General features: G+C 42.1%; 2 protein-coding genes across 2 annotated transcripts; one reads left to right on the top strand and one right to left on the bottom strand.

Moving 5' to 3' along the window:
- The first annotated feature begins 8424 nt into the window (after window positions 1–8424).
- STMP1 (short transmembrane mitochondrial protein 1) lies at window positions 8425–21098 on the top strand. Its single transcript, XM_065417582.1, has 3 exons — window positions 8425–8534; window positions 16721–16774; window positions 20639–21098. The coding sequence occupies exons 1-3, from the start codon at window positions 8520–8522 to the stop codon at window positions 20717–20719; spliced, it is 150 nt and encodes a 49-aa protein (XP_065273654.1). The 5' UTR covers window positions 8425–8519; the 3' UTR covers window positions 20720–21098.
- A 10082-nt stretch (window positions 21099–31180) lies between these two features.
- On the bottom strand, window positions 31181–67463 carry SLC13A4 (solute carrier family 13 member 4). The gene is made up of 16 exons (XM_065406880.1): window positions 67365–67463; window positions 59852–59980; window positions 51818–51954; window positions 51052–51233; window positions 48736–48790; window positions 47847–47886; window positions 47067–47144; window positions 45223–45413; window positions 43750–43869; window positions 39306–39407; window positions 38146–38247; window positions 36552–36659; window positions 35295–35418; window positions 33813–33974; window positions 32367–32504; window positions 31181–31318 (listed from the first exon to the last, which is right to left on the bottom strand). Exons 1-16 carry the CDS (start codon window positions 67461–67463, stop codon window positions 31181–31183), a joined length of 1905 nt encoding a protein of 634 aa, XP_065262952.1.
- Window positions 67464–72089: the final 4626 nt, after the last annotated feature.

Raw genomic sequence — 72089 nt, 5'->3', positions numbered from 1 at the left:
GGAGGAGCTGTGAGACCACAAATCATGGAGAATCTAGAAATACAAGTTCATACTGGGTCCAAACTTTCCGGGGAACATAGCAGCAGAACTTAGGGGCAAAAGCCACCTTGTGTGTAAATTGTTTATTGTTAGTCTACCTGGGACAACATATAACAGACCAAAATACCTGGCATGGTTCATTTTATATTGCCACGCTAATTAAAACAAAACCCAAATGAATTATTGCTTTTGTTTAATAAGCAGAGGTTCACAAACTTGTTCCATAGTGTAGACTACATCTTCATAGATTTTTTTTTTTAAGGCCAGAAGGGACCTCCAGTGTAACACAGGTCATAGAATTTCACCTAGCAGTGTGACAGATTTCTGTTACCAATCTATCCCTCCTGTCAGGTGATCAGGCTGACACCGCAGGATCGTTGGGGGAAGATGACTAAACACACCAAGTGTCTAAATTTTAAAGCTTTATTGATAAAATAATAAAATATAGCAGAGAGTGTTGGGACCGTTCCCACATCGCTCAGGGGAAGAAAGAAAGCATTAGAGCCCTAGCCCACTTTCATACTCACACCACGCAAGACCCAGAATAGCCAAGTCTATGTGTAACATCAGAAGAAGGGGGGGGAGGGGATGGGGAGTGCTGTCCTGGGCCCAGGTCGTCCAAGAATCCGCTGTGTTCTCCGAATTGCTCCAGCTCTCAGGAGGGTTTTAAGTCCGGGGCTCCTTTGGGGGTGTTCCATTCCGTGACCTCTGTTCCTCTTTGTGCCAGTCCAAACCGGCTTTCGGTGGTCTCTTCAACTTTCCCAAAACACCCCGGCTCCAGGAACGCCCGGCTCAGCACTCCTCTCTTGTCGTCTCGTCTGTGTTTTCATACTTTGCTGGTTATCTTCTTTAGTTGGCCTTGCCGATTTGCAGGTCTGGGCAGTAGGATTCTTCTTTCTCTCAGCTGCTCGGAAAGTGTTCAAGCCCCCGTCTTTCTTGGCTCGCAGCCAAGCCTTCGCTGTTAACTGTGTCCTTGGGCTGGCTGGGGCCAGTTCTTATCTTCGGATTCAGCTAGCTGGAGTGTTGAATTGATTCGTTCTCTGCTCTCTTCTTTCTCCCTCCCCTCTCGGCCTCTCGTACCTGCTAAGAAAACTTCCACTCCCCACTCACACACCTCCCCAAAATGCTTTGCGATGCTTGCAACAGTGTTAGCCACATACAATGCTGATCTACCTTCCCTGGGGACTCCCTGAGGGAGGGGGCCCTTGGGGTGTGACAGCAGTTCCTGCATTAAGCCCAATCATGTGGTTGAACTGGAGCATACCTTTGAGGGGGAAAAATAATGCAATAATGATTTAAAAACTTAGTGATGGAGACTCTTAATAGAAAGATTCTCAGACCATCTTCTCTCTCTTTGTGGTCACATAATATCTCGGTGGCAACTGCAGCAATTGCTTACATGTACAAGTAATATTAGGCAAGTATTGAATTTTTGGCTTCCTCTAATGTGATTTAACAGCTGGAGGCAAGGAGAAGTCAGCATTATGTGAACCAACAAGCTTCCTGCAAACCCCCCCCTCCCCCCTTCATTCACTACATTTCGAAAACTGGGTAAAGTAGCTAGAGCTCGGTAAATATTTTGCAGTTAAAGTATTTAAAAAATAATCAACCACTTCTTCTCGTCACAATTTATCCACAAGTAATTTAGAGCCAGCTTTTGCCAACCCTACTTACACTAGGTAGTTCTTTACTTCTCAGGTATTCCTAAAATCAACGGTACTATTCACACAGTAAAGTACTACTCACGGTGAGCAAGAGCATCAGAATCTGACCGCTGTGATTTGCGTCCATATTTGTTATTCAAAATTAGTCAGTTTCTGCAGCCATTTATTGGTTTGTAGATTAGAGTAATTTAGTGTATTTGATATTCAATATTTAATTTAGATGGAGTTTTGACTGAATACATATAGTAGGTTACATATTTGTTTGTTCCCTAACTCTTAGAATGGAGGTTTACGTTGCAGGTATTCACCTTTATGGACTCAGAATTCACTTTCAACAAATGTTGCTGTTTCAGTGAACATTCCTGACAATAAACTTGTTCACTGGAATACTGTGTAAGGGGAAAGACAAAAGGAGAGTGAGCAAAGGTAATGCAAACTCAGTTTTTAATTTAAGAGCCCCCACCTTTCCCTAGTGTGGTCAGCTGAAAGCAGGGACTCTTACACATTTTAAGGAGTGGTCACTCCTGTACAAAGCTCATTGAACTTCTTCTCAGATAGCTGCTACTCAACCCTAGCACTGCACCCAGTCTCTGTGGTAACAGCTGGCAGCTGCAATAAGGGAACCAGCTGCCTTACAGGAAGATAGAGAAAGTAGTATGTCTGGCAGTGAGAGGAATTACTACTTATGTCACACCCCTCCCACATAACCAGAGAAGGGAAACTGGGCAGTAGGTGTAAATCAGGCCATGTAGCCTACCCAGCTTAAGGGGGGGCCTGAGCTGTTGCCACCTGGCATAATGGTCTCCTTCCTCCCCTGAATGTGGCCTAGAATAGCAGTTGTTGAGTTGGAGGTGAGGTTGAAGCTTCACCTTCTGATTCCTAGGCAGTTGTAGTGTTAGAATAAGTGAGCAGAGACTACTTTACAGCCAATGCCCCATGCAGCCTCCATGTAACCTGCCCTGTGGAATTCTCCAGCTTTAAGCAGTCATGTTGTGGGAAGGTCTTAAAGAGCCTGGATCGCTGCAATTTTGCACTGAACATAAAGCTTTGTGGCAGGATGTATAGCTGCCAAAGAGAGCGCACACTCAGGGCTGATGCTTCCACTAGGTGACCCTAGGTGGTCGCCTACGGCGGCAGGATGTGGGGGGCGGCATATCTCCGCCCTCTGCGGAATTTCAGCGGCGAAGGGCTTCTTCCGCTCCGGGTCGTCGGCAGAAATTCGGCGGCGGGTCCTTCACTCGCTCTGGGACCCGCCACCGAAGTGCCCCGAAGACCTGGAGTGGAAGAACCCTCGCTGCCGAGAAAGCAGCTTCAGAGGAGAGCTGTCGCCGATTACTGTGGAGGAGCGCTGCCGCCTAGGGCGGCAAAAACCCTGGCGCCGCTCCTGCACACACTGTGGCCTCCAATAATATATTGCCACCCATTATGCCCACTCAAGTGTTCCCTCTAATTTTTCCCACACATGTGCAGAATGAATTTTGTTATGTGTGATACATCACCTCCATATTGGTGCACATAACAAAATTCATGTGGCGGGGATGAGGCAGAGGGGTTTGATGTGTGGGAGGGGGCTCAGGGCTGGGGAAGTGGGTTGGGGTGCAGGGGGTGAGGACTCCGGCTGGGGGTACGGGCTCTGGGGTGGAGCCAGGGATGAGGGGTTTGGGGTGCAGGCTGCCCCGGGGCTATGGCAGGGAGAGAGGACTCCCCACAGTAGCACCTGGGCTGGGGGGGAGAGGCGCCTCTCTCCCCCAGCTGCAGCAGGTATGGGGTTGGGCTGGAGCCAGCAGGGAGAGGCACCTCTCCCTGGCGGAGCTAGGGGAGAGGCATCTTTCCCCGCTGCAGCCCCGAGGGCCTGCGCGGTGCTTAATAGGCTGCCGCGTGGCTGCACAGCTTAAAGGAAACTGAGCAATAGCTAAAAGGATTCAGTGTTGGTAAATGGAGTGAATGTATATAAGGGGGAAAAGTGATTTTTGGTTTACCATTAAATGTCACAACAACTTGAGGAAATGCAGTGCATGTCGGAAAACAGTGCGCAGCATTGGAGAGCAAAGAATTTCTGACGTTACATTCATCATCCTATCCTAAGCTTTAGAACAAGGATTTGAATGGACAGGAAACACATGGAAATCCCATCACCCAGTGGTAATAATGTAGTGGCATTTTTGTTTAATGAAAGTTCCCCAGGGATTTCCATTGTTTTTTCAAGCTGGAATTTATTTCTATGCTATATAGGTTCTTATACCAAAGTATCTGAGCACCTAATCTATGTCCTTAAAACTGAGTTTCTTCCCTCAGTGCCCTGATTCCATATCTAAAAGGATTGACCATTGAGAATATCTGTCTATTTCCAGGTAGCTGTCCCTGAGACCCGTGGCTTTTCCAGGATTTTTGACAACCCCTGGGAATGCTGTGCCAGAAAGTAGGCAGAACGTGTTTGTTATTGAGAAGTGGGAAGAGTGAGGGATGACACTCTCCTGCACTCCTAACAGGACCGACTGCTTGCCAGTTCCTGATCCCAACCACAGAGAGAGGATGGGCCAGTGATCAGAGTGCTAGCATGGGACTTAGGAAAGCCCGGTTTAGTTCCCTGCTCTGCCACACACTGAAAAATGGGGATAATGATTCCTTATCTCACAGGATAGATGTTGGTAGAGGGAGGCAGAGGTCAATGACACCATGCAGTGTACGGAGGCAGTGGTCTCTGGAAATTGGAGCTATGAAGTTGGAATAGATTGTCTTATGGAAGTGCGCCAGCAGCTCTATAACAAGGTTGCATTTAGTTTTCCACTTAAAGTAGGGTGTAAATGGGAGGTTTTCTGAGGCATGGCAGTTAGGCGCCTAACTCCCATGGACTTTTAATGGCAGCTTTGCATCTAGTTACCAGTTGTGCCTTTGAAAATGTCCCCCTAAATCCCTTAACTAAGCATGATCATTCACAGAAATTAATCTTAAATACGGACTACTGCAAAGAGGACAACCTTTAATTTCCTAGTAAAGGTAGTAAAAAAAAAAACACCTAAAGTTTCTTTGAAGATTTTCCTATTTGGGGTCAAAATACACAATTTTGATGACAGTTTACACTGAAATTAAAAACTTAAACTTCACCCAGCTCTCTTTTCTAGCTAGTTTTCACACTTTTCTGAGCCTTCTTTTCTGAATTCTGTAAAATTTAAGGCTGGACTTTTTAAAGCAGAGTAAGGTGGCCAAGTCCCACTGAACATCAGTGATATTTGGGTGCATAACTTTCAGATTCTTGAAAACTCCAACCTGAAGTTTTTCCTTTTTTGAAATTTTCATAAAAGTTCTCAGTTTTATGGGTCCTTATGGCAAAAATCCCCAAAGCCACACATTTAAACTTCACACAGGTCTTTATTTTACACTAATGCCCCCCTTTGTTTTTAAATAAAAAGAATTAACTAGCTTCCTTGCCATTTTGTAACTGTTTTATTTTTCATGGTGGGAATCTACAGATGGAGCAGGCTGGGGAAGTAATCCTTCCTGACCCTTGTGATGCCAAATCATAAGATTTTATTGTTTCTGCCATAGAGTATAATTACACAAGTTATTCACCCCTTTTAAAAATCCACCTAGAGTACTTGACATTAGACTTCCTGTGAATGCCACAGACTAACATGCTGCGTGAAATAACATTTCTTTTTTGTTTTAAAGTGTCTGCCACTGAATTTCATCAAATGACCCCACCTTGTGTGACCATGAGACGGAGGCCAAAACTGGAAGAGTATATGCAGGAGAGACCGGTGTGGAGTAGATTGCAGGAACTTTGGGAGGGCTGGGAAGTGGAATAGTATAGAGTGCTGTGGAGCTAGAATAAGAGACATATGACCAGGTTTTCCCCTTCACAGCTTACTGTGTGCAACTCACCGATTCACATGGTCTCCAGTGGATAGCTGCTATTTTTCACAGAGTCTAACACAGAAGTGCTTTAGTCCTCCATCCAAGACACAGGTCTGCCCCATTTCTTCCAGGGTGGTAGAGTCTCAAAAATCAGGAAAAACCAGCTAGCAAGCTGCCACGCTCACTCAGCTATAACCAGGCTTCTCTAGCATCAGGAAAAGCAGAGCTCTAATCATCTCTAAACTAAGCTAGGTCTCCTCCTTTTAACTACTTCCACACCTGACATCTGGGGCCAATTGGATCCACAGGCTCTCATTAACCTTCTCCACGGTCCATTATTAGCAGAGCTGTGTGGAGCAAGCTTATGCAATATTTGCCACATTATGGGTGGCGTTAGCCAGAGCTAGTAATCTCTTATGTTACTGCTAAGTTCCTCCACCAAAGAAAATACAGTAACAACATTTAATGGAACTGTGACACCATCAGACAAAAGCCAGGAAATTCAATGCTGAAGGTGGCAGCACTGTTGGCTTATGTCTCTGTCGCAAACAATCACATCACAGAAAAATATGTTTATTTGCACTTAATTCATTTGACAGATGTCACAACTTCACAGATGTGCCATTAGGTATCCGAGAGTGCTTTCCAGCTGCCTGATTTTTACTCCTGGGGGAATTCTGCACCAATGTGCACGTGCAGAATTCATGTCCCCTGCAGATTTTTTTTTTCTCCACAGAAAATACATTCTGTTGGAGAGGTGCTGCAGTTACACCTTTTTCCCACCAGGGGCTACTGTGGCACCAGAACAGAGAGTAGCCAGCTCACTGGCAGAAGCAGCCAGCAGCGTTCCACAGAGAGGCATGCCTGCAGGGCCAGGTCAGGAGGCACGGGATATGGGTGGGAGGGAACAGACGGAGCAGGGCACATAGCGCTGCTGGGGGGTCACATAGACTGGGGTTCAGAAGGGCTAGTGGGGGGGACAGACTTGGGCAGGGGCTGAATGGGAATGGGGGTGCAGGGCCACATGGGGCTGGGGGAAGATGTGCCTGACTGAATGGGAAAGGCTAGGGGTCAGCCAGGGTCTGCATGGGGGAGGCTCCCCAACTCCCTAACAATCCCCTGCCCCCCAAAATCTCTGTTCCATACTTCTCCAACCCACACCCAACAAGCCTCCAGGATCACTCCCAGGCTGCTTCCAGCAATTACTTCCCTCTCCTGCCGCTCCTCTGTTACCCCTGATTCCCCCAAGCCTTTGCACTGCTTCTGAGGGGTGCGGGAAATACGCTTCTGTATTATAGTTTAAATTAATTATTACTCAAAGTTCTGTAATATGCCTAGTAAAAAATGTTTGTCAAAACAACATTTCCTGAATCTTTTTTGTCTGTATTGTTATAGGCATACTTGATGACAGGCATTTTTAAATAAATTACCAAAATAATTGAAACTGGCATGATTTTCTTGTCCTTTGGCACCTTTAAGATTAACAGATGTATTGGAGCATAAGCTTTCGTGGTGAATACCCACTTCGTCAGACGCATGTAATGGAAATTTCCAGAGGCAGGTATAAATATGCAGGCAAGAATCAGTCTGGAACTAACATGGCTACCCCTCTGATACATGATTTTCTTGGGTTATTTTGACAAATAAAATATGCAGAATTTTGCAAAATTTTAAAATATTGTGCGCAGAATTCCCCCAGGAATAGATTTTGCATTCAGACTCCTACTTTTTGATAGTTTGCTTCTGCTCTGTTTTTTTATTTATTTAATTAATTCTCTTTTTCCATATGACTTCTTCCCCTTCATCTCAGCTAGTAAGCTTGTCTCCCTTTGGGTCTGTGCAAAGTTAAGGGAACCAACAACAAAAGGACTGCTAGGAAGAGGAAACAGCCAGAATGGTAAAACATCTGGAATTACTTCATTCCATTAGTTCATTCACCCTCCCTACCAGAGGGCTTCGAATATTAATAATACTTAGCATTTATATTGCACATTACATAGTCATAGCACTGACAGTAGAACCTCAACCACACAGCTGATTTGGAACCAGAACCTATGCAATCAGGCAGCAGCAGAGACAAAAAAAAAAAAAAAAAAAAAAAAACCCTACACCAAATACAGTACAGTACTACGTTAAACATAAATTACTAAAAAAAAAAAAAATGGAAAGTTTAAAAAATTGACAAGGTAAGGAAACTACTTCTGTGCTTGTTTCATTTAAATTAAGATAGTTAAAAGCAGCATTTTTCTTCTGTATAATAAAGTTTCAAAGCCGTTTTAAGTCAAAGTTCAGTTGTAAACTTTTTAAAGAGCAACCATAACATTGCATTAGGAACATTTCAGAGTTACAAACAACCTCCATTCTCAAGGTACAGACATTACCTACAAGTCTTTGACTGTAATTTACCTTGCCCTAGCATAGAGACATGCATTCCTCACATCCATAACCTTCAGTTATAAATTGATTGGTGTGTGGTGCTATGTTTTATATATATATATACACACACACACACCGCTTCAAAGCATAATCTCTGTTTTAGATTTTGCAGAACTCCGAAGTTTCAGCCTTATTCAGTGCAGGGTTGGGGATGTTTATGACACTATGGGTCTCGTCAGTAGGGATATCAGACTGTGTGCTTGGGAGGGGGAAGTGTTTGCTCGGTGGAGAAACACCAGATCTTCCACAAGGGCCTTCTGCACTGTGTATTTTCGGAAAGCAATCCTCACTACATAGGGCAGTCCCACTCTGAGCCCAGGGTCACCTCGCCAGAGGCGGGGCTACAGGGAGGAGAAAGAGGGCCGGGCGTGCAAGACCAGAAAGGATAGGATTGCTCAGGCATCCATCAAATCCCTAAACTAGTGAGACAGCAGCAGGGAGGATGGGACCCGGAAGAGAAGTTGCCGCTGGGGTGAGTTACTTCCCCGCCCGCCCCTCGGAGGAGAGAGGCAGCCCGGTTACACCATGTTTCAGTTTCTGGTAAGTGTCTGCAAAGCCCCTCCACGTGGAGCCTGTCCCGGCTCTGTGTTGGGAGGGAGGAGGGGATTGCTGCTGGGGGACCCGCTCCCCTTCTCTCCCCCCTCCGCCCCCACGCAGGAGAAAGGCGTCTCTGACCCTGGAGAGAGAAGCAGCCGCTACGTCCCCCCATCCCCCTTCCCAGCTCTGTTCATCCAGCGATGGATACATTGGGCCCTGGAGCTAGTTACATGCTTTCAGCACCTTTGCGTGTGAGAGAGAGAGAGACTGGAAAGCCCCCTCCCGACTTGATACTGTGGTTTTCTGAAGGGATCCCAGATTTGGGGCACTGATGAACCTGGGACCTTGTTTTGCAACGGCTGCCCATTTAAGGGTTCGTCTGGACGAGGATAAAAGGCGCTTAAGGGTGAACTAACACGTTTTAAACAACTTGAGTGCCGGTTGTATTTTGTTAACGGGCTAGCTGGGCGAGATGAAGCCTAGGCTACACCAGGGCCTGCTAACGTGGTAAAATACAACTAGCCCTGACATGCTCTAGGGTGGTGGTTGTATTTTCTAAAGTTGTTCATTAAAACGTTAACTGAAGTGTGGGTTGGTTTGTTTTTTTAAACACCTTTACTGTAGTCTAGATATGCCCTTCATGATGCACCAGCTTCCAAGCCATGGAGATTGAATGGTTCAAGAACTTGAGCCTTATGGTTCTGATTTTGGATATGCCCTCACTGGATAGTTAATTCAAGTTATCTGCACTCAAGTTATGCCTCCTGAGCGAGAGTAGCCAAATGGCAGTATAACCCTTAAGTTGCTGTGTCCACACCAGTGCTGCACGCATTTGTCTGTGGTGCTAAGCTGTCTGATTGCACATCCCAGCGTACTTAACTCTGCATTAAGCTGAGCTGAGCCTGTCTAGTTTCCTGCCACTTCATCCATCTGACTCTCAGCAGCTTGTCAGGTGGACTGCCTTAGAGCTGGATACGCCAGTACTTCCAGGGACCCTAGCTCCATTCCTTGACATCCGTTAAATATTATTCACTGTACCAAGAGGGGGTTTTCTCATTAAAAGTTATGCACACATGCAAAAAGAAGAATTATTTTAGGGCCAGATTGTGATGCCCTTTCACCCCAAGTAGTTCCTTTGAAATCAGTAGATCTAAGACCTTTATTCACACTGAATAGTATATCACAATCTAGCAGTTAATTATATGGCTAACACTTTATAACACACACAAGTGACTTAGCCTGAAAGTCCCATTTGCAAAAGTGACTTGCTGCATGTCTAACTGCAGTACAGAGGCACAGCTACAGTGCTGTAGTGCCATAATGTGGATGCTTTGTATTTTTCCATTGATGTATTGTTAATCCACCTCTCCCAGAGGCTGTAGCTAGGTCTATGGAAGAATTTTTCTATCGACATATCTGCGTATACAGTGGGGGGTTAGGTCAATCTACCTACATTACACAGGGTGTGGAATTTTTCACAGCCCTGCAACTACGTCAGTGACTCTCAAACTTTTGTACTGGTGACCCCTTTCACATAGCAAGCCCCTGCGTGCGACCCCCCCCCCTTATAAATTAAAAACACTTTTTATATATTTAACACCATTATAAATGCTGGAGGCAAAGCGGGGTTTGCGGTGGAGGTTGACAGCTTGCGACCCCCCCCCCCCCATGTAATAACCTCGTGGCTCCCTGAGGGGTCCCGACCCCCAGTTTGAGAACCCCTTAACTAGGTCAGTCTACTTTGTTTCTACACTGAAAAGTTACATTGGCATAACTACATTTCTCAAAGGTGTGAAAAATCCACACCCCTGAGATATGTAGGTAAGCCGACTTAACCTGGTGTAGACAGCACTAGGGCTACAAAAGAATTCTTCCGTTGACCTAGCTACCACCTCTCGGGGAGGTGGATTACCTACAGCCATGGAAGAACCCCTCCAATTGCTGGAGTAAGTGTCCACACTGAAGTGCTACATCAACACTGCTGCAGGAGTGCAACTGCCCTGCTATAGCATTTTAAGTGTAGACATAGCCTAAGTCTCATTGAAAATCTATCAAACTAAGGCCTGGTCTACACTAGGAAATTAGGTTGGTATAACTGTCACTTGGGTATGAATCAATGGCGCCTTCCCTTATGGGTGGGAGGCCTATAGCAATGGGTGGGCCCATCCCTGCCCATCCCCAGTGCCTCAGCCATCCCCAGTGTCTCAGTAGGCCAGGGGTATGAAAAATTCATACCCCTGACCAGTTAAACTGATGTAATCTCCGGTATAGACAGCACTAGGTGGATGGGAGAATTTTCCCATCCACCATCTACCTCTTGGGGAGGTGGGGAACCTGCACCAACAGGAGAACCCCTCCCATTAGCATAGAGGCTTGTGTGTAGACATACCCTTTGGCACTTTTTAAAAAAATTTACTCTTGTCTAGTTTTCCCTCTTGCAAAATCAGGCTGTGTTCGTTGTGTATCACAAAGTAATGAGGGACTTTAAGTTCACACACTAGACAGAATATAAAAACTTTTCCAGCACATCCATTTATTAGTGGAATAACATAAATGCTATCATGAATGAAATGAACCAGCTAAGTGAGTTTTAAACAAACCCCTGGATTTCCCCCTGCTCCCTCCAGTATTGCATTCATATAGTAAAACATAAAAACAAAAAGGGCCCTACGGTTTAATAGTGACTCACTGTGACCTTGGACAAGTTACATCTTCTGTGTAACACAACTGTGGACTTTGCAGTCGAGGGATGTGATTAGACAAAGCAGAAGCTGCATTTGAGCCTTTTGTGAAAGAGTAAACTCAATTAAAGTAATGGAAAAAGGTTTCAATTCTTCTCCTACAGTTGTAGCTATAATATGACAGTGATGGTTTATCAGTTGATGTCCCATCTAAAATATTTGCATTCCAAAGAAATATATAAATTTTTAGGCCATGCCTGTTAAGACCCTGCAAATGTACTCTGAATATGTAGCATACCATGTGTGTAAATAACTGGGGGGATTAGCCACCCCCATGTTTCTTCCCCCAAAAAAGCAGGAAAGAATGAGTTTGGAACAGAAGCTCATTTATCTCACTTTATTAAAAGTGGACAAATTTAGACAAGGTACAAAACGACTCAAAGTGATATTCAACAGCTATTATTTAACTCTAGCCCCCTCAAATAAAAAAAAGTTGTCTACACCCCCATCATACATTGAATATACTGTGGCCTTACTAATTTTGGTTACATTCTCTTTTGGTTCACCATCTATATAGCTACAATATACAGCTTCCTTTATTCTTAGCCACTTTTTTCTTCAAATCACTCCAGATGTATTCTGTTGGATGCCAATCAGGTGACTGTACAGGTGAAAGCGCCCAGTGCTTTAACGCTTTCTCTAAGACAGTGTTTCCCAAACTTGGGACGCCGCTTGTGCAGGGAAAGCCTCTGGCGAGCTTGGCCAGTTTGTGTACCTGTCGTGTCTGCAGGCCCGGCCGATCGTGACTCCCACTGTCCGCGGTTCGCTGCTCCAGGCCAATGGGACCTGCGGGAAGTGGCGGCCAGTGCCACTTCCCGCAGCTCCCATTGGCCTGGAGCAGCGAACCGCGGCCAGTGGGAGCCGCGATCGGCCGGACCTGCGGATATGGCAGGTAAACAAACTGGCCCGGCCCGCCAGGAGCTTTCCCTACACAAGTGGCATCCCAAGTCTGGGAAACACTGCTCTAAGAAAATGCATGCATGGTTGATGTGTACTTTAATTCAGCGGGTTTCAACCTTTTTTTCATTGTGGACTCTTAAAAATGTTCGAATGGAGGTGCAGACCTTTGGAAATCTTAAACATACTCTGTGGTCTCCCATTGAAAACCACTGCTTTAATTCATTGTCCTTTTTGAAAAACAGGTACTTTTGCTCCCTATAAGAAGACTCAGTTCTAATATCTTTTCATATATTGCACTTGCTTTTATGCTAATAACGAAACACAGGTTACCAATACTTTTATAAGACACAGCCCATGCAAGTGAAATAATGTTCTTTTTGGACTGCTGCTGCTTTTGTATAGTGCCAATGCATCTTAAAAAGAGTTGCACATGGGGCTGACACCTCCAGTGCATTCATTGGCTCACCGCTACAGTAAAACAAATCCAACCTTTGTATCAGAGTGATATATGTTTAATTGTGTGATAAAATACAAATTTTGTTCCAAAAAAATTCAGCTGTCTCAAAGCTGTTTTAAGCATATTTTAATCATATTGCCCCTCCGGTCTGGTATGGGTATTGTTGTTTTTGTTGTTGTTGTTCTGTCTTTTGTTCCCCCCCCCCCCACACACACACACACTCTCCATTCAAATTTTCACCTTGGTAAGTCTCCCACTTTGATTTGACAATGCACTGCCTGTTCTGTTGCATTGGCTGCAGTTCATTTAGTTCATTTAAAGCTTCTGGCTTATTTTTCCCTGAGCCCAGCCCTGCTCTGACCTTCTGCAAATATGATAAGCTGTTTCTGAGGTCAGAGTTAAACTCTTTGCCCACAGTCAAATGATACTTTTTCCCCCTCATTCCCAGTCCTAAGGTATTTGTTAATTAATGCAGCTGTTTGCCTCATTGACTAGCTGAACATTCTTTAAACTTTTAGTCTTTTTCTTTTTCTACATGTGTGTGAAAACTCTGGCAGATGCTAAAGCCAGATGCCCAACTATATGATTTATTTACAATTCTAATTAAATCCTTAATTGATGCTAATGCCTTTAATACCTGGCACTTATTAAAAGTAAATAACACGGAGAAAACAACAGGGTGCATGCCAGTAACAAAGCACAGCAGCATTTCTCATTTCTCATTATAGGTGCTGCTGACCTAATTTGGAGATATTGTGGATTTTTAGCTACCGGTATGTTCAGACTTGGTGCCAATAAGTCCCAATAATACATTGCATATTTATTAGAAAATCAGGACTTCGGGCTCTCTTTAATATATATATATATTTTTTTTAAGTTAGCTGGCTATTTCAAATTCCGGTCTCTGTTGATAATGCCAGCAGAGAGCCTCTTCTAAATCACTTTAGCTCTTGGGTGTTTATTAAAAAATAAGCCTCCATATCCTACCCCTAGTCCAACACAAGATTTATAAAAAATTGTAAATGCATATGCATTTCTTCAGAATGGACTCATTTGTATCTCTGTTCCAGTGAAAACAGTGGGTAATAGGACTAATACGCTCAGCAGATTTTGGAGTAATAATGTTTCTGAACTCAACTGCTACTTGAAGTCCTTGTGTTGCAAATGTCTGATAAAAATCAGTTTTAATTAAGACTTTCTGATTAGTGCCTGAAAGCTAGTGAAGGGAAAAGAGGAAGGGCATATTAATTCTGGGTTCCCTCCTCTCCTTTCCTGTGCATGGAAAGGGTGTCTGTCTCTCCTTCACCCTAGCTGGAGCTGCAGCAGGGAGATAAAGGGATAATCTTACAAACTTTATATCTTTTGCCTTTCAGAGTTAAGTAATTGCTTGTTTTACATTTAACGCGTATCTTAGTGTGTTGGGTGGCTGTTGGAAGCCCCTCATTAGTCCTTACTGTCCTTAATTGGCATGTACCCTTTAATTGGCAGCATTTTTAGTTGTCAAAAGTGATGAAGATTAAACAGTGAGACTCCCCCTCTTCATGAAGTGGCATCTCTTAAACCCTGTATAACTGATGAAATAGCACATCAAAGTCTCGACTGGTCTTGCATGGAGTGTGTGGAGCTCTGACTTCAACTAATGGGATACAAGTTGTTTATGTTCTTGGGTTTGACATAGGTGTTAAGATATTTGCAATACAAAATAAGACATTGCATGGTATAGTATTGGTCCCAGCTTTGGACGTATTTTAGGCTAAGAGCAGGAGAATGAAGGTGGTTTTTGTTCTTTCTAGGAGAAAAAAATCAAGAGAACTTTCTTAGTAAAACTATTTTATAAGGGATAGACTGAAAGGTTCGCCCCAGTGACTAGTAATATACGCCAATCTTTGCAAAGAGTCTTGAAATTCTCAGCTGAGAGTCTGCTTGCCTTTTGGGTGAATTCATGGACACTGCCAAGATATAGGAAAGGCCCTTCTGCTGGATTGACTTTCAGCATTAAAAGGAATCTTAAATCCTGCTTATCTCAGTGCAGCATGCATTAATAATATCCATGCAAAAAACTTCATTAATTTACAGTTAAGTTTGCGATGATAATATACAGCTTTTATACCAAACACAGAAAAAGAACACTACATTTTTATAAAAAAGCCAAGAAGCCCTAAGCTCTAAAAATGGAGTAAACAAATAATTTAAATAAATGTCCCGTTTCTCTTACAGTTCAGACATTTAGTTAATGATGGCATCAGCATGTGAAAATGTGCAACCAGTTCTATTAATGGCCATAGCTTTCTGACAAGAACATGTTTTGGGTTTTTTTTTTTTTTTACCAGTGACTGGAGCTGTGTTTATGCTATTGGGAGAGTGAGTTATATTCTGTTCTTCTTTGTGCAGTGAATAGAATTTCTAGCTAGGTTTTGATTTCAAAATCATTACTGTTGATGATGATTAAAAAAAAAAAAAAAAAAAGCAGCACACAGATTTTCAGAGATGAGGCCAAATTTGCAGTATTGATAGTCAGAAAAATCTTATTAGCATTTGTACATCAAGCAAGCTTAATCTGAAATTTAATGATAAGGGCCAGAGTTTTACTTGGAGTTGCTGGATGCTAAGCACTTTGGAAAATCTGGATGTATATTTCTGAGGAAACAAAGGGTATTTTTTTTTTTCCTCTCCGGTGTGATTGAGACCCGAGTTTCTCCTCAGCCTGCAAGTGAAAGGAGCTATGCACTCCATTTCCCTCTTACTCTTCCTTTAAAACTCATGGACTGAAGTGACCATTTCTTTAGCACCCAGCAACTCTCATCCCAAGCCTGGGACCTAAATTTACATTCTGTACAAAGTAGCATAACTAGGCCAGCCCAGAAATCTCCTGATGCACTGTTTCCTTACAATCTCCTTAGCCCATATGTTTTATAGCCCACTTCATTTGCCTGTGTCCTGTGATTTCCCCCACCCCCCCATTTCCCTCCCCCCGCACCTATTAGTCTTAGTATTTGTATAGTGGTAGCTCCTGTGAGCCTCAGGCCTGGTCTACACTACGACTTTAATTCGGATTTAGCTGCTTTAATTCGAATTAACGCTTGACCCGTCCACACAACGAAGCCATTTAATTCGAATTTCTGTACTCCTCCTCGACGAGAGGAGTAGCGTCAAAATCGGTATTGTTAATCCGAATTAAGGTTAGTGTGGCCGCAATTCGATGTTATTGGCAATTAGATGTTATTGGCTACCCACAATGCAACGCTCTGGAAATCGATGCTACTACGGTAGCTTGGACGCACACCACCGAATTAATGGTGCCTAGTGTGGCCGAATACATTCGAATTTATAAAATCGGTTTCCTAAATTCGAATTATATAAATTCGGATTAATCCTGTAGTGTAGACATACCCTCAGTCATAGAGCAGGACCGTCCTTGTGCTAAGAGATGTACACGTATTGAACAAAAAGACTTTTCCTGTGCCATTATATTTAATGGACTTACTATGATTTATATGGTAATGGGTGTGCAAGGAACTTTACAGAACAAAAGACCAATCTCTGCACCAAAGATTTCTTGGAATTGTAAGAGAACAGTGATAAAGAGAAGTCTCATTCTGGTGGTGGTGGTGTTTTTATGGGAGTCGGGGTATAAATAGGTACATTGTTGAAGGAAGAGAAAGCTTCGGGGAGAGTAGTAAAAAACAACTTCTGAGTAGAGCTGGTTGAAATTTTTTGCATGAAAATTTTTTTATTGAAATATTATTTTAAATTTTCTGCGGGGGGGGGGAGGGGGTTTGCAATTTTTTCTGGGTTTTTAACCAATGTTTTTACCAAAATCTCTTTTTGAAATAATTAGAATTTTTTTCCCCACCCAAACCACCTGCATTCTCTTAATGAAAACAAGATTTCAGAAAATGATTTGGGAAAAAATCTCCATTTTGAAGCCTGTGAAATGGAAACCATTTAAAAAATGTTCATGATTTCTCCGCCACCACTATTTTTTCAACCTCCTCTACTGCCAAGTGTTCATACATTCTGTGCAAGTGAGGGGGAAATGTTAAACTCCTTTTCATTTATTTTCTGTCTTTTTTCTTTCTTTTCCTCTTAAGCTTGGTTTTGCTCTCGGCAATGTGGTTGGGATGTATCTGGCTCAGAATTATGATGTAAGTATTATTATTTATTAAAGTAGTAGTAGTATTTTGCAGGAGTGGCCCTACCTGTTTTACTGGCCAGGATGGAAAATACTTTGACTGCCCCTTCCCCAAGCAGCTGAGCTCAAACAAATAAACAAACAAAAAAAGCTGGCCAATCAGAGGAGAGGGGGGAAAAAAAAGCTGGCCAATAAGCAGAGCAAAAATGACCAGCCAATCAGAATAAAGCAAAAAACAAAAACACATCCACATGGCACAATGGTATGTTACCCCATGGAAGTGGGCAACCAGCTTGCCCACACCTAGACCTGGCCCTAATTTATTTGTATTACAGTAATGCTTGGAGGTCCCAGCTGAGATCAGGGCCCCATTATGCAAGTGTTGCACAAACACATATTAAGATACAGTCTCTGTCCTGAAGAGGAGCTTATAGTCTAAACAGACAAAGCAGGGGAAAACGGGGGCCCAGAAAAGTGAAAAGACCTGCCCAAGATCACACAGCTGGTCAGTGGTAGAGCAAGGATTAGAACCAGCTCTCCTAACTCCTAGTTTAGTGCCCTGTCCCGTAGGATACACTAGCTGCCACCCAGTTCTATTTGTTTACGTATGAAAGTTTTATAGCGACTTGTATTTCTCTCTCCTATGGATGATGAAAGTGGAATTGTCAGGAGTGTTTGGGAGGGCTCAACCTAGTGAGTTCTGCTTGGAATTTTATGTAGACCTGAACTCTTCCTTATCTCCTTGGATTGAGGTTTTCTGAATATGAATGAAGGGGAGATTTTGTCTTCCAAGAATTTGAAGCAGAAGCCTTGGGGCTGAGCCTCCAAACTTCGGTAGTATCAATGCAGGTTTGAGGATTTAGTAGATTTAAAATTAAAAACCTACTATCCAATTAGAAATCATATATTTAAAACATTCCTTACCTGTGCTACTAATGCTACCTCAAAATTAAAAGAATCGAAGGGTGAGATCCACAAAGGTATTTAGGTTCCTAATCCCCAGACTTAGGCACCTAAGTCCCAGTATTGGCTCCATTACGATGCACAAAACTCCCTCTGAACTCTGTAGACACCTAAACTCTCATTGTGCCTAAGGAATGTTTTACTGCAAAATCTTAGGAGCTTACATTTCTGCCTCTGAATATGTTCGCTGGCGAGTCCTAGGCGTACAGGCACCTATCTCTTGCCTAAGCCCCAGAGTGATTCACAAATCAGAGGACATCTAACTCGCCTGAGGGGCCAGATCTGGTAGCAGTGCTCAGAGGCTGCCTACCAGATTGGGTCCCATTCAAAATCCAGTTGAAGGAGGAGTGATTAGAGCTCTCAGTTGGGATGTGGGAGACCCAGGTTTGTTTCCCCCCTCTGCCAAAGGGGGGAAAGGATTTTAACAGAGGTCTCTCACCTCTCAGGAGAGTGCCCTAATCACTGGTTTATGGTATCTTCTGATGTGGGGATACCTCCATCTCTCCTGTTCCACTCTGGCTAATTACATAAGCAGTCATTTTTTATTATTATTTATCCAACACAACCACTTCCTCTGGCCATTTTAGGTGCCTGCCTTACTCCACACAACTCATTCCCTCAAGAAACAGGTTAGGCATCTAAGCCAACTGACTTCAGGCAGTGAGTTTCCATTCCTGGATCGCTAAGTAGAAATTGCCTCCCTGCAGCCTGGTCTTAGGTGCTTATCTCTGAGAAGGGTCGGGATTAGCACACGCCCCCACTCCTTGTGAGCATCTCCCATTGGCTGGCTTAGGTGGCTCCTTACCTAGTGTGCTGTTTCTATTGTTTGTTTTTAAATCAGGGAAATTTAACATATGTAGATATACCTATCTCATAGAGCTGGAAGGGACCCCAAAAGGTCATTGAGTCCAGCCCCCTCCTTCACTAGCAGGACCAAGTACTGATTTTTGCCCCAGATCCCTAAATGGCCCCCTCAAGGATTGAGCTCACAACCCTGGGTTTAGCAGGCCAATGCTTGAACCACTGAGCTCTCTCTCCCCCCGTTAATTTCCTTAAGCTACGTTTTGTTAAAGCTTGTTTTTACAAAACCTATACTATAGTTTAGACCTAAATTCACCTGAGTGTATGTTGCATATGTAATTAATGAAAGCATGAAGTATAATCATTTTTGTACAGTACAACTGAAGTGTCACCACAAGAGGGCTACTTCTGCTTTTAATTCAGAGGAAGTTCTCCCCTGGTGATGTAAAACTAATTTGGCATGAACCAAGTATTTGATTGTTACAGTATCTAAGATGATTTTCCACGTGGTTAATCATAAAAGCCCCAATTATACAAACAGAGTGATTAAATTTAAAGTTAGTGTTTTTTCTCTGCAAGAGTGTGTTTGGCATGTGTATAAAATTTCTTTAGACAGGGAGCTCTTTTAGGACTAGGCCCAAGAGTAAATTAAACAAGGATTTTTTTTTTTTAAGAAGTACTATCACCCCTGCAGATGCTGCTAGGGAGTGTAAGGGTAATTCAGTGTGTAACTTTTCATAACGAAATTCAAAAGCTTCAACATTCTGCTCTTTCACATGTTGTCCCCAATCCTACAAATGCTTATGCATGTGAGTAGCCCTATTGACATCAGTGAAACTACATACTTGCTTAAACTGAAGTATATGTATAGGGTGACAAGACAGCAAGTGTGAAAAATTGGGACAGGGGGCGTGGGGTAATAGGTGCCTATATCAGACAAAGCCTCAAATACCAGGATTGTCCCTATAAAATCAGGACATCTGGTCACCCTAAATATGTATAAATATATGTAGTTTTGGGGTCTTAGTTTTAATTTCACAAAATTGGTCCCATTTCCTCCCACCCTACCCCCCTGTAAAAATACTTCTGACATTTCCCATATGGCTAACCTGACCACTCAAGTCATGAGTCGAGCCCCCAAAAATCATGAATAAAAATACACCTTTTGGGATATGTTTTATTTGCCTTTGGTGTTTGATGGTTTACGTCCCAGTTGGGTCTCCTCGTCAAGCAGTTCTCCACAACCACGAGAGCTAGAATCTTCGTACAAACGCCGAGATTCTCATTTAATCCGTTAACTTGAGGAGCTGTGGCTTTGAGGGAAAAATAAAACAAATTTTGCATGATTGCCACTAAAATAAAGAATTTGCAGCATGGCATTTGCCATTATCAGTCAAAAATTTTGACTGGTTCATTTTCAGTCTAAAATGCTTCTATTTTTAAGGGGAGACTGCTGGAGTTTCGCAACTCAACTTGATCTTTAGAACAAAATCTTCATTTTTTTTCTTTAAAATGTGATATTTCAAAAGGTTGCAGATTTCAGTGCAAAAATTGACAGACATGTCTGGGGCCAAAAAAATAGAGCAGAATAAATACTTTTGACATCTTGCAAAAAAATATTTTCCTCCTTTTGCACAGCTCTCCTTCTAGGTTTTAACTAAGACTAGAAGGAGCCAATGTGTTTATTTACTCTGACTTCCTACATTACTCAGACCACAGAAATTCTCATTACACTTTGTTGGTATTTTCAGAAGAATGTGTTAATAATATTGAGTTGGTGTTTTCTGCGGCCTACTCTGTGGCAGTTCATTTTCTTCCGGTGAGGTAGGCAGGCTGGTCCTCTAAATGTCCTATTTACTCCTTTATATGTCCATCCTCCTTTCCCATTCCCAGCAACAACAAAGATTACCCCAAATTAGGTCTAACTCTCCTTCCATCCAAAAAGATCTGGATGAGACTCCATCTGGGGCACATCTGTCCAGGGTAGTCCTGTGGAGTGGGTCGTAGGAGCAAGCTCTTTGTTGTTAGTGTTAAACTTTATATAAAGTTTTTCTTGCATTCCCTAATTAGTCAACTAAACAGCTGATGATGTCTAACTTTTTTTTTATTAAAGATTCCTGACCTTGCAAAGAAACTTGAAGATATTAAAAGAGATGTGGAAGCTAAGAAGAAACCTCCCAGTGACAAATCCTAAGTTACTGATGTTGACCGGATCATCTCCACACAAATTTCAAGGATATAATTCCCGTTCAAGCTACCAGTTCCAAGTAGAAGTGGGGCTTTTGGGGATTTCCTCCACTTCCAGTCTCCCAGAACCTGACTGTCCTTGAGTTGAAGTGCAATCATGAATGTGCGGTGAGACCTAACATTAGGAGTTTCAGGAAACCTGATTCTGAGCTGATGTGATTGGAAAAGAAAGTTTGGATTTTCTTGCTGTTACCTAATATTTTATAATCAATTTTTATATGGCTCAGCTGGAGATCACTGCAAATCCTACAATTATCCCTACCTGATGCTTTCTAATATTAATTCTTAAAATGCCTCAAAAGAAATTAAAACAAATGTATCCGGAAGTCACTTCTGAAGACTTTTTATTCTGAGTTATATTACGTCATTGTCCTTTCTTTAATCCTCCTGTATGAGACTGAATCATGGATAATTTCAGTCCCTGTGCTGGAGATGGAATGAGAGCTTTCTGAGTGTCCAGTGAATTTACATGATTAGTTGTTTGTTTCCACTGTTGTATATTATCTTGTTTTTGGCCGTGTTTTTCTTTGCACAAAGTGAGCGAAAACATGATTGACTCAAAAGGCTACCAGCTTCAACCTACATTTTACCTTCACTGGTTTTTCTTTCTCTGCTCTGTTCCATTGCTTCACCCCATTTCATTCTCACTCCTTTCCCCTCCCCTTGGTCATTCTGGGACACGTACCTTAGGCTGGGGATGATGAATCAGCAGTTGACTCAAATTCACTTAGTCATCTTCTAAAGATGGTTAAATGTACAGCCCTTTTGCATCCTCTCCTTACTGCCCCGAACAGTGCTCTTCCCCAGATGAAGCATTAGCACATTGAATGTAGTATTTGACACACCCTACCAGTCCCTCAACCCCCTGCATTGCCTTCAGATCTTTTCTTTTGCAATTGGACAGTAATTTTAGTACGTATACAGGTTCATCTTACCACCTCACTGAGCATGCTCTGGCACTACTTAGCCTAGCGTGTTCCCCTTTACCTCCCTCAACCACAATATATTAAATGGAAATGCAAACCCTTTAGTATGAGGCATTGATCCATGATGTTACAAGTACTACGCCCTTTGGCCTGAACTGTAAATGAGACACATCCTGTCAGGCAAAAAGAGATGTAAGTTTATTAGTTAACTAATTAGTTTACTGTTCTCCATTAAAAAAGCACCCATCCTTTGCATTTCGCTTTGCATGCATGGTTTTTAGAAGTACATGTATAAATAAACAGACCCATCAGGTACCCCTGGTCACTAACCCTGCAGCAACAACTATAACAAGAATTAATTAACTTCACAACACCTGTGTAAGATGAGGGGGTGGAATTATCCCCATTTTACAGGTGGCAAACTGAGGCAGAGAGAGAGAGTAAAGCTAAAATTGTCAGAGGTGTCCCCGAAGTTTGGGCAGCCAACTTGCGACACACAGGGCTTTATTTTTCAGAGTATTTAGCATTTTATAGCACTGTATATGTTCAAAACACAACTCCATTTGACTCTAGTTGCAGTTGGAGTGCTCAATACTTCTGCAAATTGGGCCCCGGTGTTTCAGGTTGGGCACCCAGTATATGTGGAACATACAATCAGTGACCTATAATTAAAAGTTTGATTCAAGTAACTTGCTCAGCATCACACAGGAACCCCAGGGCATAGGCAAGGATAGCATCCAGTTTTCTAGGGCAGCATTCACCTAAAACCTTCCTTTATTTTCCTGCAATTCCCTGTCTCAGTCACTACGCACCTTCCAACTATTGCAACAAATGATAGGGTTTCTGTGAATAGCCACCTTCACTACAGAGCCCTTGTTCCTTAGCACCTATATACCCTCCAGTCCCCTCCCACTGCTATCCACCTCAACAGCTCCTGTACCCCTCAACCTTTCCCCACCATCCTTCAGGTTCTGCAACTGCCTTTTCTCCACCTGGCCCACTTCCCCCCCTCTGCATTCAAATCAGGGTGCTTTTCTCCTGTTCCATGGTGCCAGCAGGAGGAGCACAGAGAACAGGAGGAACAATTGCAGGGAAATTCCTGCTCAGCCTTGAATCCTGGGGCTGGAGCATGCTCAGAGCAGTCAGAAACTTACGAGAATTTAACTGCCAAACTTATTCATCTGAGACTTTACAGAGGCTTATAACTTAATCAAATTTGTGCACATTTTCACAGGAATGGCAAAAGGCACATCTCTGAACCAAAGGCCACCTCCCTGACCAATTTCAAATCCAGGCTCCAAAAAACAGAGGTTCTACAGTTTCTCAGCCAAATAGTTGTGCGTATTTTATTTATTTATTTTTTTTTAACATGGGCAAAACAATTTATTTCCTTCTAATCTCATTCTTGGAAATGGCCAGGCCATTTTAGCTGAAATTTTCCAGAAAAGTTGACTCTGAGTCAAACACCTGGCATGGAAAATTTCAGATTGAAGAATTAAAGTTTGGCAAGGTTATAAATGACTGAAAACAGGATCTTATCATACAATCCTAGTAACAGATGGCACCATCCCCACCTATAAGAATAAACAAAGTATATATTAGACATTCCTACCAGCCATTTAAAATGATAACACTATTTGTTGGTGATTACCAGTAGGCATCATGGTAGTAGTGGGTCTTGAGAAGGAGAAATAGCATCAATGATGATGGGAATTCCCTAAGAAAACACAGCTATGCCAATCCACTATTGAGCACAGACCATTCTTTGAGAGAGAGACACACACTGGGTAATCCAAAATCTATTCAAGTCAATCTTGCACTCTGTACTCATGCAATTTTCTCCTGAGTAATGAGTACAGAACTGGACCCATGCTGCCTAATTTTTTTAAAAGCCCCTTTTGCAAATGTGATGAATTTGGTAATAAACAAGGGAAGTTATTTTTCTTCCTTTCTCCAGAACTTTAGAGCCAAAATTTTGACATACTGTACTTAAAACCACTCAGATTTCTTCAGGTACTACCTACAATTATTTGAACACTTATTGTGAATTTAGTTTTTTCCCCAAGGACTATATTATGCTCTTCCTGCACATCACACAGAGATGAGGAGGGAATGAGTATTTAAGGTTTCTCTATAATTTTTGACCATAGAAGCTGCTTTAGCATGAATGGTGCAATTTATATCTCAAATGTTCATCTGACAATTCACAGCAGATGTCAGAAAATTTTTGATCAGCCTATAAAGCTTTTCAAATAGAACCAGGCACATCTGTGGTGCTATATAAACAATACAAAAGTATTAATAATAAGGGTTTAAGTTTCTAAGTGTTCTACAAAGTTTGCAACACCTTGCATGTTAGCCCTGAATTATTTTTCTTCCACCTGGAAAACTGGAGAACTCAATTACATTTTAGAAGGCAATAATGCTTGAAAATTTTGCAAGCCCTCTACAATAAATTGCATTAAACAGAATAATTAGCCATGGGCTACACTAGATTATACTGATGTACAACCCACAGTTACACATCCAACTGGCAGAAATTCTATTTGACATAAAGAGTGTATGATGCATAGTGCCTGCAACTACAGTAGGGTTCAGAATTGTTTTGGCCGCAGAGGTGTTATAGGAGGTCACACACAGCTTAGACTAATTGAGAGCATCTTTGAGGCATCATCTGGCAGCAGGTTTCCCATTGCACTCAGGAACCATGGCAATGAGCACATGAATGATACTGCAGTAAATAGCTGAATCACCAACCAGACTCTAAAACCACCCTTCCCTTGCAAAAGCACCTAGGATGAACTGGGGTGTAACTACTAGCTCCATGTTATAGGGCTGAATCCTTCATGGGGGCACAGCAATGGGAGAGAACAGAGCACAGCCTGTTTCAAAGTCTGGGGAAGGAAGATATGGAATGCTACCACAGAAAGGCTGCATTACAAATGTTTAAATAACAAAAATAGAGCCCTTGACCAACAAAATCACAGAATGCTTCAAACCAAAAAGCTATCAATGTACCTCAAGTTTAGCGTTTCCTCTGACCCACTTCTCACCCAACCACATGCTGCTAGAGTCAGCGGGCTGGTTGTCTGTTGGCTGTTATAGCTATCCCAGAATACCTTGCTATGGAAAACTGCTGAGCCAGCCTGCTGCACCCAATACACAGGTGCTCCTGTGTTACTTCATGGGCCTCATTCAGGTCAGGCAGCGCCAAACTGAGACTCCTGCAGAATCCTCATTTATACAAATGAAGGCAAGAACTCAATATTCTGGTTGTTTCGATATTCTTCTGCTTAGAGTCTCTCATTCCCTCTCCCCTTTCACTTCTCTTCATTAACCCTTTTCTGCCCTGCCCCCAACAGACCTTAATGATGGAGGTCTTCATTCTAGTTAAAGAAGGCTGAACATGGTTTTCTGGGGGCCATCTTAGCACAACTTTGAGGACTGATGAATTTTGATGGGAGGCAATCCCTGCTGGCCTAGTAGCAAAGGACCTTTTCTCTGTGTATTAAATGACATCATGTCAAATCCTGGCCCAAAGGAAGTCAATGGTAACACTCTAATTGCTTTTTATGGGGCCTTAGACTTCCCTCTCCTACCGCATTGTCGGTCACGCCTCCCAACAGGTTCATGTTGACCTCTCCATGTCTGCTTTTTTTAGGGGGCACTGTGATATATTCTGTGCTGGCCTAGGGACATAGGTCGTACCAGCTTTGGATTGGTCGTACCAGCTTTGGATCACTATGGCCAAGATTCATAAAGATACTTAGGCCCCTACCTCCCTTTGTGCTACTGGGTCTACACAGTTCAACCGGCCATGGAGCACACACAGGACAAAGACACAAATCAGTGCCATATGTTCAAGTGATGTGGGATTAATTTCATTAACATAAATTACATTTTGTAGAAATATGTTTAGGCCTTGCCATTTCTGCATAGAGTAAATATTACTGCTGTGTGATGGCTTTACTTTTGTGTCTGACCGGTGCCTCATGCAATGAGGTAGGCAGTTAAACAGTGTAGAGACAAATTCCCCTATACTGCTCTTTTTACGTCTTTCTCTGGGGGACTTAAAAAAAAAGCTATTTTGTTAAGTTTGTCAGTGGTGTCTGCTAACCTTTATGGATTCCCAAGAGGTGGGTTCTATTTATTGAATACGTAGCAATATAAGATAACAGATGTTATTCACTACTTCTCTTGAAATATGCATTAAAATTTAAATGATCACCACGAACTGTCTTGTTTGCTTCTTTGAAGAATAGAGAAAGTTGCAGAACTTATCCTCAGAACAGATGTTCCATGAAAACAGAGCTGTGGTTTGTCCACCCCACCCCTCCATCCCCCGTTGCAGAGTATTTGGGGGCCAGAAAAAGAAGTGATGGTATATCACTGGTTGAAGCCTTCCCCGCCCTCCCCCCACCATTCATATTCCATCTTGTTACAGCCTTATCTTTACTTTTACTGTATTTTAAGATTTCAGATGTCAGAATAACAGTCTTGTAGTCTGAGGTCAACTTCAGCTATTAATGCACAGAGCTGCATGTCCAATCATATCCTCACAAGCATGTTTCAAAGCACCTGTGCAGACTACCCCTAGAGCTGAGGGGAGTTTTCCAACCATTGGTCTTTCTACTAACATTACCCCTAAAGCTACCAACTAACACTGAACATGGTGATGGTTATCTGTAGGAAATGTTCAGCATTCTGCTAGGAATAGGATTGAGGCCCAGATCTTCAGAGGTATTTAGGCTCCAAACTTTAACTGATTTCAGTTAGAAGCTAGGAATCTACATACCTTTGAGGATCTAGGGTCTGAGTGTCAAATTCTGCCAGGCTTACTCCCACTGAGTCATGCCTTACTCTGAAAAACACAACGTTAAGATCTATGGAGCTTCTTGCGGAGTAAGGTCCAGTGTGCAGCAGGATGGAAAAACTGACACTTTGAAATCCACTCTTAAATTTTATGATTTATAGTTTACAAGCCAGAGAGAAACAAACAGCTGTTGCACAAGTGTTAGCACAATTACAATTGCACAAAGGGATTTCTGCACTGAGAAAGAAAATATCACTCTATCTATCCATTATAGAGTGAAAATTTGCTCTCAGTGTAAATCCAGAGTAACTCAGTTGAGCTCAGTGGCATTATTCAGGATTTACATCAATGTAATAAATTATATATTTGTCCTTAAAGGGTATTCTACTTAATCTTTTACTTGCATATAGGATTATAAAATGGTTTCATAGACAGTATAGTATAGCTATCAGTTAATATGGCAGAGTGATTTTTGGATAGAAAGCCTGGCATTTTCTTGTTACATGTCAGACTGATACAGAACTTTTAGTAGGGTTGACTATATTTATGGGTGAAATGTTCAAAGCATATGGAAATGACTTTATTTCCTTTCTGAAGAAAAGGCTTAATTTTTGGTTATTGGAAAAGAGAAATCTGAACTTAAATGACAGTATGTTATAAAGATAAATAACTGTTTTTAAAGGTTTTTTTCCCGCTTTGTTCATTTGTCAGTTTTCGTCTCACTTTTAGGGTCTGTCTACACTGCAATTAGACACTTGCGCTGGTCCATGCCAGCTGACTCGGGCTTGTGGGGCTCGGGCTAAGAGGCTGTTTAATTGCGGTGTAGACATTCAAGCTCAGGCTGGAGCCTGAGCTCTGGGACTCTCTCATCTCACAGGGTCCTAAAACTTGCTCATCAGATTACATCAAATACTTTCCAAACATATGTTATCCTGCTGGAGGGTGTTGGTGGCTGCTAACAAAGGTGTCTGGTCTATAGGCAATCACAGATCTCATTGAAGCTGATGGGCATGCTAGCAACATTTCATTCAGGCTAAATGCGGGGGCAATTAAATGCCACTTGGTTTAGTGATAGCTGAAATAATAGAAGCCAATGGCCAAGCATGGTCCAGCATGGCAAGGCCTAAATAGAAGTCAAACCATGCGGCCCAAGGAGTTTCCTTGGAGACTGATTGCAAATGATGGGACTGATATGGTTACAGCTGACTGTCTGAGTGTGAAGGAAAGGAACAAGAAAGTGAACAGACAGTGAGAGAAGCAGTGTGAGCATAGCCCTGGGAGGAAGCCGAGAGAGAGAGCTACTTTTGGGCATAGTACTGGCTGGAAGGCAGATTTGGACTTCTGAGCAAGGAAACTGTCTTCTGTTGTGTGTTTCCACTGCGTTCGGGGAAACAAGGCTTTGCACCACCTTCGTAATTAAACAATATTTCACCAAAGACTAGACATAATCATCAACCTCTCCTCCTAACAGTAACAACCGGCTAGGAGGCAATAATATCCTGAGGACCTGGCCCCCGTTAAAAAGTCTGAGTTCCCATCCACCCACATTTAAATGAATGCAGGTCGGCCATTGTGCTACTGTAGCCCCCTGCATGGATCAGCAGCTGGATTTGAACTCAAGATCTCGAGCACAAACCTTCACCACTTGAGCTAAAGGACTAAGACCATTATTGGGGAAAGAAGCTGGCAGCTACCCTCTATGTAACAGCTAAAGAGAGGGGATGTATAGCACATACTAAACAGTGGGTTACACTATACTATTGCTATATAGGACTCACTATATTTTTCAGGAACAAATTTCCACCAAGTACATTCAATATAAATTGTTTTGCCAAGTGGTGTTGCCTCTTTCTTTTGTTATGATTATAAAGGAGTGTTTTTCTTAAATAGGAAGGCAAATGGAGAGATTTCCTCCTCCTTCAACACCCCTCTTTGCAAATACATATTCCCCTTCTTATTAGGGCCCTACCAAATTCACAGCCGTGAAAAAATGCACCACGGACCCTGCAATCTGGTCTTTTGTGGACTTTTACCCTATACTATACAGATTTCACAGGGGAGACCGAGTTTCTCAAACTGGGGGTCCTGACCCAAAAGGAGTTTGTGGGGGGTTGCAAGGTTATTGTAGGGGGCTATGGTATTACCATCCTTCTGCGCTGCCTTCAGAGCTGGGTGGCCAGAAAGTCGCGTCTGCTGGCCAGGCGCCCAGCTCTGATGGCAGCACCACCAGCAGCAGTGCCAAAGTGAGTGTGGCAATGGGTGGCCAGAGAGTGGTGGCTGCTGCTGGCTGAGGGCCCAGCTCTAAAGGCAGCAGCACAGACGTAAGGGTAGCAATACCATACCAGGCCATCCTTACTTCTGTGCTGCTGCTGGCAGTGATGCTGCCTTCAGAGCTGGGCTCCTGGCTAGCAGCTGCTGCTCTCTGGCCGGCCAGCTCTGAAGGCAGCACAGAAGTAAGGGTGGCAATACCGTGACCCCTCCTACAATAACCTTGTGATGCCCCCATTACCTCCTGTTGGGCCAGGACCCCTACAATTACAACGCCGTGAAATTTCAGATTTAAATATCTGAAATCATAAAATCCTATGACTGTGAAATTGACCAAAACGGACCATGAATTTGGTAGGGCCTTATTTATTATATCGATTATATTACAGGAAACCGCTTGTTAAAATGTAAGCACTACACCAATGTTAACATCTACTTGGAAATGTGCCACCGTGAGCAGCACTTGAGTCACTGAGAGAAAAGTAGCCATGAGTCTCATTTATAGTCTTACAGAGCATTAGAACATGACACAGTGAATAATTTATTTTATTGACATCTTATTGATGCACTGTAGACAGTTCACACTAACTGTGAGAGATGCTCGTTTCAAAGTGGGTAGCCTATTGAATGAGCTCTATAAAAACTGATTAAAGTACATAGATAGTGATTATGTGAGAGCCAATTTTCCTAATACACAGATCAAAGATTGACAGTAAATCAGTAATTAAAAATACATTGCATAAGGGAAGCCTACTGGGGATCATTGGGATCCAGTCAGTAATGCAGATCATCCACCTTTAGAAAGGAGAGAGAGACTGGCCCCTTGGAGTATAGTTACACTGCAATGTAAGCCCAGGGATATAGAACTCTAGTTATCTTGTGCGTCTACACTCATTTGTAACCCCAGGTTAGGAATTATTGAACCCTGGGTCTCAACCTGGGACTCCAGAGTCTACACTGCATTATGTGGCCCCGAGTCCAACCACCCATATTCCAGACTTCCTAGCACTCTCTCAAAATGTGGCTGCTCTAGGGTTGGAAAACGTGACCCTCCACCAAACTTGCCTGTCCAGAGGACAAAGAAAGTCAACCCATAAGATTGTGGAATACCTTTGGCTGACTCCCAGTGCACAAGTCCCGTGGGGCTGTGACTACTCTGCAAAGAAGTAGGGCTTGAACCCTGGGTCCTGGCTTGACTCAGACTTGGAACCTACACCCCTGTGGGGTCCTGGGACCCTGGGTCAGTGCAATTTGTGTGTAGACGGAAGGAGAGGTTAGGCTTGAGCCTGAGTCCAAACCCTGGGCTTATATTACAGTGCAGACATATTCTTGGTATGCCTCTTAGTTGCTGTATCTCGAAGCTAGCTTAGTTTGGAGCTCCTGGTCTCTGGGCTGCTAGAAAGCAGGTGAGTGGAGTCTTGGAGTGAATGTGGTGATGTTGAGATTATGCCAGTGCCACACCTCTTCAGCCCTTTCCCTTCTTACTCATGGAGCAGCATTGATTGTGATCTTGGATGAGACTGTCCCTTCTCCATTTAGAGAACATGTAGCCCGGCCACATAAGGGTTTACTGGGAACTGCTTTCACTTTAGAGCTGCTAGAGAAAGCTCTCACCACAGCAGTGAAATAAAAAGGAATGCAAAGCCTGACAAATACTTTCCAACTGAGATCTGGAGGAGGTTCTGAAGTTCCCTTTTCCAAAAGAGAGACCACAAGTACTGCAGTACATGAATTTTCATGCTAGAACTGTGGAGAAACCCTCAGCCCCCTCCCCTATAGCCATGCCCAGGCCCCTTGTCCCTATCTGTGTAGTTGTTTCTTCCCTCCCATTCCTGTGGGTGCTACATATTTGCTATTCAGATTTCTCTCTACCTTCTGTCTCTGACTAATTGGTCCTTCTGAAGCAGCAATGACTCACCTCAGAAAAAATGTTTGCATTGAAAAGAATTAGGCTTATAAAACCTTCAAGTTAGGAATAACGTCACCTGTGGAAATCTGAATGGTATCCATTATATTCTTGAGTTCTCTCCTTGGAATCATGTATCCTGTATTTCAATGGGGACAGTTCTATGTAATTATTCTATAGCAAGAGGAAAACTATAAGCAGGCTTCTCTTTTGGAATTATGGTATCTCAGGGTAAGCAGCAATAAATCATAGCAAATCTGACTTTTTATTCTCATGTTGATTTTGAACATTGACAAAGGCAATGTAAATTTTCACTTTAGGAAATAAAGGACAAGGTGTCTTTCATGGGAGACCTTTCTCTGGACTTGCTTCATGGTTTTGTGGAGGCTACTGAATCTATATACACTCAAGTTTCTTCCTTTCTTTTATTTGTGCAATTTAAACTAAATATTTTGCCCCAATCAGCTTTGGTTCTGCAAGTTTTGTCATTGATGGTTATGACTGACCAGTTACATTGCTGACCATTGCCCAATCTGGAAATGTATCCAGTTGGAAGAGGCTAATTCCCCAAGTGTTGATCGCCACCATGACAACCACTAGACCAATCAGATTTACACCCAAGCCAGCTTTCACCTATGGAAAAAACAAACAAACCAGAGTACAGTCAATGTCAAACAGATTAGAAAGCATTAATTAATAAACACAGAAGGTGGTAGGATGCATGGTGGAGAACAGTCAATTCCCTAACTCTCCCTGTTGCATAAAGAACAAAGTAAATTTGCTGACTACTCTGGCAGAAAAAGCCTAATGAATAGTTGTGTGTGAGAGTGTGTATATTAGTGCAGAAAATACAGGAGACGTCATCAAAGGTGCATGATAAATGCAATTCATCACATGACTACAATTTGTCACATGGACATCTCCTCCATATATTTATACCACATATGCCAGGTGATAGCTATAGATTAATTGTAGGTATATGATAAATCTCATTTGTCATACCCCTCTAACTTCTGCACTTGCACTCTGCTCATGAAGGTTATGTCTACACTAGACCTGAATGGTGTAAATTCCAGCTCAAGAATACACATTAGCATGCTGAAGATAGAGTGTGGCCATGACAGCACAAGTGGGAGAAGGGACTAGCTGCCTCGAATACATACCTAAGGTTTCAGACAGGTACAAACTCGAGGCAGCTAGCCCCTCCCTCCGCTTGTGCCATTGAAGTTATATCCTATATTTAGTGTATTAGCTCAATCAGAGCTAGCTCAGGTACGACTCCTTGACCTGGAATGTACATAGAATCATAGGACTGGAAGGGAACTAGAGAGGTCATCTAGTCCAGTCCCCTGCACTCCATCTCCAATTGTAGACATATCTTAATCTCCCTTCTCCAGGACTGCTATTGTAGTTGCATTACAGGATAATTGGGGGGATCTTGTACTGTCACTCTTCGATACATTTCACAAGCATTATATTCATTTTAAAAAACAGAGAGCACACACACGCATACCTTCTGCCACTGATGTTCTTAAAATGAGAGTTACTGTGAAATTGTTGCAGTGCTGACCAACGTGACTTTACATTAACTTGGATCCTGTGATTATTTTCAGATCCCATATATGATGATGAGTTCAGTTTGCATTAAGCTTGGAACAATGTGACTATTCTCAAGACTTACCATGTCTTTGATCTGGCAGTGCCCGTAATTGAAGACAATGGCATTTGGGGGGTTGCCCACTGGCAGCATCACCGCAAAGGAAATACACATTGTTACAGGAATCAGAGTGTATAAAGGGTTGATATGCAAGGTTTCCGACTGTAAAGAGAGAGGTTGGGTGAGAAAGAGAAGTTCCACCTTGTTAGCTATAATTACAGATAAAAGACGCCTGTCTGCTTCTCCCCACCCCAAGATCTAGAATTATTAGCATACCCTCCATTCCCTAAATTCTAAGATCTAACTTACTTCCCCCCTCCATTACCCTTGGGTACTGCAGGAGGGCTGTACTACATGTTGCTCCTTCCAGAGGAGGCCACTATAGCCTGACAGGATGAGCTCCCTTCCCCCAGCAGTCAAGCATGTTGCTTCCATAAAACCCTTCGCAATCTTGGTCTGCGGAACAAGGTACTGGGCTTTTGGTCTGAATTCACATAATTAGGGTGACCAGATAGCTAGTGTAAAAATCAGGACAGGGGGTGGGGCGTAATAGGCGCCTCTGTAAGACAAAGCCCTGAATATCAGGACTGTCCCTATAAAATTGGGATGTCTGCTCAACATACACATTACCCCCATGGCATTTCACTGTGTAGATCACTAGGACAAATCCTTAAAATGGCTTTTATGGAGAAAGTCGTGAAAATATCTAGCATTCACTTTTCAGACACATTTCACAGATTATATCCCTTGTGAAAAGAGCTTCTCATTACATAAAAGGCAAAAACCAAGGAAGGTATCTATAATTGCTGTGAAAATAATAGTTTTTATATATATACTAATATAGGATATAATTAGTATCTGCTCTCCCCCTCCCCTGCCAGTGACACAAGCCTCCATACCCACAATGTCTTCCTCTCTCACAAATGTCTCTGTTCATTTTTCCATGCTGTCCTTATGCTTGGCCTGCCAACCTGTTCACCAAGCTGCCTCCCACCCCTCAGTTACATTCCCTATGAAACAATTCTGATGTTTCTGCTACAAAAACCAAAGAGGTAGACTGTTAACTAATGGATTATAAATACAAAATAGAATAAAAAAGCCTCAAGACGTGTACATGGTTTGCTGAGTAATCATGTGACCTTATTATTGTCCATCTTGTCTTTCCCTTTCTCATCTCCCTTCCCCCTTTTCTGTTACAATTAAACTGTATGCCCCTCAGGGCAGGGACTATGTTTTTACTTGTTTTGAGAAGGGCTGAGCACATTTCTGGGTGTTCAGAAATTTACTGCACTCAGGCCTGTTGGCTGACCATGCTTATTCATTTTTCTATAAAAGAAAGAGCAAAGCAATGGCACTCAAAATGAAGCAGAGTTCTACCCTGGCTCACAGCACTAATCGCCTAAAATCTCAAGATATTCCATGAAGTTAACAGGGAAAAAACCAGCATAAAATCCCATTGTTTTTACTCACCATACTGCATAAAATAGGCAGAAAGATAGTTATGGTTGCTGGGTTACTAACGAACTCTGTTACCATGGACACCAAGATGCAAGCCAGCAGAGTGACAGCCCAGTAGGGAAGGCTGCTCAAGGACAACATCTGGCGTCCAATCCATGTCGAAAGGCCAGAGGTCTAGCAGAAACATACAATAATGAGAGAATGGCAGGATACAAGTTATGTTTCCAAACCAAATCCTTGTATCTGAGAGAGTTTGCAATGGAGTATCCCACTGGCAAAGAACTTTAGCTCAGTAAATTGGGCAGCCCCCGATTTAGTAGCTTATGTTCAATAAATTAGTGCTTTCAGTCCAGTTCTTAGTAGAGTAGAACCTCAGAGTTACGAACACCTTGGGAATGGAGGTTGTTGGTAACTCTGAAATATTCATAAGTCTGAACAAAAGGTCATGGTTGCTCTTCCAAAATTTTACAACTGAACATTGATGTAATATAGCTTTGAAACTTTACTATGGAGAAGAAAAATGCTGCTTTTAACCATCTTAATTTAAGTGAAACTAGCACAGAAACAGTTTCCTTATCTTGTCAAATCTTTTCTTAAACTTTCCCTTAATTTTTTAGTAGTTTACATTTAACACAGTACTCTACTGTCCCCCCCCCTTTTTTTTATTTTTTATTTGTGTGTGTGTGTGTCTGTGTCTCTGCTGCTGCCTGATTGTGTACTTCCAGTTTCAAACGAGGTGTGTGGTTGACTGGTCAGTTCGTAACTCTGGTGTTCATAACCCTAAGGTTCTACTGTAGCTAGGGGTCCATAACATAAAACTACCTCATTTGGCACTAAATGGCACTACTAGTTGTTTAGCAGAGAGACCAAAATTGAATGGGCAGAAAGACTGTACTTCCCCCTCACTTGTAAAGATTGTCCTTCCAGGTCAGAACTGAGGCACACTGAATGGGTGGGGGAAGACTGTCTAAATATAGGTTTTTACAGCACTTAGTACAATGGGACCCCAACCCAGATTGGGGCCTGTGGGTGCTACTACGAAAGTAATGGTAATGCCATTTCATGTGCTGTAGTTCTGCAAATCAAGGCCCTCACTTCCTAGGGTTGCTAATCTAATTTGATTCACTCATACTCATTTCATTTTAATCCCTGCCATCACCAAAACCAATCCATACTCATATTTGAGTATGAAGGCTGAAGTAGTGTTTTCCATGGTAACACTGTAACAAAGTAGCTGACTTGTTTTTGTGACTTTTGTTTGCTACTTTCCAGTCATCATGAAAGAGATTGCACACCAAGCTCCTGAATTATGCTAGATGACCAACTTTCAGAAGAGCATCCCGAAGGTTTAGGTGACATACCCTTGTGAAAGTGTCGTAGTAATTTTGTTACCAGAATTGTCAGAACACCACAGGTTAAAATAAAGGTGCAGGCTTGTAAGTATTTTAGATATTCAAGTTCCCAGAGAGAAGAATGGAAAATCTAACTCAATACCTTGCATCCAGCTGCTAGAGCATAACCTCCTCCAACCAGCACTACAATCTCCCAGGGCATGGTCTTCTGGAAGTCCTTCCATGTAATTATTGGCTCCATTGAGTTAATATCTGTAGAATTTTCACTATCTCCTATGTCAAAGCAAAATAAAGGTACATGGCTAATGTTAAACTGGCCATTTCCCTAAGATATTGAGCATTCTGCACTGACCTCTGACTTTGTGACTTCTAGCTTGGATCACTGTAATGCATGCTCTATAGGACTACCTTTGAAGACCATCTGTAGGATAAAGCTAGTGCAGAATGCAGCTGCCAACCTCCTTGGTTTCAGCCTCAGGAAGCATAGTACCTAAATTTTCTGAAGGCTGAACTGGCTTCCTATTGGCTTCTGGGGTTGACATTGATGGTTATATAGCCCTATGGCTTAGGTAATGGCTATTTGAGAAGTGTGTGCATGTGTGTATTTCAGATGTGTCTGTGTAGTCCTAGACTTGAATGTCTGAGGTTTGGTGGTTGTGCATTCTCAGAAGAGGGTCTTCACTTGTAGAATTAATTTCTCCTGGCCCAACAGAGCCCAAGTATGTTTAATATCAGAACAATATACAAAGTCCATCTATTTGCTCAGTCTTTTCCTGAGGGTAGTATTAGCTTTTAGAGGTCTGAGTCTTTTGTTGAATTGGATTTACTATTAATTCATTTTTTTTCTAAATGCTGTATATACCTGTAGGGCGATCTGCCATGTAAAAATACACACATACATACAATTTCTAATAAATATATGGAAGCAAATGTCAAGGGACCATATCTTTATATGTTTGTACAATGCTTAGCACAAAGGGGACCTCATCCTGACTGAGGCCTCTGGGTGTTACTAAAATGTAAACGTTAAATAATAGTAATCGCTATCAAGAAGACTATGTTAACAGTAATATTAACATAAAATGGATCAGTCTCTATCTACGTTATCAGATAGCAGCGGTAGTACATTGGAGACTTTTTTTTTTTTTTTTTTTTTTGGTGCCAAGCAGTTCCCCAATTCTTCTAAACCTGAAATATGGCAAGGATTGAGTTTTTTACAAGTTCTAATTTCCATGCACTATTGCAACACTCAACTGCAATATTAAAGACTGTCGTTCTCAACCTTTGCCACACCATGATCCTATGTTATAAGTTTTGGGACCTTAATGTAGCCATAAAATAAGAGGATGGGGATCACAACCTCCCGTCAAAAAGTGTGTCAAGTCTCATTCTAGATGACTTCTTCTTACCTTTATCCCTCTTTCCAAAGCATGGTTTCTTTGCTGGAATCAGGAACATGAGAAAACCAAGGAAGACAGAGACAGTAGCATCAGTCCGGTAGCCTTTCCTAGGAAAGAAACATTGTGATTATAGCAATGCTATACTAAAAGTGTGCTGTAGTGAAGTGTGTGTGCAACACCCCATGTTCTCAACAGCATGCTGAGCATGCTACTCAAGCTTTTTCTTTTCTTTACTTTTCTTTTTGTTATTGGGTTTGGTGTACCTTTCCTCCACACAACATGCCATACATTTATTCTATATATTATAGAGGGAAATACTTTAAGCATAAAATCATTTCAGCTCCTTCCAGCACCAACACAAATACAAGAATGTGATGTACTTGTATTGCTCTATAACAGTGCCATCCAAACTTTGCTTAACTGACAACCACTTTAACATTTTGTCAGTAACATAAAGGCTACACTGGGTGGGAACCTCAGCTGATGTAAATCAATGTAGCTCACTGAAGTGAATACTCTAGGACGATTTAGATGCAAGTCTGTGGGAAGTTGTTAGACATTTACAGTCACAAGCCCATGTGCTTGCACTTTTCATGTGTGGAAACATATCAGTGGACATGCATAGAGCCCTGCAAATCCGTTGATATCTGCTTTATATCCGCAGATATCCGGATCCACTGATGCAGATATCCATGGATCATTTTTGCAGATTGGATGCGGATACAAACTTTGTATCCACGCAGGGCTCTACACATGCAATTTTGCAATGCTGAAAACTTAGTAGATGGCCTTTAGAAAATTTACCCCAAACTGTGAAGGGAATAAATTGGTGTTTTCCCTTGATTTGAGCATCTGTGTGCCAGCTAGATGTAGTCATTATTCAAGAATTATTAATATTCTAATGACTAATAATGGTCCCTTCAGGTCTTAAAGTCTCTGAATCTACTCAATAGATCTGTTCAGGATTTAAATGCTGAACCCTCTGTAGTATTCCTGGTAAAACTGAGGGTGACAGAAAGAGCTATGTTTACTAGAACCAAGTGTCAGTAAACAAATTTTGGGAGCACAGCCAACTGTTTCTCTGCATGGATGAACTAGAGAATGATGCTGACTTTAAAAACAGTCTGCAGGCTATCTGATGCTCCCTGTGCTAATATCCAAAACCAAGCCCCAAACGCCAGAACTCTGAACTATAACAACAATCAAACCTAGCGGCAAACATGCTTTTTGGGACTTCTTTGTAGTAAAACTGTTTTTTTAAAAGATTTGTTTGCTTCGGACTTCAGAATTTGGGCTCTTCCATTTTTTCTACTAGGAACAAGTTTCTCATGTTGTTTCTCATAGTCTAATGGAGTCACCCTGCTACTTGGAGAAACAGGGACACTGTTTTGGTTGTGTGAACAGGTATAGTTAAAATAGTGAGCATCCTCAGTTTAGGATTAAGATTCTATATGGTCCAGCCTTGATCAAAATGGCTACTGGCATCCTGAGAGTCTATGGCCAAAAATCAATCAACCAAATTGTTTTAGAAACCCAAGAAAATCAGAACTTCAATCCTCTGCAGATGATTAGGAGGCAACCGTACTCACTTACTTCTCAAATAAAGATGACCAGCCTGGAACAAAGCCAGGCTCCCGTGTAAACCAAAGCAAGGTCATCAAGATGAAGAAAAACCCAGTCACCATCTCAGGATAACTTGGGAGGAGAGGTGGGGAGAAAAAGCAAGAATAGAACCTGAGATTAATGCCAAAATCCAGGAGCAAATTCCACAGAGAGAAAGGAATTAGAGATTGGTTTCAACACACAATGAAAAAATCTACAGGGAGAATAAAATAGGAGATCAGTTTGAACTAGGGTTTTACATTTGAGTCCTAGCTGTTACCTAAATAAAGTCAGAAAAAAATAAAGCTGAGTATCTCATTATCTGTATTTATACTTTCATTTGTCATGAGATATTTATGAGCCCAAACAAATACAAAATCTTGTATTCTTATGGTATTTCTATGATCCAGGAACTGAAATATGGCAACAAAATAAATCTTCCCTTATTTCTGCATTGTAAATGGTTTTCTATGTGATTTTTAAAAGCATATGAAAATATAATTACAGATACTAAAATAAACAAACATCACTACTTTAAACACAAACAAATACTAGACTAGAGATGGGCTGAGGAGTTGCTATTCTGATCTAGATTTTATTCAGGGTTCAGATTCACGGTTCAGAGACTGAATAAGGGCTAGGATTTAGATTCAAATTTGATCATGCTAAAATCTTGCAAGTTGATCTCATGAACTTTCACTGAACACTGAGAAATCTTTGAAGAAGAGCTGATCTCATGAGATAGCTCCCATCCTGAAAGGTGGGCATCTTGCAAAATTTAGCTTTTCTTTGCCACATCTGACATGCAATTGGAAAATAGGCCCCTTTCTGCTTTGGAACCTTAACTGTAAGGGCAAATCAAGATCTATGGGTTTGAGTCTGAAGCCAATGCCTTCTTCCCACCTCCCCTAAAAAAAATCATAGGTGTTTTTATTCAAGTCTCTGGTTTTGACTTATCTTTATAATGGACCCCACACTTACCCTGAAAAGAAAGAGAAACAAGTTCCAAAATGTAGGACTGATTCAACAGGGAGAAAGAATTGAGAGATCAAGTCCAACATATATAAGATAAATTCAACTTGGAGGACAAAACAAAAGATGGGTTTCAACACATGAAAGGCAAATTCCACAGGAATATATGCTCTTTTTACCTAGTATTCCCCAGTTTCTCATATTCCTCTTGAATTCTCCTCTCTGACATCTCTTCTCGTTTGGTCTTCTTCTTCTTGCTCACAGAACATGTTTCTTTAAAACTGAGAAGGATAATTTAGCACAGGAATATGAGAGAAGGGAGTCACATTTCAGAATGAAGATACCATAGTATGCAAATTATGCAGCAGTTGAGATAGCTGAGGACCTAATCCCTGTGGCTGGCTGAGCTGTGCTTGGTGCAGGACATGAGAGCTAAAGTGGGGAAGGTTGCTGTATACCATTTTTGCACTCATCCAATTCCCAGGGGTGCTGAGATCCAGTTCAACCCCCAGCATGAGCAGTCTTCAGGCTGTTCTAAATAATACCAGCTGGTAATAACACACAAGGGGTCAATATGCCAGATCATAATCACTGGAGCACATTAGTGTTCCAGCCATGCTACCTCCTTTCCACCATGCCCCATCACATTCCCCTCACTAGCCAGTTTCACCAGACCTGCAACATCCAGGTGGTCCTTATGCCAGGCAATCCTTAGAAACATAAGAATGGCCATACTCAGTCAGACCAATGGTCCATTGAGCACAGTATCCTGTGTTCTTACAGTGCCTGTTTAGGGCAGGTTACAACCACTTTATACCACATCATGGGTAGGTTGTGGGCCCAAAACATATAGAAATTTTGTTCTAACACGGGACTAGTTTTTCTATATAGTGGATCTATGTGTTGTCCCCTTCCAGGAATAGCATTCTGAATAGCGCACACAAAAGGGATTCTGTCTGCCTAATCCCATTTGACTTGGCAAAGAGAGTATGATTCTTGAAAGCTCAGGGTGCAACCTTTTCTGCTTTAAGTAGTCTGGTAGAGGTGTGATGCTGCATGGAATCTGGGGGACACTTGAGGATATTATGAATATCAATATTGTAAAATTGTAATGAGTTAGGCCAGATATGCCATGTAAGGTATCTGCAAAAATGTTATAATTTGCCAGATATGATAACCTTGTTTATATGTTTGTGTCACCTTTGTATTATGGATTATAGATATGTATGTCTGTATTTCAAAACTTGTGTTATGCTTCTGGGTGACACCCCCAGACAGCACTGTCTAGCCTGCTTGATGGCCCATTAAGGACCATCAGCTATAGAGCTGACCCATTGAGAGAAGGCAGATACACCTTGTGACTTAGCAAGGCATGCAGGGACATGCCTATGGAGAGAACTCTAAGGCTTTCAAGCCATGTGCTGGGCAGCTTGTGTTTGAAACAAAGGAAGCACAGGCCGTATAAAAGGCAGCTGCATCTTCTCCATTTTGTCTTCAATCCTGCTTCTTACCTCTGGAGGAACTTTGCTGCAAACTGAAGCTCTGAACAAAGGACTGAATGACCCATTGTACACTGGGAATCCCCACAACTACAGTGTTTGCTGTCCATGAGATTGACTTAACTGCCTTTGATATTTCTAGCACTGTTTAAACCAGGATTACTCTTGCAAGGTTCCACTCTTTCTGTAACTGAAGGGTAAAGTCAAAGCCGATGATCCTACTGTTCTGCCAGCGAACAATTTCTATACTTCTATCAAGGAGATACAAATACAAGCACATTTTATGGCTGAGTGCATTTAAACTGCCTACAAATTTATATGCAAATTAGGTGCAGCCCTCAGGCTCATGGAAAATTGCATTTGCGTGTCACAAAGTCTGGACTCATTTATTTAAACTGAGATGCTTGTAAGCTTTTTTTACCCTCTTCTCAAGTACTGTAGCAACATTTTGCTTTTCTGTTCCAATGGGAGATTGACACCTAACCTGCTTAGATGCTTTTGTAAATTGCATTGGGGTCTACCTGCAATTTTAGGCACCAAAATACCTTTGTAAAACTGATGCTTAGATATTTGCAGCAATACTTACTTTGTGCAGCACTAGCTGAAGTGAAAAGCTGTGTCTCTGTGAACTACCCTTTCCCCTGTCCCAAGGAGGGATCACAATATTTTTCCCCCTGATTTTCAGGTAGGAAGAACTTTATAGGCCTGTTTCCCTCCCTCTTTGACCTACAAAAAGGCTAGACACTGCATTCTGATCCAAGAACTTGAGTTTCTAAGCTAGAAAGAAAATCTGTAAAGCTGTTCCAATCATTGCACTAGCTAAGGACAAGAGATTGACAGTGGATGTCCTATTAAAAAGGATACGTGGCATGAACATTACCAGGAATTCCATAGATGTCCATCAGCAAGCACTAGACTAAACATTGCTTCAACATGTTACCAATATCACTTGCCAAGTCTTAGAAGGATTTGCAGGCAGAGCATTATAGCCAAACTCCTAACCTAACATATTCTCTAATGAACCACAGAGAACAGGAGTTGGAGATTAAAGAGGCTTGGAACCAACCAACACTTCACAAAAGGTCAATAATGCTTCAGTCCATTGGTGTTCTTTAGAATAACATTAATCAGGGTGAATTCTTGGATGGAATGTGGAATTTCAGTGCTGTTTATTAAAAAAATAAAGGAATTGAGAGTCATGTTAGGGCCTGTTTCCTCTCAGGATTAAAAAAGAAATAATTTATTATAGCCTTTTACATTGAAACTAGAAGACTCAGGGGACTGATTGAGAAAAGGACACAGAGCTATTTACCTCTTCAAATGCACTCAAGATCAGTAGCAACCAGAAGTCATTATCATTTAACAGCTATTCATTTTCCTATGTGAAATAGGTTAATGATGTCAGCCAAACTCCCTCTTGCTCTCACAATTGGCTTTATTTGTCCCTCGGAGAGGCCATGGTCTAAAGCCAAACCGTGACTTGTGAGCCTCATGCAGCTTTATCACAGTTAAAGAGTGGCTTGCGGAACCCCCACACCTCCCCCCCATTCTCCGCCTACCAAACTGTTTGGGGGAACTCAGAGCTTCTTCCCTGTGGTGGGGTGGTGGGACTAGGGGCTTCTGCCCGGCAGGGAGGGTGGTCTCGAGGCTTCCGCTCAATGGGAGGTGCCTGCTGGAGCTCGGGGCTTCAGCTGGAGTGGGGCTGAGGCCCCGAGCCCTGGTAGGTGTGCCCCGCCGGGCTGAAGTTCCAAGACCCCGCCGGCCCTGCTGGGCAGAAGCCCTTAGCCCCACCACCCCGCCACAGGGAAGAAGCTCCGAGTTCCCCCAAACAGTCTGGTAGGCGGAGACTACCACCCCACCATCCCACTGCAGGGCTGAAACCCTGAGCCGCAGCAGGCATGTTCCCTTCAGGAACTTCTGAAGATTGTTGTATGCGGCTCGGAGGGTCAGTAAGTTTGGCCATCCCTAGTCTAAAGTGATCATAGAGACTGAACTCCCTCTCCTGGGAGTGAGGGAAAGCTTTAACTCTCACTGCCCACCTATTCTGTTGATAAACATAGGATTTTTGTCTCTAGCACTGTGATTATGGCACTTTATACCAGTACAAGTACAGATATATTGAGCCTTATTCCCCTGTCATTGACATTGGTTTGACACCAAAGTAAGTCCACTGACCAGGTCATTAATGATCTGGAGGATGGCGTGGACTGCACCCTCAGCAAGCTTGCAGATGACACTAAACTGGGAGGAGTGGTAGATATGCTGGAGGGTAGGGATAGGATACAGATGGACCTAGACAAATTAGAGGATTGGACCAAAAGAAATCTGATGAGGTTCAACAAGGACAAGTGCAGAGTCCTGCACTTAGGACGGAAGAATCCCATGCACTGCTACAGACTAGGGACTGAAGGCTAGGCAGCAGTTCTGCAGAAAAGGACCTAGGGATTACAGTGGATGAGAAGCTGGATATGAGTCAACAGTGTCTGCCCTTGTTGCCAAGAAGGTTAACGGCATTTGGGGCTGTATAAGTAGGGGCATTGCCAGCAGATCGAGGGACGTGATCATGTTTTTACTAACTGGCTTTTTGTTTTTCTTTTGTTTTTTCCAGTTGCACCTTCTGATCAGAAGGTTGCTTAATGGCCCTCATCAAGGCAGTGCAGTGTTAAAACTGTTCCCGTCAAAAATAAACGTGGTGTAAAGCAGATTTTCATCAGCCCTTATTCAGCCACTGGACTCAAGCATCAATAAAGTCCATTGTTGCACATCCAGTGCTACTAGGAAAGGAGACTTTCTCTAGGGAGTGGACTGGACCCACTGCCCTGGTAAGGGGAAGCAACAGTGACTCAGCATTTGCCCCTTGTGATTGTTAGGGCCTTTGTGAACTCTAAAATGGTGGTTCCCAGCAGAGCCGGCGCTAGGCATAACCAGACTAAGCAATTACTTAGGGCCCTGAGCAGCTCAAGGGGGTCCCCCTATTAATTATTAATATGTGTTGTGTGGGGAGCCCCAAAATATTCCTGCTTAGGACCCCCAGTGGGCTAGCATCAGCACTGGGAGGAAGCTGTGGCACTCCCTGCTGTTTTAGCCCTGGGATTGCCACACAGCTCTAGCAGCCTGCACTCACTTGCATCCCAAGAACAGCCAGTGCATCCAGAACCAAGTCAAGACCAGCATGATGAGGCATATGGGGAAGCTGAACAAGAACCAAGTTCCAAAATTCACCACCTCAGCATGTGGATAGTGGCTGTAAAGAAAAACACCGTATAAGAGATAAGAAGGCCACAGGATGCATGGTCAGACTCCCACAACATGCATCTATGCATACATATATGGCCATGTGGTATGGCATAAGGGTTGTATTAGCATGAGTTTGTGATAACTGTATTACACATGCATAGCAAAGCCACTCCCAAATGATTGCCAAATTAGCCTTTATATCAACACCACACCAAATACCAGCATGTGTTCAGTTTACCCCAGACATTTTAGAAATGTTTTAATGGTACATATTTTTATTGCTACTACAGGAGGGATTAATTTGGCCCAGTGTAATATAGATTCAAAACATGTCACGAATATATATAGTAACCTCAGTAGAGAAGCTCACAGATCAATACATCCTGATGCCCATCTCAACAGAAATTAACATCTGCATAAAATATCTCTTTGCTCCAAGGAGTTTGTGATGGAAACAAATTGATTCATATTTGGGGTAGTCTGGATGACATGTAAAAACAACCATATAAATGGAAATAACAGGTTAGTTTGAGGATGGAATTTAAATTTACCAGTGAATGGACATTATAATGCAATACAACTGTTTTTGCATCGTGTCTTTCATCCTAGTTGTATCACAAACTGCTTCAATACAGTGAATTGTTCTTTTAAAAAAATGATAGCATAGGTACAGATAAAGAGGTACAGGCAAGCACAAGGGATGAAATCCTGGCCCTACTGAAACTCTATTGACTTCAATAGCACCAGGACCTCACTCATGATCTCTGTGTACTTGTGGTCTTGGGCCACAAAATATAAAATAATTAATACAGCAGACTGGACTCTGGCAAAGCTGTTTAGCAGTGCATCTCATGACAACCCAAAAGTGCTGGAAGTGTCATAATAGCAAGGCACACTAATATGTCTTCTTTGAGGGTGCTTGAAAACCCAAACCTTCCATCAAGAGTTCACCACCAGAATCAGTTTTACAAGAACCATGTATGTCATTTCAAAAGTTAGTCTGGGAAATTATCTCTGACCCTCAAAGTAGTTTTGCATTTTTTTTCTAATAAAAGAAGCAAACAAACATTTTGTCTGTGTACATGCATGTGTCCACTATAATATAGGGCCAGATCTTTTTAAAAGAGGTCAACTCCCATTTGGGCATGGGCACATAAGAAACAAAGATCCTGCTTTCAGTCAAATACCCTTAGTAATAAAGCCCTAGGAGACAAAGTATATACAAAGAGAAAGTATACAAGATAGAAGCAAAATGATCTATAAAGAGAATATCTTCCCTTTGATAGAGTCATCATGGTGACGGTAGTTACTCCAGCACAGGTCCCTCATGTAATGACAGAGACTGTGCAATATCACTTACTTGTTGAAGTACTCTAAGAAGATGAGGCTAGTGGAGGTCCCTATGATGGTGGTCAATCCCCCAATGGTTGCAGCATATGAGATGCTCAAGGACAGGCACTTGCAGATCATGTGATCATGTCTGGACTGGTACTGGTATTTAGTGCTCAGGTCCAGATCTCTGGGGTTAGGAGGCAGGACAAGTATCTGAGTCTGTAAGAAGAAAGACATGCCATAAGGAGTATTAGACACTACCAACAGCCTGGCCTGGGCCAGAGGGAAACTTTGAGTGCCAAGATGTCTACAGGTTACAAAGAAATAACCTGCCTGTGAAAGAGCAGGCAGCTTATTCTCCATGGGAATTAACTGGGATCAGAACTAGTGACCTGTCCAGTGACCCCAAACTACTTGATTTGCAACCAAAATGCAGGATAAACAGTAATCAGACTTCTGATCAGAGTCTGGCCCTGTTCCAGTCCTCAATGGGATCTCAACTGGATACCAGGAAACCTTTATGAGCTGGGAGGAGGAGATTCTATTATTTCAGTTTTAAGAACATATAATCCTTGAGGCATGTTAGAAGCTTCCAGGCAATGTTTGGCAGACTTTCCACCCTCACACTGACTCATGAGTCATAACCTCTAATTAGCAATCTAATATTAGGAGGGGGAACGTGCAAGATAGTTAGCTGTGATACCTAATGCTTAGCGATTAGGATATGTCCCAGAGAGAAGTGGTAAATGAAAACATGGCTGCAAAAGGCAGCGTGACAAAAAGAAGGTTCCATAGTGGTGGCTGTCAGTGCATGGTTCTGGGAAATTAAAGTGTTATATTGAAAATAATAAGGCGCCACTCCTAGAGACCTATCACTTGTAGCGCAGGGAAGGGAGAAAGAAAAGGCTGCACTGTAGGCTCAGGAAAAAGGCCTCAGCAGCAGAGAAGCTGGATTCATTTGCCATAATATAATTCTATTGCTTTGTAATGGGCTTATTTTCTATGAGGATTATGGTGCTGCTATGAGTTTATCAATCCTCCTGCAGTCTGTCTCATGAAAATCCTGGTTCAAATCTATATTAGGTCAAAACTGAAATGAGTTTAGTGGTTATAAAATAACCATTGAATGTCGGTATGAGATGGGAGAATGCTCAGTGGCAAGGGTAGTGCAGTAGCTTTTCTGAGGATCTGGGTATAAATCTCCTTTGAGCCATATATGCAAATAAATGTGTTGATTGGAGTCTCACTTCTGCTGGGCATCTGTTTGTGCATAAAAACAGCGCATACATGTAATTGAAGTCCTGCCTCAGGCATGCCCAGGATTGGAAGAAGGAAATGCAGATCAGGATTGAGGTATATTGGCAGAAGTGTCTCTGTGAGTGTGTGCTGCATGTGTGGTGGGTTGTCAGAGGACAGGAAGTGCAGGAATATTGGAAGTGAGGGCTGATAGAGCTGTCCATAAGGTGCTTGAACAGTTTCTTTCTACCTTATGTTTGGTTTTAGCCAGTGATCTGTGCCAAAAATTGATATTTATGTAGAGCTACCTCCAGAGGGACATTTGGGGAAACAAAGTGGAACAGCAAAACAGAAATGGAAACTGTTTAGCCGTAGCATGGAATATATGATACTGAATGCATTTGGGAACAGCCTGTGAGGAGCACCTCATCAAAGAAACCCAAAAAGATGTAACAGGGCTGTGAAGGGGGGAACTAAAAAAGTGAAAACCATCTGAGGAACCAGCACAGGCCTAATTGTCAAATGTTCTGAGACTGCAGAGGCAAAGATTTCATGGAAAGCTACTTACAAGGTAAGAACCTGAAGCCAGGAAGAATGTGTGATACTTGTCTCCCCCAGAAGATTACCACCTCTTACCTGAGGTAGATTCTGCCCCTTGTTTGGGGGATTCACAGTTCCAATTGGGTTGGCTATCATGTGCACACCATTCATATTCTATAAGAAGGCAAATGTCCTTTGATTAGACAATACTCTCTACCTAATTCCAGAAGGCACTTAGAATTAAATTCAAGGGTGCTTTGTGAATATTTCAGGCAGAGAATCTTCCAATAAATCGACTACAATTTGTCTGAAACCTTATTCTATGTAATAAGGCAGATTAAACAAAAGTAGGTCTTTTTATCTTTAAAAAAATCTTTAAAATTAAATGGTCAGTTTAGCTCATCTCCTTCTGTCACCATGGCAGCTTTGTGATGGTAGAATCCAACATAAACCTTGCAAGAAGCACCTGAGTCTTGATTTTATACGGTGTAGAATGGTTAGCCACTAGAGTGCTCTAGTTGACTGAACATCCCTGACTGCAGCAGTGCCCAAATCTTGCAGAACAAAAGGCCACATTTGCTACTTGCTGGGAGCCTATGGACTACACATACTCACTAATCAATTGAGCTAATCACAGCCTCTCATGTAAGATGGAGATACGGACCACAGAAACTACAGAACCAGTGTTCCATCTTAATCTCGGGAGCTAGGCTGATAGGATCCAGCTAAAGCATGGCATGCTGTAATATATGGACTCTACCAGAACTACCTCCCATTAAAGATAGAGGAGTGTGCTTTTGATCATTCCTGCTGTACTGCTTTATAATGCAGAGCTGAGTGTTGGTCACATGGTGTAGGTATTACCTATCACAATACCTTAGTATGTACCAGGGAGCTGAAGTCAGTGGTCGTAGCACTAAAAACAAAGAAAAGAAAATATATTTTTAAACGCATGTTTCCCAGCTATCCCAAAAGGCACATGTTCAGGGTGGGTAGTGGAGTATCTGAACAAGAACTAAAATCTGCTGAAGTTGTGAAAAAGTTCAATTTATTATGACATCTCAATGACATCTCAGCTAGATACATGGGAAGAATCACTTTGTTCCAAGGGTCTATCTCTAGCTCTATGATGATGGGGTTCCACCTCCATGAAACCAACAGTGTTTATGGCCAAACCTTTAATATCACTATCACAGTGGAGGGAATCACTGGAAAACCCAACACTATTAATCTATTCTATTCTGTGTAGATTCTTATACTCCCTCATTGCCATAACATCTGAGCACCTTCCAGTAGCAACATGACTAACATTAATGCAACATGACTAACATCTATCTTGTGTGGCTTGTGGATCATAGCATAGTGAGATCCAGATCATTACATTAACCCCACTTAAGGTGACCAGATAGCAATTTTGCTTGGACGTATTCCTGACATAATATTTAATTAAAGATTAATCTTTAATTCCTGGAGACTCCAGGACAATCCTGGAAGGCAACCCTAACAAGTGTTAAAAATCAGGCCTGGGCGTGGTGTTAATAGGCACCTATATAAGAGAAAGCCCCAAATATTGGGACTGTCCCTATAAAATAGGGACATCTGTTACCCTAACCCCACTCCTTGCATAATCTTTTCCCTTCAAGCACATCTAAAATGTTCATTTGCAAGCTTCTGTTTGCCCTTCCTTTTGCCATTCTTATGTTCATCTCATTGCAACCTGTGTAGGTTCATATCTCCAGTAGTGATGCACAGGATTCGTTCTTACTCCTCATTGATGAAAATGACCTCCACTGAGGCTTGGCCATGTTTTTCGCTGAGACCTAAAGTAATGGGTAGAGGGATGGAGGGGGAAGAGAGAGAGAGAGAGAGAGAGACTGTCAGAGATGGGAGATGAGCTGATTTCCTTGGCTTCAATTCAGAATTGTGTCCCTGAATATGCAGGAGCTAATGTAAAATGAATCCAGAAAGAATCTTCGATAAACACTTCCTTCTATTCGGGGACCTAATGCAGCATCTTATTACTCCATATTTTCTTGTTTATTTAACTTTTGCCAATAAAGACCTAACAGTAACACACTCTACGTGACTATAGCTGTATAGCCTCAGTCTTAGATCTGAGAGACTAAGCAAGGTTGAATCTGGTCAGTACTAAGATGGAAGACCTCCATTTTTTTTTTAAAAAGGAGGGATTTTCCCTCCCAATACAGCCCCTGCAGTGGCATATGGGGCAAAAAAGCCCCTTAGCTGACAGGTGGAGAATTCTTCTAGCACAAGTACTGAACTGGACAGCTATAGGATGCCCTGTGCAGGCCTTCTCACAACCCCCAGCATAAGGGTCATGCCGGGGTTGGGTTGGGGCTATAACATAGCATGATGGAGGTTCTGTGTAGCTGCCCATAGGCCACAAGGACTGGGTTGCTGTACCTTAGATCAGCTCCCTGAGCTGTCAACTTTTATGACAGTGGTGGTGGTGTGGGGGAAGAAGGGTTGTTTCAGACCCTGACCAGCTTAAATACACCTTTGCTTCCATGCCTCTGGGCTGTGCCTCTGTGTCCTGGGATTATTTCAATGATGAATGAAGACATTCCGTTATTAATTCCCAGACAAAACATTACATCAAAATGGAGTTAAGGTTGAGAGTATGTTTCAGCAACTTAAAGGGTAAAAAACACTGCAGTGATGTTGTAAATTAGCTCAGGAACAGATGTTATTCAGAGTTAGAGTTACACTTAAAGAAATCCAAACATGTTAAGGTTTGGAAATACAGTTAAGAGACCCAAAGAACCTTAACTATGCCCTGTAGTGACAGAGAGCTCTATCTCACACTTGTTTCATCCATGGTAGTGGAGGAGGGAATACCAGACAGGGCATAATCAGCTATTTTCCTTCTGATACAGATGGTCCAGAACTTTCATTGTTCTCAGTGGTACTGAGTGCCTCTGCCTCTGTGAAGCATACATGGCCACTGTCTTCTCTGAGAGAAGTTGTTGCTTAAGTTCCATTGACAGCAATGAGAGATGATGGCCATTTTGGAAACGGGGGATTTCTTTGTAACACATAAACTTTCAGTTATGAAAACTAATGGCACAAAATGACCATTAAGCCTAAATATTCAAAAGTATCCATTGCACCAGATCTACTCAATAGGTAGACTAGGAGGGTGGTGAAACTAAGTTCTATATATATATATATATGTGTGTGTGTGTGTTCATGCAGGGAATGTAGAGGAGTGCAGGCAACTGATGTGTGTGTAGGGAGGTGGAAAAGGCAGTAAGAATTTGGAGGATAAGAGGGAGGGGGGAAACAGAAGGTGTTTTGTACAGCTCCAATTAAACAAAGCAGCTGTAAACCCAGGTTAACTGGCCTGTATGCTCTGGCTGTTTTGTGCTGTTTTCAAGTTGGGTAAAGCAGCCAGAGTGTAGCAGAAAATATCACCCTCCTCCGCAAAAGTTAGAACTAAATAAACTAGTTAAGGTGGATACTTCACATATTTAAATCAATAGAGATATCACATGGGAACATTCTCTATGAACATTTTCATTTAAAAGAAACAACAACAACAAAAACCAAGGAAATTCCTAGACAAAAACTGTTGAGAGTACATATCCGTAATTTAGGGTAAACTGCACTATAGGGATGTTATAAACGTCTGAAAACTAAGCATTATCAACCCTGGAAATTCACCGTTTAAACGTAAAATAATTCCAAACATGTGAGTTAGGGCACCCAAACAACCTTACCTCTGTCCTGTCACAAACCCGTCAAACTTTCCATATAGTTAGAACTCACTGAAATCTTGTGCATAAGCTACAACTTAAATCTGTCCTGTAGCGATGCCCTCACCTCAGATTCCTTTAGCCTACTCAGGCTCCTAACTCCACTTCTCCTGCCAGGCACCCCTGAGGCTATCAAATAAGCATCGCGTATAAAATAAATGAAAATAGATAACATGGGCCAAATCCTCAGCTGGTGTAAATCACATAGCTCCACTGACTTCCGTGGATCTATGCCCATTTACAGGAGCTGGATTCGGCCTTAAATATCTAAAAGTAAAAGGAAAATTACTCATATCATCCTATACCTTTTGGCTCCCTCTCTTCAGAAATGGTGTTGCCTGCAGTACCGATGACCTCATGCTCCTCCTCAGCATTCACTAATTCTTGTAGCACTGCCTCCACAATTGGCATCACCATCGCAGTGGTGGAGGTATTGGAAAGCCACATGGATAAAATGGTTGTACAGCACATAAAGCAGAGAAGTAACCTAGAACACAGGAGAGAACAGCCTTCTTGGGACACTTTTACAACTTTTCATGTGATCCCCTTTTCTAATATTTTAATTAATTAATTAATTGTTATTTATTCTCTTTGCTTACAAATATATTAGATTGCATCAAGTTGAAATTCACCCCAGTGCAATACAATGCATCATTTAAGTTCCCCCTATGTCCTGACTATGAATTTATTATAACATGAAAACAGGAAATTCTGCATTTCATCATGAGTATTTTGTACACATTAAACAACAGGCAAGAAGAGAACAAACAGAGGAGACAAGAACCAAAGAAGTGTGAGAGCACAATGAACAGAGAGTACTGGTGAAGGCATAAAAGGCAAAAAGAAGAGGCAGAGAGAGAGAGGACAGGAAAATTCATAAACTTTCAGCCAATGAAAAGATCATCATAGATTGACTTAGGGCACCTGATTGGAAAAGTACAGTACATTATGGGTAATGACATCATTTGCTTTTGAAAAGCATACAGGGTTAGATTTAATTAATATTTGGTCATTTATTTTTAAACTTGATGCCTGTATCCTTTAATGCTCTAAGGCAGAGGATTCACTCACATGCCTGGCTTCGCACCAGCCATCATGACCATACGCAAGGCAATCCGCTTATGTAGGTTCCACTTTTCAACAGAAGCTGCCACACAAATCACCCCCATGAGGAGCAAAGTTGTGTTCTTGAAATACTCTGCAGCCACCTGCAGGAAAGGCAAGCGGGAGATAAGCAATCACAGAGTGAAAGTTACTTGCAGAGAGCATGTTGGGAAGGTGAAGACGCTTATATTACTTGTTTCCAAGCAGGGAACATGCTGGCAAGGTGGAAGAACTGGAGAACCTATGAGTCAAAATACCATATCTTAATTTTCTTTCTTCTGGTGTTTATAAATTAAAATATGTCTCATGCCACCTGTCACTAGGTTTCTCAATTTTGGAGAGACTGAGAGAAGTTGAGAGAAGTCATGTGATTCTCTCTTACTTCTGTGAACAGGGTTTGCTTTGTAATGTGTTAAATGTTCTGATTAGACCCAAACTGAAACATCTCCTACTGATTCCCACCATAGGTATAAACGTGGCAGCTTCTGAAGTGCTCACTCAACCTGGGGATTTTACTGCCTACCCACTTAATTCTGTTTAATCATAAGGAAAGCCAGGGCTAAAATGCAACCACAGAAAAGCCCCCAGAGACGTGTTGACTCTACCCAACCAGGTAAAGATTGAAATGTCGGTGTGTAATGGCCACTGATCATGCACGTGTGTGCTTGTGTGTGAGAGAGAGAGAGAGAGCGCACAAAAATCAGCAGCTATTTTACTAAAAAAAAATTACACTGAAAATGCCATTGCTTTTTGAAGAATTTTCTGGAAATTTTGGGACAAATTTCCATCACCAAAGTGTAAAACAGAACAGGATTTAATCGTGATTTCATAGCAAATCTCCATGCAAATTTAACTATGGAGTCACTACCAATGCCTGTATAATAAACATCAACCCGCTGCTCTGACACAGACTCTCTCAGTGACCCTGGGTAAGATATTTAGAGCCAAATTGTGGCCTCATTTCTCCCTGAAAAGTCACAAAGGAAGCCTGTGGCAGGAAACTGAACCTAGGTCTCCAGAGTGCTAAACTAGTACCCTAACCACTGGACCATCCTGCCTCTCCATAATTAAAAAAAAAAGAAAGTAAGGATGCCTAGGTGCTATTCCTGACTCAGCCACAGATTTGCTGGGTTAAGTCCCTAAAGTCTAAATTTTCAAAATTAGTTACCTGAAGTTAGGCATCTAAATTCATAGTTCAGCATGTAAATAGGTGGGTCTGGTTTTCAGATGTGCTGTGCAACTGCAGCTCCTGCTGCCATAAGCGCCGACTTCCCTCTGCCCCGTGGGTGCTTGACCCCCGACCACCACCCCTGGCCCCGCCCCTGCACCAATTCCTCCCCCTTCCCCCAAGTCCCCACCCCTGCCCCGCCTCTTTACTGCCTCCTCCCCCGAGTGCGCCGCGTCTCCACTCTTCCCCCTCTCTCCCGGAAAGTCCTAAGCGCCGCCAAACAGCTGTTAGGCAGCGGGTGGGAAGCGCTGGGAGAGGGAGGAGCGGGGACCCGGCATGCTCAGGAGAGGAGGAGGTGAGGAGGGGGCGGGGGGAGCTTGGCTGCCGGTGGGTGCGGAGCACCCGCAAATTTTCCCAGTGGTGCTCCAGCCCCGCAGCACTCATGGAGTTGGCAACTGGGCCTGCTGCTAGTTCAAGAAAGTCAAAGGACTCTTCCACCCTTGAACAAAGGGCATATTTTTAAAATGTGATCACTAATACAGACAGAGCAAGTCGTAGTTTTAACATGTTAGCTAGTTGAGGTGAAGGATTCACAGGAAAGGGTTTACAAGGACCAGCTAACAGTTAATACTACAACTTTCCCTGTCTACACTGGGATTTTAAAATGCTTTAGCAATCACCTATCAGCTACCACACTTTAAAATCACTCTTATTTTCCTTCTGGAGATGATCCCAAAGAAGTAATATTTAAAAAAGTAGGCACACATTTAACCCGACACCCAACTATGTATTTAACTAAATGTAGGGTTGGGGGTTGAAAACACTGGGTTAAATCCTGGCCCCATTGAAATCAATGGGAGCCTGGCCATTGACTTCAATGGGGTCAAGATTTCTATCATACGTTATTAAAAATTATTTATTTTTATTTAACAAATTCCCATGGTGACGAAAAAGGATTTGGCCATCATGGTTAAGTGTTTGCCAGAAACTGTTAAATATCACCTCTTTGGCTTTCTTTCACTACTTTCTGCCTCATTAAATTTTTTTTTTCCCCTAGCATCCTGTCCAGCATTTTTTTAATAAAAAAGTTCTTAGACTGAATGAAAGGAATCGATCGAACTAGCAGCACAAAGGCTCAATTGTTTCCCTTTATCCCTTTCACAGTATTTTTGAGATACAAATGAATATAACACACACGCACATGGCCCTGTGAGCAATATTTGTTGTAAACTGTGTGGCAAGAGCCACTGTTCTGTGTCACTCCAGTGCAGCAGACTGGAAATTTTGCAACAGTTTCACCTTATGTTTTTGTTTATTTTTAATTTAAGTTTTCATTTTATTTTTGATAAATGAATAAAGCAGTCTGTCAAGTATTCCTGTGGTTATTTAAATTAAATATTAAATTCAATTTGTAGCATGCTGCCCATACATTTTCAATCTTCAGCATGCTGCAGAATTTTGTACTGAAAACATGTAGCTGTTTAGAAGTTAGGGGAAAATGAAGGGCCTTGCAGTTGAATAGGGCACAGCTGGAGTTTTGGCACTTCGGAACAAGTAAGAGGCAGGTTGAGCTTGTGTAACAAGTGCAAAACATAACCTTGTAATCTAATTATGTAATTTTCCATGTCAACACGGTTAGCCATTTCACTGCTGATCACCAGGGCACGCTGCTGATCGCCAGGGCACTTCACACCTTGCAGAGCAGTTTCAGGCTGTCCGTACACTTCACTGTACCAGTTTACATTCAGGCCTTGTATTACATTTAGATTAAATCTACGCTCCGAGTGAGGAGTATGACTTCCTAGCTTCTATACACATTGTTCATGTAGATAAGCCCTGTGCTTCCTGCTCTAATAAGCTGACTATGACCTTCATACTGAGAACAATAACAAAAGAAAAACCCTATGAAGAATGTAGATAGCATGAATGGAAGTCCCTAGTCCCATAATTCAAGATAACTAATGAAAATTAAAGGAAGAAAATTCAAAATTGATCCAAGGGAATACTTTTTTTCCTCGCAATACACACAGCTTGTGGAACTCATTGGCACAAGATATCAATCACTGAAGTCGAGCTTAGCTGGATTTGTGAAACAGATCAGACATTTATATAGATAAGAATAGCTAGTTATAATATCAGAGGGGTAGCCGTGTTAGTCTGGATCTGTAAAAAGCGACAAAGAGTCCTGTGGCACCTTATAGACTAACAGAAGTCTATAGACCTGTTAGTCTATAAGGTGCCACAGGACTCTTTGTCGCTAGTTATAATAGTAAATATTAATATCAGTCATGCATATCCTCCTGCTTCAGGGATCAGACAGCCTCTAAGTATTGGGGTTCAGGAGGAAATTTTCCTTGGGAAAGAGTTATTCCATAGTTACCTATTGCAAGGTTTCTTCCACCTTCCTCTGAAGCAGCTGATACTGAGAATTGTTGGTGATAGAATACTGGACTAGATGGATCGATCATCTGATTCAGTGTGGCCATTCCTATATTTCTGTGTGATGGAATGCACCCCTCTATTCACATCCTATACACCAGGGATGGACAAACGTATTGACCCTCTGAGCTGCATACAACAATCTTCAGAAGTTCAAGAGCTGGGGCATGCCTGCTGGAGCTCGATGCTTTAACCCTGTGGTGGGGTGGTGGGGCTAGCGGTTTCTGTCCTACGGAGTTAGAGGGTCTTGGGGCTCCAGCCCTGCAGGGCATGCCTGCCAGGGCTTGAGGTCTCAGCCCCACTCCAGCTGAAGCCCCGAGCCCTGGCAGGTGCCTCCCGTGGAGCTGAAGCCCCGAGACCCGCCTCCCTGCTGGGCAGAAGACCCTAGCCCCACCACCTTCCCACAGGGCAGAAGCTCTGAGTTCCCCCAAACAGTCTGGTTGTCAGAGAATGCGGGGAGGGACTCCGTGAGCCACACTTTAACTGTAAAAGAGTCGCATGTGGCTCATAAGCTGCAGATTGGTCACCCCTGCTATACACTATTGTAATAACACTGCTCTACAGCCAAAATGCTTCTGAAATAAATGTAGTCAAACTTTACTAATTCTTGGTCACTGAGAACGAAAATGATGCTTAAAATTGTTGATTGGCTCTAGTTTTCAAGATATGCTATTGGGTCAGTATATACAACTCTTGACTTGGGAATGGCGGAGGATAAGTGAGTTATAAAGGGAAGGGATCTCAATTTAAACCAGAAATGACTAAAATACATCTTTGACTGGATCTATGAATAAATCTATGACTGGGTTTGGACAGTACTTGCTTTTTAGGCAAAACAATGAATGATGCAATCTGAAGCTGGTATTGCATCATACATGATATGAATTGCATCATGTTATTCCTAGAAGTCATGGATGATGCAATCATAACGAAGCTTACATCACTCTGCTGAACAAATTGCCCTATATCAGCTCTAGAAATCATACAGTGTCGTGCTCTCTTATTTGTCAGTGTTTGATTTTGCAAAGGGACACATTTCTGTTTAGCCAAAGTGAGCAGAGATGCCTCGTACTTGTGTGAACAGTGCGGATAACTTCTGCTATGTTTGTGGTGAAGTGACTTTTGCATCACAAAAGCGCAGTATAACCACTATGGTTAAAAAAGCCTATCACCTTTCTTTTGGCTGCAAAATGGGAGATCAGGACAAGAGGTGGGCCCCACACATATGCTGCAACACTTGTGCAACAAATCTTCGCCAGTGGTTGAACAGGAAAAGGAAATCTATGCCTTTTGCAGTGCCAATGATTTGGAGAGAGACAACAGATCATACCAGCAATTGTTACTTCTGCATGGTGCCTCCAGTTGGGAAAGGTGTGTCAAAGAAGAAAAAGTGGACTGTGCATTATCCAAACATTCCATCAGCTATACGCCCAGTACCCCATGGAGAAGGACTGCCGGTTCCTGATGCACCAGAATCATTCTCACTTGAGTCAGACGAGGAAGAGGAAGAGGATGAAACTTCTGGTCCTGAACCATCAATGTCACAGGACCCACATTTTCTCCCATCCTCCTCCTCTGAACCACACCTCATAACACAAGGTGAACTGAAGGACCTTGTCAGGGATTTGGAACTACCCAAGAGTAAGGCAGAGCTGTTGGGCTCCAGACTACAGCAGTGGAATCTCCTGGCAGGTGATGTTAGGGTTTCCATGTTCCGTGACCGTCCAAAGGATCTTGTCCCATTCTTCTTCATGGAAGGTGATCTTGTAGCCTGCAACAACATCGATGGTGTGATGGCAGCCCTCAACATCGCTCACGATCCAGATGAGTGGAGACTGTTCATTGATTCATCCAAGACGAGTCTTAAAGCTGTTTTACTGCATAATGGCAATGTTTTGCCATCAATTCCAGTTGGTCATGCAGTCCATATGAAGGAAACCTGTGACAACATGAAACAACTTTTGAGGTGCATAAACTATGATCAACATCAGTGGCAGCTTTGTGGCGATTTGAAGGTTGTTGCTCTCTTGCTTGGTCTGCAGACTGGATACACAAAGTACTGCTGTTTTCTCTGTGAATGGGATAGTCGTGCAAGAGATTCCCACTACATCAAGAAAGATTGGCCACTCCGACAGTCATTGGAGCCTGGGAGGAAAAGTGTTCAGCATCCACCACTTGTTGAATCAAGGAAGATTTTGTTACCACCCTTACACATCAAGCTGGGTCTGATGAAGAACTTTGTCAAGGCCATTGACAAAACACATGCAGCTTTCAAGTACCTCCGTGGAAAATTTCCAAGGTTAAGTGAAGCTAAGATAAAGGAAGGTGTCTTTGTTGGTCCTCAGATTCGTGAACTTCTTCGAGATGATGCATTTGACCATGCACTGCGTGGCAAGGAAAAGATGGCATGGAAAGCCTTCCAGTTAGTGGCAATAAATTTTCTCGGAAACAACAAGGCAGACAACTACAGGTTATTGGTGGAAAACCTCCTCAAGGCATACAAAAGCCTTGGTTGCAACATGTCACTAAAGATACATTTTTTGCACTCTCATCTAGATTTTTTTCCACCGAACTGCGGAGCAGTGAGCGACGAGCACGGCGAGTGATTTCACCAGGACATTGCAACAATGGAGAAACGCTATCAGGGCAAATGGAGCCCATCAATGCTTGCAGACTATTGCTGGACAGTGACAAGAGATGCTCCATTTAATGAATACAAGAGACAAGCCAAGAAGCGCCGAGTAGACACTGAATAGGACTAAACTATGTACATAATAGTTTTTTGCCTTTTGTTTCATAATAAATTTTATTTATATAACCCTTTTGCTGATTTTTAAAGTGTTGCATAAACAGGGCAGGTGAAATATTATCATGTAAAGCAACCATAAACGCATGAAAAGACCTAGGTTTACAATTTATGATTAAAACTCTACTATCTACACAATATACATAGACATAAAATGTAAAAACTTAAATATCTTAGAAACAGTAGCCAAACAGTTGTTTTAATTGTCATATTTGAATTCAGCACATCAAAATACATAATAAATAGCACATTTTATCTCTGAAGCAGACGACTTCTCTAAAATTGTAGACCAGTGTAATATTTGTGTAAAATATGCCTTGTCAGGTATCATTTGAAAACTAATAACTTGCTGGTCAATAATTTCATGATCAAATGTATGTAACAACATTATATTCACAGTTATGAACATAACCTGAAATCATGACTGAAGTATGTTTATCAGACAAGTCTGGGAAGTGGGTAAACCTGTTCCTCAAAGACAAAGGAAAAACTGAACCCACAGCCAGGTGTCATCAAAGCTGATGGGCCATAACCTATCAAGTGGCCATTCTTTGGCAAGGAAAAGGGGTAGGAACAAATAGGTCTGCATCTTAGCAAACAGCAGCAAAATAATCCCCCTCCCTACCAGACTCCGTGTCTCCTTGCTCTCAGCTGGAAAGAACTTTATCTAGGGGTCACTCTCAGGAAGATGCATTTCAAAGGGTGATTGAACTATAAAAGTGAGGGGGAAAAGCACGCCAAGTTCTCTCTCCCTATTCATCTCTCTTTGCCAGCTAAGACAACAAATGGACTTATGGACTTTGGGAACAGATCCTGGCCTAAGAGTTTAGTCAGCAAAGCACTGAAAACATGTAAGAACTTCACCTTGAACCAAGTCTATTTTCTTAAGTTTAGAAAGCATTTTATCTTTATTTTTCTTGTAACCATTTCTAACTTTAATGCCTTATTACTTTTTGTACTCACTTAAAATCTATTTTTATAGTTAAATAAACTTGTTTTATTCTTTAATTAAAACTAACCCAGTGTTGTGAATTATTTGGGTAACTTCATTTAAGGTAACAAACCGTTGTGTATGGATCTCCTTTGCAGGGCAACAGACCTAATATATCTGGACTGTCCAGGAGAGGGCTGGACAGTGCAGAACACATGTTTTGGGGGGAAATTCAGGACTGGGAGTATATTGGGGTCACCCTGCAAATAGTAACCCAGGCTGGTGGAAGCCAGGGTGTGGCTGGTCTCTGCTGACAAGCTGCCGGGGTCAGAGCTGATGGACCAGGTCTGTGGCTATACAAAGACACTCTGTGTGTGACCTGAATGCTGGCAAGCTAATTGTGAGTGATCCAAGTTGGAAGCTACAGCAGCACTGTGAGACACCCAAGGTTGCAGGGCAGGGGTGACATAGCCCCACATCGGTCTAGATTGCACCCCAGAATGTCATACTATGTTCCTTCTATATGCTGATGGTTGGCCTACTTTTTACATGTTTAGGACACTTAGCACTCTGTTATCCCTGTTGCTCTCCTGAATTGTTTGTTGCAAACGATTAACAGAGTAAGAAGAAGTGATTCAAAAGTACACTTTGAGCTACCTCACTGGACTTCATGACTCCGAAGAGTGGATAGAGGAAAGCAGGAACTAGGGCTGCAGCTCCGAGCGGTACCGCTTCTGAGACCCAGTACACAGCTGTCACTATCAGCACATAGGCACATGAGGCTTCCTGTGGGGAGAAATCACTGAGGTTAGACATCGCTGAAATCACCTCTGCTGCATCAGCCTTTGCAAATGTGTCCACAGAGAGGGCCCAGTCACAGGTGATTAGATTACACCATAGTCCATGGGGACCATATTATGGGGACTTCCCAAAGAGCCAGTTAGCTGGGACTAAATTGTGGGCTACCACTAGAGGACTGAAGAAATTCTAAAAGAGAGCAGGATGCTACTAAGAGTTTAAGGACTATACCGGTGACAAGTTAGAAATGGATTAGGAAAACAATTGGGGTAAAAAGAAGAGCATAAGGAGTGACTATTAAAGAGGTTACACCGTTTCTTAAGTTACTTCAATTTTAAATATACAATTCTGAAGCCAAATCAAGAATTTATTTTTATTGAGTGGTCACTTCAAATTGCTACCGATTAAACCACAATCCTCTGAGTCTCAAGACTTCCCATTTCCCAAATGCATGCTTCATAATCCACAAATATTAAAATTAGTCTTTGATCTCATCCACTCTAACCCAGTCTACTCTAGACACTCCAACTGCTTTTTCTTGCCTGTAGTGACATTGTAACTGTGATAAATTCTTGTACAAGAATGAGAGAAAATGTCTTTCCTAACTCAACCAGATTCCAGACTATAGAATCGTGAAACCTTATGATGGAAAGTTTAGCATACGAACCAGTGTTGTATTAAGGTTAAGAACCAAACAAAATATACATATGTGTTATGCAATTGTAATAGTTCCTGTGTGGTCCAGAATGTCCAATGAAATTATATAGCTGGAGCACAGCAATCTGGATCTGTATTTGTCTAACGGCAGCTTGGGTACTCCTAGTTTATATTATTTAATTAAATTGTTGTTTTTACTATTTATATTTCAGTTACTTTAATGCTCTTTGTTGTTCGAATTGTGAATGTTTAATGTCATTTTCAGAAATAAGGGTTAAAGTCAGGTCAATGACAACTAATTTAAACCTAGGCAGCTGAATAAGAGCTGGCTGAAGTTTTTAAACAAATAGAAGCAATGACAGATACTAATCTGTGTAAACATTTTCTTTGGGTTGAGTTCTGGATGGTATTATATGCTGAACTACAGAAAAGAAACAGTTGAGTGTGGATCCTAGAGCCCAGGGAGTACTGTCAACAGATATTCACAAACATTGATTTGAATAAAAACTAATTAATTTAAAGGGTATTCAAGTCCCCTGTGATTTGCTCTCTGTTTCTTTTTCTGCAGTAATTTTTGTACACAATACTGGAAAAGGTAAGTGTTAGAAATACCCGTCAATTGGCACAAGAAGAGTTCATGTGGCTTCCTGAAAACTCTTTGTTGTTTTGGGAATCATCTAGTCCAGGAGTAGGAACAAATCACACAGCTCAAACAGGAAATTATGAGTAGTGAACACTCAAAGCAACAGTCTGTGATTATTTAATAAGAAATCCATAGGGTGACATATTTTCATACAAACCATCCAATGGATAATTTTCAATAATGAACAATGGTAAGATTCTTAGCTGGTGTAAATGTTCATAGCTCCTTTAACTTCCATAGAGCTGTCAATTTATACCAGCTAAGGATCTGGCCCCCAATTTGTGAAAATTGACATCTGCTTGAAGATAATTCATGAACAGAAAAAGAGGCTAAATTTGTTTAGTTGTTAGCAGTAAATATTCCCAGAACTCTAAGCATAACTCACTGAGACGCAGGCGAGCTCTGCTGAATGTGATAGAGAGTGAAGAGACACACGTCTGTTTGAAAAATAAGCTGGAAGGCTGCAGTAAATTATCCGGGTTGCCTAGAAAAGGTACTTGCATGGTGTTACACCAGCTATCTCCATTGCTAGAAATGTACACTTATCAAATTGTTGCCAATTCTGTCCACACCAGAACTTTGGACAGCAATGACTTCTGTAAGATTAAGGAATGCTGTGGTTTTTCCTTTTCCTTTATATCTCTACACATCACAAATTTCTGTTTTAATTTTTGAGTGTGAGTTTGTAGCTCATGAGAGTGATAGTTTCAGCTAGAGCTAGCCATCATACAGGTCCCCAAACACTGATTTGACCACCCCCTCTTGCCACATACTCACTGATCTCAAAATCTGACACACAGACACACACACACATATGCTGGAATTTCAGAAAAACAGAGAGTGATCTCAGAAGCGCGCTCTCTCTCTCTCTCTGCCTCCCCACACATGGATCTCAAACTCTTGGAACGAGGCCACAAAGTAAGTTATAGAAAGGGGCATCCTTAACTCTATGTTTCCTGGTGGTTGTAGGTTTGCACTGAACCATTTGTTACTTTTGTTTCTTCAAATTCTGAAGGGCAGGATAGCAGCAGGAAACCTAGGATTAACTTTAGAAAAAAGAATGAAGATGCAGAGGCGGGAGTGGGGATATCTGGGAGTGAAGGAAGGGTAACGTACAGTTTATGACATTCGTAACAGATTCTTTAAAATAATATAGTGAAAAGTCTAGAGATTGGAGCTAGCCTGAAATTTTCTTTTTTAGACTGTGCCAAAGTCAGACAAAATTCCATTGAATTTAATGTATGCACCTGGGATATGGCTCATTGCAATTATTAGCTATTTAGACAGCTGGAAGGTATCCTTATTCACATGGCAATCATCTTGCTTGTTTCTCTTTTCAAAACTAAAACATGAATAATGAGGTCCAAATCTACAAACCATATGGAAACATACATTTGAATTATTTGATGTACTTGTTTATGAATTTGAAGTGCTCACACAATAAAAATAAATTCTTGATTGGCTTCAAAATCTTATATTTAAAAAACTGTGTAACCTCTTAATCCTACACAAAATGAAGAGTAAACTGATAGAACACAGGTTGTGTGGTGCAGAGAATTAATCCACTTTCTGTAATCTATGGAGACAAGCTAAATGTAGTCTAGGCCAGAGTCACATGGTTAATCAAGTTAATGACATTAACCTAGGAGTCAATGGCTTGTCAACCACATCACCAAATACTTTTAGACTTCATAGTCAATTTTCAAGAGAGACCGAGGAGTAGGATCACATTCACAGTCTGCGTGTGGCTTGGCTCCATCCCTGCAGCATGCCCCCTCCTGGCACAACATGGTGCTGCAGGCATGCCACCTAGGGTTGCCACCATAGGTGCTGGAACTAGTGGTTCTGGGGGTGTTGCTGCACCTCCTGGCTTGAAGTGGTTTCCATCATATATAGGGTTTACAGTTTGGTTCAATGGCTTTCAGCATCCCCGCTATACAAATTGTTCCAGCACCCCGGTTGCCCCCTGTGCAGGTTTTCCCAGGATCATCCTTTTCTTGAGTTAGCTGTCCTGGGAAAGCTGTATGGTGCTCAGTACACACTGCCAGCTGTCCAGTTTCATGGGCTCAGGCTCATCCTAGATGTCCCGTTGTTGCTGTTTTTACCTCAGAACTGGCAACCCTAATGTCACCCTCAGCTCCCTCTTGCTTCTCCCAACTAACTTGTTCACATCCTGAAGTCATATTCCCCTTCCTGGTGTCCAGTTTATTGAGTCTTTATAAATATAGAGTTTCCTTTGGTCTCTCGGGTTCAAATCCTTCTCCCTGGTTAAAGGATTCTACAGCCCTCCTTTGTGGGGCTGTGCAGTGCTTCTCCCTTGGTAAGGGACTTCATAGCCCACCAGCAGGCAGGTTCTAGCATTGCTGCTCAGTGCCTCAATTCTCCTGGCTCTTCAGAGGCTTCTGTTTTTATCACTACCCCACAAGGCATGATTTTAGCCACACAACCTGCCTGTCATTGGACTGATTTTCTCCACCTAGGGAAGTGAGCTAACTACTTTCAGTGACTTCAATGTGCTTTGGATCAGGCCTATAGATTTAGTGGGGGCAGAATTGCAGCCTTGGAAAAACTGTCATAAATCAAGTCAAGTCATAAATCAAGTGTCCAGGCTGTTCTGCATGTTGATATTGATTCGCACCTGTGGCATGGCAGTGTCAGGAGTCCAAATGTTGGGCAAAGATACAAAAGGATGATGACAAGGAAAAAGTAGTACAAGATACTTACATTAAACACTAAGAACATTTTTATAGGTTTATTTATTTTTCTCTCTGTTGCTTATAATTCCATTTAGAAGCCTGAAAAAAAATTCTGCTGGCAACTTTCTCCCTTCCCATTTAACATATATTGGATCTTTCCATATGTTTGTCATAAGACATGAAATTAACACAACTCTATTTGTTTACTCCCTCCCTAGTTAGTGCAGCCCCATCGTTGACAACAAAAGCAATATAGACTTATATATGATACAGTGTATGAACCTGCACTCAGAGTCCCCGGGAGCCATTTAACATATTTCTGGAATGTTTATTAGTTAACTTCTGCTGCAGAACAAAAGCACTGAGTTTGTGTAGGTCCTACATGAGAAACAGTGACCATTTAAAAATAAATCTTGGTGGAACTAAGAGTGTTTTACTTTGCTTACAGTAAATATATAAAATCTTAAAGATATTCTTTGCCAAAAATAATTTTAATCGGATAATATGTTGATCCTAAACTACTTCCCCTTTCAAAAGTATGTGATATAATTTTTCAACACATAAATGAAGAAGAGCTCTGTGTGGCTTGAAAGGTTGCCTCTCTCACCAACCAAAGTTGGTCCAATAAAAGATATTACCTCACCCACCTTCTCTCTCTACTTTCCTGGGACCGAGACAGCTACAACTACATTGCATATTTCTCTAACCCTTTTTTTGTGAGGTAAATAACGTACAATAGTAAAAATGGGGCAACACACAGTTTATGTGGGCTGGAGGAAAAGTTGAATCTGTTACAAGAGAGAGAGAGAGAGGGGATGGGCACTGTTGCTTTTTTCTTCCTAAGAACAAGTGTGTCCTCAATTTCCAAACAAAAACAAAATAAAGTCCATTTTGAAAAGGCAGAAAACTGAGCAGTAAATGCTTGGGGAGAAAAGTGTTCACAGTAACTGCTGTATGATAATCTCTGCTAAAGACTTAATCAGCTTCTGTAGCAGCTTGGGCTATTTATTCTGCAAGTGCTTTAAGAGGGCTTGTTTCTATGAGAAACCATGCTAATCTCTTCTATTTAACGTTTATTTATTTATTTATTCATTGGTAACCAGAGTGACTAAGTATTGAAGTGGGGTTGTGTCTAGTGAAGTGTTGGCTGTTCCACCCCATCCCTTCTCCTCACACAGCCCAAAGGGGGTGCAAAATCCACAGCTACAGAGGGGCCTGGAACAGGGAGCAGGGAAGCAGAATGCAGTGGAGTGGGATATATATAGAAAGGCTTTGGTGAAATGACTTTGCTTCCACCAACGCCATCTCAATTAGCCCCTGTGGCAGAAGAAAGGCGGGACTGTAGGCAACCATGTTACAATCCCTGACTAAAGATAATGATTAAATTTTTCATCATTGTAGAATCTTCCATTTTAGGATCTCAAAGCATGAATGAAGTCGCCTCCCACCAGCCCTATGAGGCAGGAAGGCATTTACTGGTTATGTAGATGGGGAAAATGAGGCAAGATTTTTAAAAGTGACAGGTAAATTGGGAGGGTGGGTTTTTTGAGTGCCCGACTTGAAAGAACTTGAAAAGGCCTGATTGTCAGAGAGTGGGGGCTCAGCACTTACTGAAAGCCAGGTCCCTTTCAAGTTGGTACCCAAACTCAAGAGAATCTTGAAAAATCTTGGACTTACCCAAGATCATACAGTGATTCAGTGGCAGGAATGAAAACCAAATCTCAATCCTCATTCCTGTGCTTTTGCCATCACCCTATATGTTTCCTCTCTTTAATTCAAATAAGACTAATATGAACCAAAGTACACAATCTTTGGCCATGTTCTTTGAATCCTAGTCTGTCCCCCTGGCACACTGTGTTGTCTGTTTACTGCACCCAGCACCTCCTGCTCTTCTTGGAGTGGAAGGGCTACGTGTGAGTGAATGGATTCAGTGGGGCAGTGGGTCTGGCAGCATGAGGTGAGGGGGTGTAATTCATATAACCAAATGTTATTCCCAGTGTTGGACTGATACTGTCAATGGAGCTGGCAGCTGGTAGAAACATAAATCCTGTGTTAACTTCAATTTCCATGAGAAAGACAGAAAAATAGTATAATTGATTAATGGAACAGGACAAAATCAGTTAAGGGCTAATTTAATCTTCGAGCTTTGAGGAGGATTTACAATCAGTGGACAGCAAGAAATAAAAACTACATTAAAATATTTGAGTAGTATCCTGTCAGCTAAGTTTATTAGTATTCTGCCATGAAGTCTGGAGCAATAAAAGTTACTGCAAAGTCCAACGCAAAGCTCTCTGGTGTTGGAACAGTCCTATTCTGTGAATCTTGATCTTCTTCTCTATCAAACCCTATGGCTATATTCCAAAAAGGGATGGATAATTTTATGGCCATTAATAATATTTCTATTTATGCCTTTGGTAATATATATCCTCACAGAAGCAGGAGAGTTCGAGTTGGTCATTAGCAGGAATCAGGAAGGAATTTTGCTCCCAAGGTAAGGTACCGCTCCACTGGCCAGATGTATATTTATTTATAGGCATCTCTATGGGGATCATCACCATAGATTTTTGAATACCTCACAAACATTAACAAATTAAGCCTCAACATCCTTATGAGGTAGACAAGTGTTATTATCCTCCATTTTACAAATGGGGAAATGCAGGCACAGAGAGATAAAATGACTATGCCAAGGACAGGAAGTCCATGGCAGTGTCAGGAATAAAAACCAGATTCCTCAGCCCCCATCCACAATTCCTCCATTTTGTGCTGTTGTGCCTTTCTCTGAGACTTCAACACTTAGCTACTGACAGAAGTGTAATACTGGACTAGAGAAAACAAGGTCTGATATGCATTAGCAAATGCTGTGGATGTTCCTACATTTCTATCACTGAATCCTGGCTCCATTCTTTACAGCTGTCTTATAAAAACTCAGTCTAATTTGAAAGTCCCCGGACAACCTGTTGTCATTACGAGCCTCATGACACCTGGTATAATTTTTAAAAGAATGCTTGTTAAAGATAATGCCGTGTATCTGCCATACATAGTCTGTATTTTTGTCACACTTAAAAAAAAAACGTATTTGATGCATTTGCCTGAAAACAGGAGCTTTTTCAGCTTCGGTGCTGATTCCCCACCTCTGCTTGTGACATCATATTTGGTTGCTATGACAACTACTACTCTTGCTGCTAAATAAATCATATTTCTAAGTTCTACAAAGGGGCATCATTGCCCTGTAAGAATAATTGCTCTGTAAGTCCCTCCCAGCCCCCCCATTTTCTGCAGCACACCTGTCCAGGATGGTTACCCTGCAACTCACCATCACTCTCTTTGCCCGTCTGCTCCACAAGCTTTAATAAAAAGGAAACAATAATGTACTTACACTACTGGGGTATAAAAGTGGCAGAGGAAGCAGCAGAAGTGGAATGAGCACAACCAGCAGCAGGTTTCTGGCCCTGAGGAGCTCCTTCACCAGTGCCATAATGCTTCACTTCCTGGTTGCTCTCCTCCTTGGATTTGTCCTTGTTTTCCTCAGATGCTTCTACTTCAGCTCCAGGTCCTTCTTCAGCTTTGCCCTGATGTCTCCGAACGGGTTCTGACTGCACTGTGTCAACTCCTTTCCCCACCTTTCCGCCCTTGAAATTTCTTTCTTAATAGATTTATTCTTTTTCTGTTATATTTTAAAGAAACACTATCAAATTTGCTAACCTTTTTATCAGGTTTATGTAGGGCTTACTAGCATATCCTTATGATTGTCACACCAGAATCTACAGAGGTTTGCAAGCTGGAGCATAGTGGTCTTTTTGGTATTGGTGTTTTTATTCAGAATCAGGGAAGTTGCTGCATTGCCTTCTCATCCCTGTTTTATAAAGCTTCTGTTCCTTCCATCATCTGGTTTTCAGTGATGTAAGTCTTGCTTTTGGTAAACGAAATCTAATACCTGCATAACCACCCACGGTATGCTCTAAAGTCTCTCTTTACTAATACTATAGTCTGAGTTTTCCAATACTGGATTTCTTTTCTTCCTGGGAAATTGTTAGTAGCAACAGTTTACAGTTTAAAGCACTGAAGGAAAGATGTAGTATTCTTTTTTAAAGTCTTCCTGCTTTTGATGATGTGCTTTGTGCAGATTTCTTCCTTTTAATTTTCTTTTCGACTTTGAGTTTACCTTTCCCCTACTTTTTCTTCACCCTGGAATTCGCAGGGTGGCAGTTCTTGCAAAGATTATCCTCAGTCTCAAGATTAAAAAAACGTGTTAAAAAGTCTCGTCCGACTATAATTCGCCAGTAAGGAGGATGGAAAATGGTAGAACCTCCGCCCACCATCCAAAAGCCAATCAGGACGCTTGAGAAGACAAACAACCTCCTTTCACAAAGAAAGGCTGGTTTTAGTTGCTGAACAGTGTGATTATTTCAAGGCCTAGGAGCTGCTGATAAATAAACAAACATTGTTTTCTATAGAACATACTTTCTCTTTCATGATCACTGTTGCTTCATTCATGGGGGTTATTAATTTAGAAGGGATGTGCTGCAATCTGTGCCTATGTACACACTAACATCAGCCAGACTCCATGGAAATCAGACGCAAATTCAGAACCTAATGCTCCCCAACCACAGGGTTCTAATGGCTTAGCTCATCCATAGGCTGCAGGGATCCATGAGCGTGTACATCTCAAGCATCCAGAATTTCCTGGGGAACCACACAGTAGATACAGTTTTTTGGGGGGTCATGTTCCAAAACAGGTTCAAATTGTGCAACATCTGCTCCATCCACCCTGGACACCAATCAGTCCTACTGGCAGCCTGGGAAAAAACTTTGCTGTACAGGCTGAGCCCAGACAGCTTTATGTGCACCTAGACTGATGGCTGCAGCAGGGCTGGCTGGGTGTGAACTCCTGCTGGCAGGCCAAAGGGCTGGCTCAGCCCAACCAATAGCAAAGACAAATTATTTCTCCTCCCGTGCTCTCCCATTACCACCCATAGGCTTGGAATTACTCCGTTCCCCACAGCTTCAGCCCCCTACCACTGATGTCTGAATAAGGGAATTGGAGCTGAAGGACACAGATGGGAAAAGTGGCAGCAATGAACAGAGATGGGCTTCTGAAGGGAGACTGGAGGCAGAGAAAGGATATTTGAGCATAAGAGAAAAAATGAAGTCTCTCCCTTTGCCCCCTTTGAGGTCATTATTATCCCTATTGCCCCCACATTGGAGAACTGGGAATCTGAGAGCTATGCACAGTCTGGTCAAGAATTAAAAACATAGAGTCATGTTCTCCACTGCCTTGCACCTGTGTTGTCAACCACACCTGTGCAAAGTGGATGTAAAAAGCCACCATTCTGACATGGCAGAAGGTAAGTGACTACACAAAATGCAGGGAAGTGTAGAATATGGCCTACAGGAGCAGCCTTCGGAGGGGGCGGGGGGGGGAATAAATCCAGAATTATAAGTGATGCTGCAGTGAAATATTCACTTCTTGCTGCTGTGGCCCATATGCTAAGGAGGACACATCTGAAGTTGCCATAAGTGTCTTTAACTCCACTGGATCATGAAGCTACCACAAGGGAGCAGTGTTTCAATCCATGACAGTTTGTTCGTGTATGACTGAGGGTATGGCATAGAACTCTCTTAAGGACAATGGGTCTTTGTCACACTAAAGAAGCAGGGAGTTTGTGTGTAAGTCACAGTCCGTGGGTATGAGACCAAGGTAGGGAGAGCCAAAAAAATTCCAGGCTTTAACCAAGTTATGCTAGAAAGAGCTCGGGAATAAAGATGACAATAGTGCTTACTTCTCTCCCTGGAAGATCAGACAATCTGTGCACGTGTCTGAGTGAGTCTAGGAGAGATACTGTGCCGGGACAGTTCTCCTGAGTCAGAGTGCTCCACTGCACTGAACTCCATGCTCCACCCTCTCTCCTAGCTGAAGAAAAAGAAGGGAACTCTACTTCTTATCTCTTACCTCCTCCCTTCCAAAATGAGGGACCATATGCCCTTCTCTGTTCTACCCTGGCTCCTATGCATAGCTCTGTATCCTCTGCCTGGGGGAAAGATAGATACCCCATGGGGCTATTGATCCATTTGCTCAGTGCTTTCCACTTTGCCAGAGTGGGGAGTGCCTCTGCACAGCCAAAGAACTGTGAGCACCAAATGTCTTGCAGTGAACAATGGGGTCTTTTACTCCAACAGGCCACAAACATCAATTTTTGGTGAAACATTGTGGGCTGCTGAAAACTTGTGTGGCCAATCACTTGGCTATTCTTACTGTAAGGGGAAAGAGATCCAGCCACTAGAATTATCCCGATGTCCTGGCAGTGTGGTTATCAAAGCTGGTGGAAACATTTTCCACAGAGTAATTTTCCATCAGAAAATGCAGTTTGATTGAAATCAAAACTTTTGGTCGAAACGTTCAACAACATTTTTGATGGAAGAACATGGAGAGGATTCATTTCATTTTGGTAATGTTGAAATATTTAGTTTCAATAAGGCAAAAACAGTCTTGTTTCATTTTTTGCTATTAATTTTAATATTTTACATCTGTAATTTATATTTAATATTTTATATTACAATGTTGCAACGTGAAAATGAAATTTGTTTACCTTTTTGAAACAATTAAAAATGAAAATGAGTTGCTAAGTGTTGGAGTTTCCTGTTGAACAGAAATCCCGTTTCCTGCCCATCTCTAATGGTTATGCTTTGTGGGGATGGAGCTCCACAGATTGAAAGATATCCAGGGACTGAGAGCATGCTGCAGGGTAGTTAAATAGCAAATCAGCTCTTGAAATAAGGGCATGTTACATCTGCAAGTTACCACATATCCTCAGTGGAGTTACTTCCTTTAACAAATACACCAAACAGTCAAGTAGTTCTCGATTATAGTTTTATTATTTCATTAATGATTCTGTATTAAATAAACTTGGGCAATGTGAGTGACACAATAGTATTTCTCTTTTGTTACATTATCCACAGAAATTGGGCCAGAAGGGAGGGGATAACAAACTTGAGAAGACTTAATTTAACAGTGAAGAAATAAAGATAATTTGTAAAGTACAGTAATCCACGGGGAATGGTAGGATGTTCTGAGCGATGTTTGTACTGATCATTTTCAGAGGGGCTTATGATGCTCACTGGCAGATAAACCTTGTATGCAGTATAGTACCACCTACTGTGAGAGAGACCTCTCTGTGTAGTCAGTTCTACTTCAAACTTACTGCCTCAGTCCTGGTTGTTGTTACAGTAGGGAAGAAAATAGGACCACTGGCCTGCGGAGGGAGCTCCTGAATGCTCTAGTTCCAGTCTCTCCGAGCAGATGTCACTCTAGGGAATGGAATAGGAGCACAGAGTAAAAGCAGGGTGAACACTCATGGTAATTACCCTCCGTGAGCAAATTAATTCTATGACAGGGTAATTTTAAAAGGGAAAAAACAGATGGTTTGTGTTTGCTTTTAAGAAATAAGGCATATATGGGTGCTCCCCTCTACTCCCATTCCATGCTGCTCTGGAAAAACAGAGTAATCCGCAAGATTGTGAAATATGTGAGGGTGGTTTCCCAGAACAGTGCAGAAGAGTCAGTACATGTGGGACATCTGCTGGCCTGCTTGTGGTGGTGGGAGTTTGGGAAAGGGCATTCTGGAAGACTGCTGTCCTTTTCGGGGAAGCGTTAATTAATAAAGGTTGTATCATATGGCAGTTTGGCTAGCAATGAGTTGTGTTGCTCCGGGCGCAGGAGTGGAAGGTATGTATTGCTTTTCATTTGGAACGTTTCTGTTAGATGTGTTAAGTGTAGGCCAGTTTTAAAGGATGCACAACGTGGTGTTTTTGTGTATGAATACTCTTTCACACACAAACACAATTAGCTACATCTGTTGTTAAAGATGCCTCAGACTTGCCATTATAAAACCCTATTTTCAGTTGTTTATAACTTTGCAAAACTCTAAAGAGCACCAGCAGGCAATGATCAAACACCAGCTGAGGACTGTGCTCTGATAACTCCCCCTGCTTGCCCTTGACTGTCCCTAACACCCTGTCTGCAGTGCAAGCTGAGGAGAGGGAAGTGTAGGAGGTGGCTTTGCTGGCTCCACATTTACTGGGAAATCACCCACCTAGTGGAATA

The sequence above is a fragment of the Emys orbicularis genome, chromosome 1 (assembly GCF_028017835.1).
Source record: "Emys orbicularis isolate rEmyOrb1 chromosome 1, rEmyOrb1.hap1, whole genome shotgun sequence".
NCBI classification, from domain to species: Eukaryota; Metazoa; Chordata; order Testudines; family Emydidae; genus Emys; species Emys orbicularis.
The sequence above is the reverse complement of the archived record's forward strand: the minus strand, read 5'-3'. Positions and strand labels throughout refer to the sequence as shown.

Bases quoted from the DNA above. Each gene is read 5' to 3' on its own strand.
- STMP1 (XM_065417582.1), top strand. The intron at 16,775-20,638 runs GTAAGTATTATT...TTTTTATTAAAG, and splicing joins ATCTGGCTCAGAATTATGAT to ATTCCTGACCTTGCAAAGAA.
- SLC13A4 (XM_065406880.1), bottom strand. From the start codon at position 67,463: ATGGCACTGGTGAAGGAGCTCCTCAGGGCCAGAAACCTGCTGCTGGTT. The intron at 47,887-48,735 runs GTAAGAACGAAT...CTTTGTTTTTAG, and splicing joins GTCATTTTCATCAATGAGGA to TGCTACGACCACTGACTTCA. The intron at 39,408-43,749 runs GTGAGTGCAGGC...TATCCTTCTCAG, and splicing joins TGGCTGTTCTTGGGATGCAA to TTTTAAAGAAACATGTTCTG.